The sequence below is a fragment of the Oryx dammah genome, unplaced genomic scaffold (assembly GCF_014754425.2).
Source record: "Oryx dammah isolate SB20612 unplaced genomic scaffold, SCBI_Odam_1.1 HiC_scaffold_18, whole genome shotgun sequence".
NCBI lineage: Eukaryota > Metazoa > Chordata > Mammalia > Artiodactyla > Bovidae > Oryx > Oryx dammah.
The window spans coordinates 39294734-39366822 of NW_024070202.1; the positions used below are offsets into that span (position 1 = coordinate 39294734).

Consider the following 72089-nt stretch of genomic DNA (forward strand, 5'->3'; position numbering starts at 1 on the left):
TGGATGGAAGAGGAAGGGTTATGAATCCAAGAAAGACAACAAGGTAAAAACTACCTTATTCTCAATGTTCTAAGTCTTAAATGAAGGGGGGAATGGGATTCATGGTTGCTCTTTTACGGTGCTTCATGTGTGTGTGCTAAGTTACTCTGACCCTTTTCAACTCCATGGACTATAGCCTGCTAGGTTCCTCTGTCCATGGGATTCTCCATGCATCTCATATTACCTAGAAACAGTTTCAGTCTCTTGGGCTGTTTCATTCATGGTTTTGTGGCAAAAGCAAGTTATAATAAATCACAAATATTTTCAAATGAAACTTTCCCTTCATGAAGAAGATACACAATGCACAATGTATTTTCACGAAGGACAGGAGTGAGGTTCTCATTCAGGCTTTTTGATTCATGTTGATTCCATGCTAACATTAGAAATATTAAAAATTTGCTTCTCCATCACATTAATGAAATTTTAAAAACCCATGGATAAATCTTTGCTTTACTTTTTGTCCTCTACATGATTCACATTACATGAATTGTGGTATTAAAAGAAAAGTTAGATGCCATTTAGGACACATATTTATTGAGCACCTCCTAGGTGCCTGGCTTTCTGCATTTGGTGGTGCCTGCACCTATTTAACGGTCTGTAATCACAACTGAAGGGTGTGTTTTCTTTAATTTGTAATCTTGGATACTATATTAGTTTCCTGCTGCTGCTGCTGCTAAGTTGCTTCAGTCGTGTCCGACTCTGTGCGACCCCATAGACGGCAGCCCACCAGGCTCCCCCGTCCCTGGGATTCTCCAGGCAAGAACACTGGAGTGGGCTGCCATTTCCTTCTCCAATGCATGAAAGTGGAAAGTGAAAAGTGATAGTGAAGTCGCTCAGTTGTGTCTGACTCGTAGCGACCCCGTGGACTGCAGCCCACCAGGCTCCTCCATCCATGGGATTTTCCAGGCAGGAGTACTGGAGTGGGGTGCCATCGCCTTCTCCGATTAGTTTCCTAGGGCTACCAAAATAAATTGGGCTCCCCAGGTGGCGCTATGGTAAAGAACTCACCTGCTAAGAGACGCGCGTTTGATCCCTAGGTTGGGAAGATCTGGAGCAGATGACAACCTGGAGGAGATGACATCCTGCTCCAGTATTCCTGCCTGGGAAATTCCAAGGACAGAGGAGCCTGGCAGGCTACTTTCCATGGGGCTGCAGAGTGGAACATGACTGACCACAGCACAGCACCTACAGCCAAAATACATGACCATAAAGTCGGTGGCTTGTCACAACAGCATGTAAATTTTCACAGTTTCAGACGTCAGAAGTGGGAAACTGAGGTGTCAGCAGACCCAAGTTCCCTGAAAAGGCTCTAGGGGACAATCCTCCCCTGCCTCTTCTAGCTTCTGATGCCACTGACATTCCTTCATTTGTAGCTGCTGAACCATGATTTCTGACTCTGTCTTCACCTGGCTTTTCTCCTTCTCCCTGTTTGTCTTTCCTTTGTGTGTCTCTTCTAAGAACACTTATCACTGGATTTAGGACCCACCCTGAAAAATGCATAATCATTTAATTTTGACATCCTTATTTTAGTAGACTTTTTATTTCAAAGAAGATCACACTCTCTGGCTCTGGGATTAGGATAGAATCATATCTTTTGACTGCCACCATGTAACTCACTATAATTCTAGTCTAGAATTCACAACATTGAAATGTTAATGATAATATATCTTCATTAGTATTACATGACTCCTTATACTACTTTGTTAATAAGTAGTATAATACTTATATTTGTAAAATATCTAAGTAGTAAATGAGAATTTCCTTCAATAAAATTTAAAATGATTAAAGCAAGAAAGTGGTTCCATGCTTTGTTTTAAATTTAATATATTTTAAATTTTATTTATGATCTTTTGACCCCTAATAAAAAATTCATCATTCTAGAGAGTTATTCTCCACTAGGGATTGGACAAAAAAAAGAAAAAAAACCAAAAACCATATTTTCTGAGGAAAGGGCTTACCAATATCGAGGTTGTAGATGGAAAAATTATTCTGGGATTTATGAAAAACACTGGTGTACCTACTGCCTTTATAACCCACAGTAGATATCAAAACTGAAAAATTATTCACACCTTGGAGGGATAGGGAGGAAGAATTACAGGTTTAAAATGAAACAAATGAATAACTTCTGATCAATAATCACACCATTAGTAACCTCATAGAGTTCATATCTATTAAATATATTCTTCTGTCACATTGATTTAGCACTAAGACTAAATACTTATGCTAATCATACTGCAAAACTGTGCAATAATCTCTGGGCTATAATGACAACAATTGGTTAAACTTATACCTTAAAATTTCTGTCTGCTTGTATAATCTAGTGATCATAGGCTTACATAGTCCTTATGATATGTCTGTTCAATTCCTTTGCAAAATTTCCTTAAAAATACTATTCCTAAATCTTAGTTTTAAAACATCAAGAATGCATTATATATTTTCTTTCCTGTATTGAGAGCTTCATAAAACTTAGAAAACATACTTCACCTATTAGAAAAGGCCAAGAACAATAACATTTTGCCTCACATCAGTGGTAATATATTTCCTTCAAGACTCATATGTACCTAAATGCTATGTCATAATTTTTGTCTCTTTTATTATATTACATCTCCCTCTCTCTTTCTCTATCCTTTAAAATAATGCTTATGACAAATGCTAAATACATTTTGGCCAATTTTTCCTTCTATTATAAGAACATACTTTTATTTCAGGGGCTACTCCAAATAGCAGTTCATATCAGGAGATATGTACACAAAGGAAAAAAATATATAACTTAATGAAATACAAAATAAAATACAATTAAAAATGTAAGATGCAAACAGTTTGAATCGTAGTTTGAGACTTTTGATGCACTTGAATGCTCAGGTTTGAGTAACATGTCAGGCAAGCTGAAGGGCTGACCTGTTATTTAGAGCACGGATCAAGAAGCACCCAGGCGAAGGAGAATGACTCTTAGTTCAGAAGTTTGGGTCAAGTGTCTTTTCCTATACTACATCATTCATATTTATGTCATCATGATGAATGCAGTGTAACCTAACACTAATGCTGTCTAAATCCAGCTGAAAAGTGGGCAGTCGTATCACAATCCATTTGTTTTTTCAGCCTACCACTTGACAGCACGACAAAAGTCAAGGGTTATCACCAATGGTCAGTAACATCCTATAATAATTCCATGTGAGCTAAGGAGGGCTTTTTGTACATTTCAAAAAAAAAAGCAAATGTATCCTCAAACTGTAAAACCTGAAGCATTTTCTTCTGGAGACTTAATCTGGACATATTTTACTTCCTTTCATATATCGTTAGCGTAAGCTTAAAATTAGACAAAAATACTTGTGGATGCTAAATTTTTTGCCATAAACTTAAGAATGTAAGGCTAAAAAAAAGTGATAACCTGTGTGGTTTCTAAATGTATCCTTTGCACATAAATCAAACCATATGCAAATAATCGTTAAAGTAGAAAAATGCCATGAATTCTGTTCATGCATATTAATAAATTCAGCTGAAAGCACATGCTCTGTAAGGTTATTTATTTTAAAAAACGACATTGTTCAGTATAATCTTTTCCTTTTTAACAGAAGGTGACTCCTTTTCAATAGTCTGATCATCAGGATTAGATGATAAGTCAGAACAAATTCTTCTGAGGTTAAACCAGAGGGCTTTTTCCCCTCAGTTTTCATGAATCAGAATGTTGTCTCCATTGCTTTTTTTAATCACACACAATAAAAACAATAAAATTCAAAGGCAATAAGCAGGGTGTTATTTGCTTTTTTGAGCAAGATTACAGTGCTTCAGGTTTTCTGAAATGCCTACATGGTACGCTAAGCTAGTTTTGAAAAGATACTATGATTTATGGCTTCTCATGTTTACACTGGGTCTATATTTAATTACCAGTATCTGGATGTCAGTAAGTCATATATTTTTAAAGGATAAACCCAAACAAATCTAGGCTTCTTTAAGACATTTGTAAGAGTAGGTCTAATTAAAGCACATATGTTACCAAAGTCACTCTACAACATTACTCTGAAGTACAATACCTCCTTATCATAAAAATTCATTTGGAGTCAAAAATTTGCCTTCATCACAACAATGATCTAACAATGAATTAAATGAAAAATAATTACTAAGATTAAGAGCAATCTTTTTCTGATAATTATAATGAAAACCTAACCAATAGGAAGGCTGCCAAAATTAGATTTAAGTGGAACAAATGCATGTATACTTTTTATCTTGAGATAAATTTATTTATTTTAAGATTTCTTGAAAACTGCCTTCTATCAATTATGTGGGATTTAGTTAAGCTAAATGAAGTTCAATGTTATATTTGCATTTCCCTCTGATTCTCATAGAGCATATCTTGTTACTTAGAAAGGTTTTCCATAAGGGTGGGCTTGCAAAAGTTTGGAAAAGTATTCACATTTTTATAGTCATAAAAAATTTGTCATATGGCCAACATTTAGCATATTTTCTTTACTCTGATATAACTTTATCCTGAAATTGCCTTCTTCCTTCCTGTCTTATCATATACAGATTTGCTTCATCCAACTATACAGAGTTTATACAGCTATACATACAACTCTACAGTAAATCCCCTAGGCTTTTGAATCTTTGAGCCTCAAAAAGTATTGTTCTTACTCATATTTACTGAAAAATCAGTTCATTCTTATATAATATATGCTATTTGCATACAATTTTCCTTTATTTGTATGTACCTGAAGAGTTGACTCATTGGAAAAGACTCTGATGCTGGGAGGGATTGGGGGCAGGAGGAGAAGGGGACGACAGAGGATGAGATGGCTGGATGACATCACCGACTCGATGGACGTGAGTCTGAGTGAACTCCGGGAGTTGGTGATGGACAGGGAGGCCTGGCGTGCTGCGATTCATGGGGTCACAAAGAGTCGGACACGACTGAGCAAATGAACTGAACTGAACTGAACTGAACTGAACTGATGGACAGGGAGGGGGAATAAACTTACTTGCTATTAGGAGGGTGCTCCAGAATCAAGCATTTTCTTCACCTTTCAGGAAACTTTGGTCATCTTGGCAGTCACTGACGCTGTGGACATACAGGCAAGGCAGCTGCTTACTTGAGAGCTGGGCTTTCCAGAGATTAGAAATAAGAAGTAAAGCACAAGAAAGTGTAGTTCAATCAATTAATCTTATTGGCTATTTTTGTATTTTGAATGGGATAGTAAAATGAAACTCATGTATGTATATTCTAATTTCAGTAATATACCTAATTATTTGATCTACTGCATTCCTCAAATTATTTTCATGTGAATCTGAGACATTATATTATTTCGTCTATACATATATCAATAACTTTATAAAAGACACATACTATTTAAACAAAAATATAACCATAATACAGTTATGACAGCTAAAAATGAATAATAATTCCTTACACTGCAGAATATTCTTATATAACTTTTAGATGCTTGGGCCACTATTGATTCAGGTGCTATGCTAACTTCTCTATTTGAACAGAATTTGGTTTTCTGAACAACACGTTGTAGTAGGCATTATTATGTCATTTTTTCACATTGAAACCTACATGAAATTAATTTCCCAAGGTACTGGTGGCAGAACAGGTTCAATTCCTGGCAACTTGTTCCAGTACCTTCTTACCTAGATCCATACAATTCAGTTTATTTCAGAGTAGAATAATATGAGCAGCAGAATTATACCCAAATACGTACATCACTTTTTCATAAAATTCCACATGTATTTGAATATACATAAAAACATACTTTTCTTTCTTGTATCCTACAAATATCTATTTTTTCCCTTTCTTTCCTTTCTTTTCCTCCTTTTGATTGATAGTAAACATACTTGAGTATTACTCATAACTCAGAAATGCCTATCCTATGTTCTATAAAAATATTCTATATTCTTAATAATGAATATACTAGAAGTTTATGTTTTATTTTCTATTAAATAGTTTATGTATTTTTGTTGTTGTTGTTCAGTCACTAAGTTGTGTCCTACCTACTCTTTGCAACCCCATGCAGTGCAACTCACCAGGAGTCCCTGTCCTTCACTATACTATGCTCAAATTCATGTCCATTGAGTCAGTGATGTTATCTAACCATCTCATCCTCTGCCACCCTCTTCTCCTTTTGCCTTCAGGTCTTTCCCAGCATCAGTGTCTTTTCTAATGAATCGGCTCTTTGCATCAGGTGGCCAAAATATTGGAGCATCAGTTTCAGCATCAGTCCTTCTAGGAAATATTCAGAGTTGATTTCCTTTAGGATTGACTGGTTTTATCTCCTTGGAGTCCAAGGGGCTTTCAAGAGTCTTCTCCAGCACCACAATTGAAAAGCATCAATTCTTCAGTGCTCAACATTCTTAATGGTCCAACTCTCATAACTGTACATGACTACTGGAAAAACGGTAGCTTTGACTATATGGACCTTTGTCAGAAAATAATGTCTTTGGTTTTTAATATGTTGTCTACATTTGTCATAGCTTTCTTCCCAAGGAGCAAGTTGTCTTTTAATTCCATGTCTGTGGTCATCATCCACAGCGATTTTGGAGCCCAAGAAAAGAAATTCTGTCACTGCTTCTACTTTTCCCCAACTATCTGCTTCACTTCCCATGAAGTGATGGGACTGGATGCTATAATTTAGATACGCATCAGTTCAGTTCAGTCACTCAGTCGTGTCCGACTCTTTGCGACCCTATGAATTGCAGCACACCAGGCCTCCCTGTCCATCACCATCTCCTGGAGTTCACTCAGACTCACGTCCATTGAGTCAGTGATGCCATCCAGCCATCTCATCCTTGGTCATCCCCTTCTCCTCCTGCCCTCAATCTCTCCCAGCATCAGAGTCTTTTCCAATGAGTCAACTCTTCGCATGAGGTGGCCAAAGTACTGGAGTTTCAGCTTTAGCATCATTCCTTCCAAAGAAATCCCAGGGCTGATCTCCTTCAGAATGGACTGGTTGGATCTCCTTGCAGTCCAAGGGACTCTCAAGAGTCTTCTCCAACACCACACTTCAAAAGCATCAATTCTTCAGCGCTCAGCCTTCTTCACAGTCCAACTCTCACATCCATACATGACCACAGGAAAAACCATAGCCTTAACTAGATGGACCTTAGTCAGCAAAGATATGCATACCTTAGCATATAAATGCTTTTTTCATTTACCTAAAATATTTCAGAAAGCAAGAGTATTAGAGAATATTTAAAATATATTTTGATATGCAATTCTACATTTTCAATTTTAAAGTAGGTTCCATAGTTGCCTTCTGCATGATAAAAAATAAAAAGCTTAACAGTTTTAGGACCCTGAAACTATAGGAACTATGAAATCAGGGAAAACACTAAAATCAGGGACTTGGCATATACAGAATGAGCACTGGCTGCAGCAAAAGAAACTCACATACAAATGTATTGGTTTGAACTAAACTGTGACTGAACCTTGTTTGAAGGTTTATATGTGGTTGTGAGCATTCCTGGAAAGTTGACTACAACTGTTCTTTTTATTTTCCTCTTGTGCTTCCCATTGTCTTGAGACGTGAGAGTAAAAATTGGTGAAATTAACCACCTCTGGGAAATTATTCCTACATATGGACTCCTTACTTTAGTTATTAGGGTAATCTACTATGTGGAAGATATTCTACCAAGCTTTGCAATGGATGTAAGGATGAATAAAGTTCTGTATCCTCCAATGGAGAGACTGAAATTCTCTATAGAGGAAACTTACCAGTTTCCTTTCGGTAAAGAGTGGAGACTCAGAGCCTTTGCACATGCAGTCCCCTCTGTCTTGCTGTGCTTAGTTGCTCAGTCATGTCCAGCTGTTTGCAATCCCATGGACAGTAGCCCACCAGGCCCCTCTGTCCTTGGGAATTCTCCAGGCAAGAATACTGGAGTGAGTTGCTATGCCTTCCTCCAGGGGATCTTCCCAACCCAGGGATTGATCCTAGGTCTCCCTCATTGCAGGCAGATTCTTTACCATCTGAGCTACCAGGGAAGCCCAAGAATACTGGATTGAGTAGCCTATCCCTTCTTCAGGGGATCTTCCTGACCCAGGAATTGAACCAGGGTCTCCTGAATTGCAGAGGGATTCTTTACCTGCTGAGGTACCAGGGAAGCCGCTCTCTCTGTCTTACATCACTTCATTCCCTCATCTTTTCTTGTAACTACAATCTCAGTTCAAAATCACTTCATTGAGAAACCTCTGCCTCCCAAACAGTAGAGAAAAACTCTTTCCTATAGCACTATGTACCTTTTGTTTCAAGGTTTTGCTTATAATTTTATAGGTATTTCTGTTTTACTTATGTCTGTTTTCTCTCAATTGCCTATAAGCTCCACAATAGTCTGTTTATATTCATTATTATAGGGTCAATATTTAACAGATATCCAGTAAGAACTCAATATTAATGTGGAATAGCCATAATTTACTTTTCTTATTTCCTTTCTTCTTCCTTTCTCTTTCTTTCTTTTTCCTTCTCCATATCCTTCCCTCTTTCTCTATCTCTTCCACAGCTCCCTCACCATAAGAGATCAATGAGAGATATTCATTCCTATAGTTTGCAAGTTATTCCAAAAGCCTACCTATGAGGCTGTAATGGTGTGATTCTTAACTATGGCTGCATATTAGAATCACCTGGGGAGTTTTCAATAAATACCCATGCCTAGGCCCACCACAGACCAATTAAATCAGCATTTCTGGAGGTGGGACTCGGGCAGCATTTTTTAAAAGCTCCCTAGGTGATTCTAATGTATAGCCAGGGTTGTGAAACACACTCTAATGGATGAAATCTGAATACCCAAATGTTCGTGAACTATATGAGCCATTATTTTCGGCCTAGGAAATTTCTAATTCTAATTAAATTATCCTTACTCATTCACTCATTCACATATACATTCAAAATTTATAATTTTATACCATATGTTATTAAATCCTATATTTGCTGTACTAACAATAAATAGTGTATTTATTACTAGAACCAAAGATTTCTACTAGGAGTTGTGAAAAGCTATACAATGTGGCTAGATACTTTCCAGAGTCTGATATTTTGAATGAACTCTTTCCTCATTTTGCTGATATCATGGGTTTTTAAAATTTAACCCCATACTTTTCTCTTTGCTTATCCTTTTACTGTACATATTTCTTGAGTATACAGTAGACTTTCACACTGATTGTGCATATGTGATAATGCAGTCATTGTTTTTGCAAGAAAACCTGTGACCCTCTTCTGTGAAATAGGCACATCCATGCAAAAAAAAAGAATTCTTTGCTCTAAAAAGTGAAGGGTAGCCTTGCTGATAGCTATGGCCTCTAGGGGACAGTGGTTAGAGATGCTGCAAAAAGAGAAGCTGAAGAGGTGTTGAGGGTGGGCAGGAAGGGCAGAAATATTTAAAAAGAGACTTGGTGAAATCAGGAAGCTTTTTCTTCAAAGGGCAGTTACTGCTGGAGCAACTGAATCATCCTCCCAGTATTGTCTGTCCTAGTTACAGTGAACAGGAAGTGAAAGTTCAATGTTGGTTACTGTCAATTACCATCCACATAAACAGACACAGGAAGATCAAGTCATGTTACTTAGCCTTATTGCCCTTGGATGTTTTGATAAACATGTTAGCTATTTACTCAATATAAATACTAAACTTACATACCCCAAGGCAAAATTTTATAGTTTTTCTTTTGAATTTCTGTCTTTTAAAAGTATTCTCTTTCCCCACACATTTTCTTCTGAATTCATCAGAGCCCTTTGCCTCTCCTTACCTTCTGCTTATGGGAGGGAAGGTCTCATCATCCAGGCCCCTCATAAAGGTAAACTTGGTGCCAGGGAGTAATCCCCTTGGGTCACTAATGTATATTCACACATCTGAGAATGCTGTTAAGAAGCTTCTGAAGTGGAATGCGATTCCAGCCGTAGCAATTACATACTGCTCATATTTCCTAGTTTAGACTCCAGGGAGTTCAACCACTGCCTATTAGCAAGCTGACGATGGAAGGAAGTGCTGTAAATCTCACAGCAATGATAAAGCTGAAGCTCCTGGAAGAAGTGGGAAAGAGTGAATTGCAATTAAAAAACAGAACCGTGAACCTTGGCCTTTTAAAAGAACACCCACAGTAAGTTAATGAAGAACACGAGAGGATAAAGTAAACTGTAAACATTTCTTATATCTCTTTTCAGTTATCATCTGGGTTGCAAGCAGAATGAAAGAGGAAACTAAACATCAAGAATCCAAATTAGTCTGTAAGATACATCTAATTCTCAAACAAATACCATATCACTTTGAACTTTTTAGAATACTTGGTTTACATATAATTTGGCCACTCCTGTTAAGACAAAGAGGCAAAGAGTTTATAGCTCCTATTACGTGTGTGTGTGTTAGTTGCTCGGTCATGTCTGACTGTTTGTGACCCCATGGACTGTAGCCCTCCAGACTCCTCTGTCCCTGGGGATTCTCCAGGCATGAATACTAGAGCGAATTGCCGTTCCCTTCTCCAGGGGATCTTTCTGACCCAGGATCAAACCCAGGTCTTCTGCGCTGCAGGCAGACTCTTTACCATCCATCCACCATACTTTCACTCCTTTTATGTTCTCTACATTTTTAACGGTGAGTAAGAGTTTTTAAATGTTTTTATAGGATTCCTGAATGTCATGGGACCATGGTATTTTTCAGCCATGGATGAAAATGACGGCTTCTTTTTCAGCTTCAGCTTTCGGTGTCATTTGATGGTCCTGAGCTCCCCTGTCAAGTGAGGCCTGTGTGTCACTGTGTGCTTGATGACACCGTGATAACCAAATCTTGATATTTTACTTACAAAACCACCATTTGGAGTGTATTTGTTAGCCTAATTTTCTTTACCCTTTGCACTCCACTCTTTATCCTTTATCTCCCCTCCCCCCAAGGCAATCCATCTTTTTCTTCCTCCCCTGTTCCTCTTCCTCACCCTAGTTTCTCTCCCTCCCCACTCTTCTCAAATTAAGGTCTAACTGACTGACAATATTTTATTAGTTTTCAAGTGTACACCATAGCAAGACAATATTTTTGTACATGACATGGGTACCATTAAAAAACTCTTAAAAGTAAATAGCTCTCCAAATACAAGTTGACCTTAATTGTTATAGGAAAATGTACTAAATCTCATGCATAGAGAGTTTACTAAATGTAGTAGGTTGCATATTAAGCTTTATAACAATTTAAGAGGTTTTATTTCTGTCCTCACTAGACAGCTATGGACACTGATATTGAGAAATATTATGTAGTTCAATGGTGAGTTCAGTGGTAAATCCACAAACACAAAATAACAAACTAGGAATGGGGGCCCAATTCTGTCTGATTCCACTGATTCCAGAGTCCATGTGTTTAATTTCACCTGATGTTTCCTACTGTGAATCTAACTAGGATCTATTTGAGGAAGGTGGAGATAGGAATTTAAAGACCTACAAGGAAGTATCAAATCACAAACACTTTAACTAGAAATGTTGGATTTTTAAAATGGCACTATGGTGCCATCATCTCTTGCCATTGTTTAAACATAACAAATTAAAATTTTGGAATATGAGATATGGTCAGTTTCCTGACCATACTCTATATAATGGCTTCATTGATTACTCACTAGTCAGAAATCTACCATGTGTGGAATGAAGGGAGGGCATTTTGATACTTAGGCTGAAGGATAGGGAGAGGGAGATGTAATATAACAATAATTAAAAAAAAGATGTAAGAATGATGAAGAATACCTAGTTCACACTTTCCATGGTGATTTTACATATATTATCTTGTTTTACATTCATGATTTGAGGAGTATGACCCACTCTCTATAAAGCCATGGGACACTTAAAAATAAGGAAAAACAAAAATTGCCATATATCACAAAACTGTAGAGCATTATTATCCTTTTGCTTGACCTAAAAGAAGTATGACATTTTAAAGTATTTTTCTCTTTTAAATTATTAATGTCTCACAGTACCATTGCCAAGTCTATAAAAATGATAACTATGTACCTTATTGTCAAATGTACCCAAAGCAATAACTTTAGATGAGATAGGACCATCCTAAGTATAGCTATCAACAGTCCATTTTGAAATGGGAGAAAAATAGAACTATAAATTTTTGAATATGCTTGTAAAGCATTTCCTCTAAGGTGTATAATCATTTTTTACAGTTTAAATATCTTGACTTTGTATGGCATTGATAACAGGTGAAAGGTTAATCTGTAGAATTCACAGTTCACCAAGAACTTAGGAAGTACCAATGAAGAACACATTTTTAACATGTGGAACTACCTACTAAACATAATCATTTTGTTTTCCTGCAGATACATTTAGCATTGCGTTATGAATGAGCTTACATTTTTTGACCACATCTTTCGAGTCATTGGCTTTAAGTAGAATACATGACTGCTCCTTTCTATACAATGGAAATTCCAATTCCATTGCCAGCAATCAACATAACTTTGGAAAATTTTGAGGAACCATATTTTACAATGTAAACACTGACTTTATTTTCTTGGGCTTCAAAATCACTGCAAATGGTGACTGCAGCCATGAAATTAAGACACTTTTAATTTGCTTCTTCAAAGAAAAGCTGTGAGAAACCTAGACAGAGTATTAAAAACAAGACACATCACTTTGCTGACAAAGGTCCGTCTATCAAAGCTATGGTTTTTCCTGTGGTCATGTTTGGATGTGAGAGTTGGATGAGAAAGAAGGCTGAGTGCCAAAGAATTGATACTTTTGAACTGTGATGTTGGAGAAGACTCTTGAGAGTCCCTTGGACTGCAAGGAGATCAAACCAGTCAATCCTAAAGGAAATCAACTCTGAATATTCATTGGAAGGACTGATGTTGAAGCTGAAGCTCCAATATTTTGGCCATCTTATGCAAAGGGCCAACTTATTGGAAAAGACCCTGATGCTGGGAAAGATTGAAGGCAGGAGAAGGAGACAACAGAGGACGAGATGGTTGGATGGCATCACCGACTCGATGCACATGAGTTTGACAAACTCTGGGAGATGGTGAAGGACAAGGCAAAGACTGAAGGACTGAACAACAACAACAAATTTGACAATTACGACTTTTATTTACTCTGTCTCAACAAACCAGTGAGGACAGATGAACTTCCCAAATAGTCTAGATTCTGTGTAAGTTAAATATATGCAATCTCATTTCTTAATTTTAAATGACACCTTAGAATTAGAGAAAAGGAAAGAAATCAGAAAGTTTTTCAGAGAGAACTTTTTAAAGACATTGTTTTGTATTGGCATATAGCTGATTTAAAATGTTGTGATAGTTTCTGGTGAACAGTGAAGGTACTCATCCATATGTATACATCTATACATTCTCCCCTCAAACCCCCTACCAAGAACTTTTTATTAATTAGACCAAAAATAAAGTTTAGATAGATTTTAGTGGGTTCCTTGAGATCAACTCTTGTGAGCACATAAAATGCTCAAAAAACCCCCCAAACCTCCAATTTTCAATACTATGTGCACCACATTTGTATATATTCACCAGTTTTCTGTAAATGAATTGTTCAATGTGTATACCACATGATATTAGTTGATTTTGTTGTTGTTCAGTCTCTCAGTCATGTCCGACTCTTTGTGACCCCATGAACCACAGCATGCCGGTCATCCCTGTCCTCCACTAGTTGGTTGATATATTCAATAACAGTACCAAAGAGCCATGTTAGATAACACTAGTGATAAAGCATTGCAGACTCTGGAGCCAGTGTGTCCAGACTGCCTAAGTTCATATCCAGGATTTATGTAGTCCTTAACTTTTTATAATTTAGCTTTATCTATTAAATAGTTTATCAATAGTACCTACTCCATAGATTCAGTGAGCTTCCCTGGTGGCTCAGACGGTGAACAATCTGGATTGAGGAGTTGATGTTTGTAAAGTGCTATAACAGTGCCTGGCACCCAACAGGGACCATGTAAGTGTTGCGTGTTGTCCTCTCCCCCTTTATCTTGTTTATGGATATATTTCTCATATCTGGGCAGCTTTTATTTTCTAAAAGGTTAATAAAATTTAGGGGTAAATGTGGAACCTTTACAATATATTTACTAGAAAAGAGTATAAATAAATATCTGGTAGTTTCCCTCATGTTCCTTAGAATTTAGTCAGTAAAATGGGAAAAAATAGAACTTACGAATATATGATTAAATTTGAAAGGATTGAAAATCAGTAAATACACAACTAATAATCACAAGCTGTGATACATGATACGAAATAGCAGTGAAGAATCAATGGCAAAACAAATTGATTGCCTCCTGGAGTTGACTAAAACAGCCAAGGAGACTTAATGGAAACAAACAAAGCATGCTCATTTTTAAGTATTTTCTTTATTTTTTCTTTATTTTTTATTTTTAAGTATTTTCATGAAATAAAATTAAATAATATTGCTGAGTTTAAAATTTAAACATACATACATACTAAGAAGAATCCTATCGAACTTAATGCCCATTTAAATCTATTTTCCATTGCAACACACTTGGATATTCATTAAACACATACAATTTAGATCTTGCTTTTTCACTTGTTATTTTTGTTAAATATGCTCTGTCAAGTTCCTATAAAGGTTCATAATTACTTTTTAATGGATGCACAATTTCACATCAAATAGCGTATTCTCTTATTGTTGTACAAATATGCTATTTTTAATATTTAACAATTATAAATCATAAATTATAGTTTATAAATAAACTAGTTCTATAGATTTTTCTTATTTTGAATTATTTTCTTTGGATTAACTAGAATAATAATTATTATTATTATTTGGACCCAATAATTATTGGGTCCAAATGTATGACTTTTTCCTGATCCAACTTTTCTTTCAAAATTGATCTTATGTTAATGTTTTATAATTATAAAATAATATTTGATCTGTGTGCAAACTTCAAGCAGTACAAAAATATATGAGGTAAAAATATAAAATTTAAAATTTTTTTATCTTCCAGAGATCATTTTAATTAGACTTATATTCTTCCAGATTTGGTCTTAATATTTTGGGATTATACTGCATAGTGTAGACACAAACTGAATATAGTAACCTGCTTTATATTACTTGATGTCTTATGAACATCTGTTTATTACTTCTAGTCATAATTTAGAATATTTAATGACTGTATAATAAATATTTTCCTGCATGGTTTTGCTTGTATACTTTTTTTTTTGTGTGTGAATAATCCACCACTGTTGATCATTAAGGTTGTTTCCAAGTTATTATTACTATGCTCAAACATATATCATATTTTTGTACTTGTCAAAATATTTTCCATTTAATAAATTCCTAGAAGTAAATTTGGTGAGTCAAAATTTGCTGTGCACTTAATCTGCCTTCAATGCAGGAGACCTGGGTTCAATCCCCAGATTTGGAAGATCTCTTGGAGAAGGGTAAGGCTACCCACTCCAGTATTCTGGCCTGGAGAATTCCATGAGTTGTATAGCCCATGGGGTCACAAAGAGTTGGACATGGCTGAGTGACTTTCACTTCACTATAATTTAAGGTCCTTTACCAAACTGCCCATCAGAAATATACTTATCTCTATCCAGTGTTTGGAGCCTCCTTCTCAATAGGTCTTTCAATCATTTTCAATTTGACTAGCTGTTTAAAATTGCAGTTCTTGGATTACTAAGGAAAAGTACATATTCACTTATCAAATGAATTTTCAATCTTCGTTTGGTAGCTTTTGCTGTGTAGTAACTTTTATTATTATGTTTTATGTAAACAAATATATCCATTCTTTCCCTTATGATGTTTGTTCAAAGCTTCTTTTTTCTAAACCTAGACCCTCCCTACACCAAGGTGATAAAAATAGTCTCTTAAATGTTTCTTAAATTTTTATGGTTCTATACTTTAAATTTACACCTTTAATTAAACTGGAGTATGTGAGTGTGTGTTTATAATATGTGGGGATATAACTTGTTTGAATAACTTTTTACTAGTTTGCAATTCAAATTTAATCATTTATGAAGTTATTGCCAGAATTTCTTTTATATTTGTTCATGTATGTGTTTATTCTTATTCCTTCCTACAACAAACAGAGCTTATTTGTTCTGTCTTTTTTTTTTTTTTTAACTGATGGGATGATCCACTGAACTATACTTATAAAGTTGTCCTATTTTCTTGTTTTTCAAATAAATTACTTGAGTCACACCCTTACAGTGGAATAATGATTGCGGAGAATTATAATAATTAATTTGGAAGAAAACTTACATCTTTACTGATTGAGTTTCTCTATCCAGGAGCAACCCACACCTAATTGCTCATGTGTTCTTTTCTTTTGTGATTGTACTTTTCTTTCTTTTGGTCCTTTATACCTAGATTTTTAGTTCTTTGGTTGACAGCAATAAAACTACTCTAACAAACCATTTCAAGTCAACTGAACCTTTATAGGGTGAAAACAAAGAAAAATAATGGATTCAGACAAAGCAGATGGCCAGCTGGGGACCCACACAGTAGCATGTAATGGACATCTCCAGATGCCCACCATAGAGTGAGGAGTCTGCTGTACAGAAAAGGAGGAAGAGACAGTGGGTAGCCAAAAGCCAAAGTAGACTCTATTTTAAGCTTATTATCATTATTACTAGAGTGAAGAATAACAGTTTTAATTTGATGACTAGTGGATTATTTCTGGTATTAAATTATTTTTTAATCTTGCTTTAAGAAAATTTTCTATATTTTCAGTAATTTGAATATTTTTCATTTTTATGGAATTCTCTAAGTATTCAAAATATATAATGATTACTTTCTCTATTCCACTTGAAAATTATTATTAGATCTTTTCTTATGTTATTATAATATAGAGAATAATCCAACATAGTGATGTATGTCATGCTTTTCTTTTTCCTAATTCTATTAGAAATAACTTTAGTAGTTCACTGTTGAATAAGATTTAAAAATTTTTTATACTTTTTCCCAAGTTAAGAAAGTTTCTTTCATTCACTAGAATAGGATTATAATTTTTTATATGGATTGGATATTAAATTTTTTGAATATTATTTGGGATATGTTGAAATGTAGTTTTTCTCCATATTTTTGATATTAAATATTGCCAGATTTGATTTTGTTGGATCAGCCATGCACCTCTGAAATAAAGCCTTCTCTGTCATGTGTATTATTTTAATAAAAACATAGGCCTTGTTCATATTTTATTGGTATGACTGCATCAACCATTGGAAGCAAACTTTATTAATAATTTTATCACAACTATCTTTGAAAGTTTTCAAATTTCTTTTCTTTTCAAATATAAACCAAGAATAAGCTTTTTGCATTTTGAAACTTTTTCTTCTATTCCAGAATTTCTCAACTTTGCCACTCTTGACATTTTGGGCTAATAATTGTTGCTGTAAGGCAGTCCTATATACTGTAGGATGTTTAACAGTATTTTGACCTATTTCTTTTCCTACTGGAATATGACCATCCTCAAGAAAAAGAAATGCCAAAATGCAAAATGGTTGTTTGAGGAGGCCTTACAAATAGCTGAGAAAAGAAAGGAAGCTAAAGGCATAGGAGAAAAGGAAAGATATACCCATCTGAATGTAGAGTTTCAAAGAATAACAAGGAGAGATAAGAAAGCCTTCCTCAGTGATCAATGCAAAGAAATACAGGAAAAGAATAAAATGGGAAAGACTAGACATCTCTTCAAGAAAATTAGTGATACCAAGGGAAATTTTCATGCAAAGATGGGCACAATAAATGACAGAAATGGTATGGACCTAAGAGAAGCAGAAGATATTAAAAAGACGTGGCAACAGTATACAGAAGAACTATACAAAAAAGATCTTCATGACCCAGATAAACATGATGGTGTGATCACTCACCTCTAGGCAGACATCCTGGATTGTGAAGTTAAGTGGGTCTTAGGAAGCATCACTATGAACAAAGCTAGTGGAGGTGATGGAATTCCAGTTGAGCTATTTCAAATCCTAAAAGATGATGCTATGAAAGTGTTGCACTCAATATGCCAGCAAATTTGGAAAACTCAGCAGTGGCCACGGGACTGGAAAAGGTCAGTTTTCATTCCAATCCCAAAGAAAGGCAATGCCAAAGAATATTCAAACTACTGCACAATTGCACTCATCTCACACACTAGTAAAGTAATGCTTAAAATTCTCCAACCAGGCTTCAACACTAAGTGAACCATGAATTTCCAGATGTTCAACCTGGATTTAGAAAAGGTAGTGGATCAAAGATCAAATTGTCAACATTTGTTGGATCATTGAAAAAGCAAAAGAGTTCCAGAAAAACATCTACTTCTGCTTTATTGACTTTAACTGTCCATTGAAGAACTGAGCATTGAAGAATTGATGCGTTTGAACTGTGGTGTTGGAGAAGACTCTTGAGAGTCCCTTGGACTGCAAGGAGATCCAACCAGTCCATTCTGAAGGAGATCAGCCCTGGGATTTCTTTGGAAGGACTGATGCTAAAGCTGAAGCTCCAGTACGTTGGCCACCTCATGCGAAGAGTTGACTCATTGGAAAAGACTCTGATGCCAGGAGGGATTGAGGGCAGGAGGAGAAGGGGACGACCGAGGATGAGATGGCTGGATCACAATAAACTGTGGAAAATTCTGAAAGAGATGGGGAATACCAGATCACCTGATCTGCTTCCTGAGAAATCTATATGCAGGTCAAGGAGCAACAGTTAGACTGGACGTGGAACAGACTGGGTCCAGGCTGTATATTGTCACCCTGCTTATTTAACTTATATGCAGAGTACATCATATGAAATGCTGGACTGGATGAAGCACAAGTTGGAATCAAGATTGCCAGGAGAAATATCAATAACCTCAGATATGCAGATGACACCACACTTACGGCAGAAAGCGAAGAAGAACTAAAGAGCCTCTTGATGAAACTGAAAGAGAAGAGTGAAAAGTTGGCTTAAAATTCATCATTCAAAACATGAAGATCATGGCATCTGGTCCCATCAGTTCATGGCAAATAGATAGGAAACAATGGAAACAGTGACAGACTATTTTCTTGGGCTCCAACATCACTGCAGATGGTGACTGCAGCCATGAAACCAAAAGATACTTACTTCTTGGAAGAAAAGGTATGACCAACTTAGCATATTAAAAAGCAGAGACATTACATAGCCAACAAAGGTCCATCTAGTCAAAGCTATGGTTTTTCCTGTAGCTATGTATGGATGTGAGTACTGGTCTATAAAGAAAGCTGAGCACAGAAGAATTGATGTTTTTGAACTGTGGTGTTGGAGAAGACTCGTGAGAGTCCTTTGGACTGCAAGGAGATCAAACCAGTCCATCCTAATAGAAAACAGTCCTGAATATACATTGGAAGGACTAATGCTGAAGCTGAAACTCCCATACTTTGGCCACCTGATGGGAAAAGCTGACTCATTGGAAAAGACCCTGATGCTGGGAAAGACTGAAAGCAGGGGAAGAAGGGGATAACAGAGGATGAGATGGTTGGATGGCATCACCAACTCGATAGACATGAGTATGGACAAACTCCAGGAGTTGGTGATGGACAGGGAAGCCTGTTGTGCTGTAGTCCATGGGGCTGCAAAGAGTTGGACATGACTGAGTGACTTAACTGAACTGACTTATTCCTACTAGAGGCCAATAGAATACTCTCCTTACACCAGTCCCTTTCCCAGTCGTGACAATCAAAAATGTTGCCCCAAATGATGAATGTCTCTTGGCAAAAAAATTGCTCCCTGGTTGAAATCCATTGGTGTATGCTTCGGAAATTTTTAATGTTTGTGAAACTTCTCTGTGAATCATTTGAATTTGGTACCTCATGTGGAGTTGTATGGAGTTTGGAGGGAGCTGTTCAGTTTTTAAAAATATTATCTTTCCAGTTGGGTAGTTAATGTCACAATTTTACCAAGTCCTGGAAAGTGAAAGAGGAGAGTGAAAAAGTTGGCTTAAAGCTCAACATTCAGAAAATGAAGATCATGGCATCTGGTCCCATCACTTCATGGCAAATAGATGGGGAAACAGTGGAAACAGTGTCAGACTTTATTTTTTTGGGCTCCAAAACCACTGCAGATGGTGATTGCAGCCATGAAATTAAAAGACGCTTACTCCTTGGAAGAAAAGTTATGACCAACCTAGATAGCATATTGAAAAGCAGAGACATTACTTTGCCAACTAAGGTCCGTCTGGTCAAGGCTATGGTTTTTCCAGTAGTCATGTATGGATGTGAGAGTTGGACTGTGAAGAAGGCTGAGCATTGAAGAATTGATGCGTTTGAACTGTGGTGTTGGAGAAGACTCTTGAGAGTCCCTTGGACTGCAAGGAGATCCAACCAGTCCATTCTGAAGGAGATCAGCCCCGGGATTTCTTTGGAAGGACTGATGCTAAAGCTGAAGCTTCAGTACTTTGGCCACCTCATGTGAAGAGTTGACTCATTGGAAAAGACTCTGATGCCGGGAGGGATTGAGGGCAGGAGGAGAAGGGGACGACCGAGGATGAGATGGCTGGATGACATCACGGACTCGATGGACATGAGTCTGAGTGAACTCCGGGAGTTGGTGATGGACAGGGAGGCCTGGCGTGCTGCGATTCAGGGGGTTGCAAAGAGTTGGACACGACTGAGCGACTGAACTGAACTGAACTGAACTGTGATGTCTCTCGTATGATTCTTTCTTCTGCATGCTCCTCTTTCTCATCTGCACGTTTTTCTTGAGCAAGTACTTCATTCCCAATGGTTCACACCATGCCTGTTTTACTAATGAACTCCCAATCTTTTTCTCCTCTCTAGAGTTTCTAGAGCTCCAGATTAACATATCTATCTATGCTTTCTGCATCCCTGCCTGATATCCCACTGGTACCTGACACACCACACATCTACAATATCACTTATTGTTGTAGTTACCTTGTAAGTTCCATCCTCTGTTAGCTGCCGTGCTGCATATACTCCATCACACACAACACATTCTGCTCCCCTTTTTAAAATTCACTTCGAATTAGCCCAAGTTCTGCAAATTCTACACTCAAATATTTACTTATATCTCTTATGTCAGATACCTACTATTTCTACCTGAATTATTTGTATTTTACCAATGAAGAAGAAATTTTAACTATGAATTTTAAATGCTAGAATACACATTTATTTGTTGAATATTTTCCAACTACTAACAACATCAGTGTTATAGTAGCAAGAAGGGAAGGGCTAAAACTCATAGATTTACTAATGACTTAGTAAATCAAGGAATGTATTAACTCAGAGAATTGTCTATATAAAAGAGCTGCAAGTCTCTACACTTGCCTTGTTCAAAGCTTGCGTTAGTTACTTAGTAGATATAAGGGGATAATTATAATTTTTTTCAGAAGCTTTAAAACTAGAATGCATATGTGTAACTTACGGTTGAAAAGATGTTTAAACATGAAATGAAATGATGTATCTAACTAGGCGAATGTAGTAGGGACACTAATGAAGTTCTATTTTTGTTGTTTAGTTGCTAAGTTGTGTCAAGCTATTTCGACCCCATGAACTGTAGCCTGCCAGGCTCCTCTGTCCATTGTATTTCCCAGATAAGACTGTTGGAGTGTGTTGCCATTTCCTTCTCCAGGGGATCTTCCCAACCCAGGGATAGATCCTGGGTCTCTTCTGTCTCCTGCACTGGCAGGTGGGTTCGTTACCACTAGCAGTGCCTGGGAAGCTCAGGGTCTTCTTTGTACTAAGTCACTTCAGTCGTGTCTGACTCTTTGTGACCCTTTGGACTACAGCCTGCCAGGCTCCTCTGTCCATGGGATTCTCCAGGCAAGTATACTAGAGTGGGTTGCCATGACTTCCTTCAGGGGATCTCCCCAACAAAGGGACTGAACCTGTATCTCTTATGTTTCCTGCACTGGCAAGCGGGTTCTTTACCACTAGCAGCACCTGGGTTTTCTATACTGAGGTTCAAAAAGTAAACTATAACTTACAGTTTATTGCTAAAACAAGCAACATGGAGCAACCAAAAGGAAAGAACAAACAGAAAACATGAGCATCTAAAGGCCCTTCGTGAATGTTTTGGGACTATAACTCTATGCTAATTTAAAAATGGTCACATATTTACATCATTAATTATATGGGTAGTAAATACTATTATTAAGACTAAAAATAATTCAAAATGTCACACAACACTCAGTTAACTACTATTTACATTTTAAAAGATAAAAAGTAGCTATGACTTATCAATGCTTAGCAGATCATGTAGATCACCAGGAGTGGGGCCTGAATCTGGCCCTGTGTTCTCATGGAGTCAACACTAAGGGATCCCGAGCCTAAGCAGAAGCACATAAATCAGTACAACAGGTAGTACAGGAACAATTACAAATGGGGACGCTAGGATAGCAGGGAAACACAACAGCCATATTCTCTGTGAGATACAAACAACTTACCATTTGTCTAAAGTCAGTGATAGCATCAGTTATTGTGCTAGGGCTTAGGGTCCAGGCACATGTTTTGGAATGGCAAGGTTCCAAGCAGGAGCTTCTGCACAGGTAAATATGCAGTGACTCAGTAATTAGAATAGAGATTCAAGTGAGAATAAGGTAAAAGCTGAGTTATATGAACATGGCTGTAGATCATTGCATGGGTGACTTCTGTTTAGTCTGATAGTTAGCTAGAGCTCCAAGTATTCCTCTAGGATGTAAGGAAGTTCTGAGTCTGGGGGTGGTTTGCAAGGAATTCCAGCTGCATAGAGAGTACTGCTTCAGCCTTGAGAATTTTACTTGACTGTGAATTCAATATAAGCTAATTTTAGATACCTAGGAATATAATGTTGGAGAAGGCAATGGCACCCCACTCCAGTACTCTTGCCTGGAAAATCCCATGGACGGAGGAGCCTGGAAGGCTGCAGTTCATGGGGTCGCTGAGGGTCGGACACAACCGAGCAAGTTCACTTTCACTTTCCACTTTCATGCATTGGAGGAGGAAATGGCAGCCTACTCCAGTGTTCTTGCCTGGAGAATCCCAGGGACTGGGGAGCAAGGTGGGCTGCTGTCTATGGGGTCACACAGAGTCGGACAAGGCTGAAGTGACTTAGCAGCAGCAGCAGGAATATAATGTAGTTGTCATATAAGAATATAGCATCGTGATCAATAAGAGTGGTCTAAAAAGTGCTGTATTGTGCTTGGTTCTGGATGTTAAGTGTTATGAGGGCTCAGTTCAGTTCAGTCGCTCAGTCGTGTCTGACTGTTTGCAACCCCATGAATCGCAGCATGCCAGGCCTCCCTGGCCATCACCATCTCCCGGAGTTCACTTAGACTCACGTCCATTGAGTCCGTGATGCCATCTAGCCATCTCATCCTCGGTGGTCCCCTTCTCCTCCTGCCCCCAATCCCTCCCAGCATCAAAGTCTTCTCCAATGAGTAAACTCTTGGCATGAGGTGGCCAAAGTACTGGAGCTTCAGCTTTAGCATCATTTCTTCCAAAGAAATCCCAGGGTTGATCTCCTTCAGAATGGACTGGTTGGATCTCCTTGCAGTCCAAGGGACTCTCAAGAGTCTTCTGCAACACCGCAGTTCAAAAGCATCAATTCTTCAGTGCTCAGCTTTCTTCACAGTCCAATTCTCACATCCATACATGACCACAGGAAAAACCATAGCCTTCACTAAATGGACCTTAGTTGGCAAAGCAATGTCTCTGCTTTTGAATATGCTATCTAGGTTGGTCATAACTTTTCTGCCAAGGAGTAAGCGTCTTTGAATTTCATGGCTGCAATCAGCATCTGCAGTGATTTTGGAGCCCCCAAAAATAAAGTCTGACACTGTTTCCACTGGCCCCATCTCTTTCCCATGAACTGATGGGACCAGATGCCATGATCTTCGTTTTCTGAATGTTGAGCTTCAAGCCAACTTTTTCACTCTCGTCTTTCACTTTCATCAAGAGGCTTTTTAGCTCTTCTTCACTTTCTGCCATAAGGGTGGTGTCATCTGCATATCTGAGGTTATTGATACTTCTCCTGGCAATCTTGATTCCAACTTGTGTTTCTTCCAATCCAGCGTTTCTCATGATATACTCTGCATATAAGTTAAATAAGCAGGGTGACAATATACAGCCTTGACATACTCCTTTTCCTATTTGGAACCAGTCTGTTGTTCCATGTCCAGTTTTAACTGTTGCTTCCTGACCTGCATACAGATTTCTCAAGAGGCAAGTTAGGTGGTCTGGTATTCCCATCTCTTTCAGAATTTTCCACAGTTTATTGTGATCCACACAGTCAAAGGCTTTGGCATAGTCAAGAAAGCAGAAATAGATGTTTTTCTGGAACTCTCTTGTTTTTCCATGATCCAGCGGATGTTGGCAATTTGATCTCTGGTTCTCCTGCCTTTTCTAAAACCAGTTTGAACATCAGGGAGTTCACAGTTCATGTATTGCTGAAGTCTGGCTTGGAGAATTTTGAGCATTACTTTACTAGCATGTGAGATGAGTGCAACTGTGTGGTAGTTTGAGCATTCTTTGGCATTGCCTTTCTTTGGGATTGGAATGAAAACTGACCTTTTCCAGTCCTGTGGCCACTCTGAGTTTTCCAAATTTGCTGGCATATTGAGTGCAGCACTTTCAAAGCATCATCTTTCAGGATTTGAAACAGCTCAACTGGAATCCCATCACCGCCACTAGCTTTGTTCGTAGTGATGCTTTCTAAGGCCCACTTGACTTCACATTCCAAGATGTCTGGCTCTAGATTAGTGATCACATCATCGTGATTATCTGGGTCGTGAAGATCTTTTTTGTACAGTTCTTCTGTGTATTCTTGCCACCTCTTCTTAATATCTTCTGCTTCTGTTAGGTCCAGACCATTTCTGTCCTTTATTGAGCCCATCTTTGCATGATATGTTCCCTTGGTATCTCGAATTTTCTTAAAGAGATCTCTAGTCTTTCCCATTCTGTTGTTTTCCTCTATTTCTTTGCATTGATCCCTGAAGAAGGCTTTCTTATCTCTTCTTGCTATTCTCTGGAACTCTGCATTCAGATGGATATATCTTTCCTTTTCTCCTTTGCTTTTTGCTTCTCTTCTTTTCATAGCTATTTGTAAGGCCTCCCCAGACAGCCATTTTGCTTTTTTGCATTTCTTTTTCATGGAGATGGTCTTAATCCCTGTCTCCTGTACAATGTCATGAACCTCCATCCATAATTCATCAGGCACTCTATCTATCAGATCTAGGCCCTTAAATCTATTTCTCCCTTCCACTGTATAATCATAAGGGATTTGATTTAGGTCATACCTGAATGGTCTAGCAGTTTTCCCTACTTTTTTCAATGTGAGTTGAATTTGGTAATAAGGAGTTCATGATCTGAGCCACAGTCAGCTCCTGGTCTTGTTTTTGTTGACTGTATAGAGCTAGAGACATACAATTTAGGAACAAATTTAATTGCTTAAGGTACCAGGTATGTATTGTAAAGAAGTTAAGTGGACCTAGAACTGAAAAAAGAAGAAAGGAAGGCAGGAAGGGAGAAAAGGAGGAAGGAGGAAAAAGGGTGGAGAGGAGCAAAGAGAAAGAGGGAGCAAGATGTTAAATGGCAACTGCCGTTTGGCCACCCTAGGAAATTAGAACAGGCAAAGCATATGGCGAACTGGGCAGTGCATGACCCGTTAAGGGGCTACCACTCCAAGGGTCTTTGATCTTGGGATCTTCAAGTATTTACCAAAATGTGAGATATATTTATTAGTGTCTATTACCTTCTGATTTTTAATTTTGGCAGCTGATTTTTTTAGCTATGTAATGGGCCAAGAAAAATATTCTGCACACATGGGACTGTGCCTCAGGGTAGCCTCTGTTCCTCAGGGTAGCCTCTAGAAGAATGCAAGGTGTGACTTTTCTCCCCACAAAGGACAAACACCATAATGTTTAGTCCAGACAAGTCATGAAACATACTTCAAATATGTCCAGGGCTACTGTGTGGAAAATGTAATGGTTCTTTGAGAAACAGGATTAAGACTAATGAGGCAGCTTTTCATACAATGTAATAAAGGACTTTCTAATGATTAGAGCTGTTCTGGCATAGAATCATCAGAGCAGCTTCTTGTTTAAGGCATGCTGCACCTGGTGGATAAATATTTATAGAAGGCATAAATAAACCTTTGAATTGGGTTGGGAGATAAGATTTGGACACCTCTATAGGACATAGATGGAGAAGGCAATGGCACCCCACTCCAGTACTCTTGTCTGGAAAATCCCGTGGGTGGAGGAGCCTGGTGGGCTGCAGTCCATGGGGTCGCTGAGAGTCAGACATGACTGAGCGACTTCACTTTCACTTTTCACTTTCAGGCATTGGAGAAGGAAATGGCAACCCACTCCAGTGTTCTTGCTTGGAGGATCCCAGAGACAGAGGAGCCTAGTGGGCTGCCATCTATGGGGTCGCACAGAGTCGGACATGACTGAAGCGACTTAGCAGCAGCAGCAGCAGCTAGGAAATCGGAAGAGATCCTATGTATTGACAATACATATACCTTTAAGTTGGTTGATGATAGTACTGTCTCAGGAATGTAAAAAAATTAAGACTTCTTTGGATATGTATTCTCCATTTTTACCCTTTATTTAACGTGGCAAACAGATTTACTACTTCCAAACATATTTCTTATATTGATATAAGTCTTAAGAAAAATATTATTTTTTTGCTTTTCTTTTATCATTTAATTATGAATTTGCTCCTTGATCTTTTAAAGATGGCTCACAAATGAGAAGCATCATGAACTGTGTGGAAATTATAAGATTTGAAAGGTGATGGAAATGGGTTAACATTGTGAGTCCTCTTGATGTTATTTAACTAATTTCTATGAGTCTTAGTTTTCTCATCTACAAAATATTTAGTTTGCTTTTGCAAACTATGTTTAATTTTCACATCTGTAATAGAATACCAGTATTTGCTACAGAGTTGAAGGAATCATGGGAGCTAAACCATGTCAAATGACTGATCCATTTTTGCCCACAGTTTGCAATACACATTTACAACTGAGCCAGATTCATGTGCAAATACTATATTTCCCAATGGGTAATGCAAGAACCTGTGCTGAGTGCTGAGGTTGGTTGCTCAGTCATGTCCGACTCTTTGTGACCCCATGGACTGTCGCTCACCAGGCTCCTCTGTCCATGGGGATTCTCCAGGCAGGATTACTGGAGTGGGGATTACTGGAGCCTTCCTCCAGGGGATCTTCCCAACACAGAAATAGAACCTGGGTTTCTTTCCAACCCAGGAATTGAATCAGGGTCTCCTCCATTGCAGGCACCTTCTGGTTCTGATATGTGCCTGATATCAGGCACATTCTGATAACCAGCTGAGTTATCAGGGAAGCCCCAGTGCAGGTACCTATAACAGAATATTCCCTTCGCTTAAGCCATGGTTATCATTCATTTCACCTATCCACAAGCTATAATCGCCAAATATGTTGTCGTCATTATTTTGAACAAACTGTTATCTATTAGATCAATTAGGAAGAGAAAAATAAGATATTTTACCTTTGGTTATCCTTCTCTCATACTCTTCCTTTCTTCGTGTAGACTTGAGTTTCTGATCTGTATAATTTGCCTTCTTTTTGAAGAACTTCTTTTAATATTTCTTGCAAGGCAAATCCAGGGGCAACAGCCTCTGAATTTTTGTTTGAGAAAGTATTTCTGCTTCACTTTTTTCTAAATATAAAAATGCAATGTTTTCAAAGACTTTATTTTTTAGCAGTTATAGGTTCAAAGCAAAACTGGGGTGAAGGTACAGACATTTCCCAAATACTCTCTGTTTACACATGCATAGCCTCCCCCACTATCAATATCTCCTGCTAGAGTGGTATGCTTGTTATAATGGTGAAACAACACAGACTCATCATAATCACCGAAGTACTCTCCTTTCCTCTGAAGGATAATTTTGTTGGATTCAGAATTTTAGGTTGGCATTTTTTCCCTCTCTTTACACTTTAAATATTTCATTCCATTTCTTGTCTTGCTTGCATAGTTTCTGAAGAGAAGCCCAACGCAATTCTTATCTCTTTCTCTGTAGATAATGCAGCTTTCTCCTCTTTGGGCTTCTATCAAGTTTTACTGTTTTTGATTTTTTTAATTTGAATATGATGAGCTCAGGTATAGAATTTCTGGTATTTTTCCTGTGTGGTGTTTCTTGAGCTTCCCCTGTATCTGTGATTTGGTGACTATCATTAATTTTGGAAATTTTTCAGCCTTTTTTTTTTTTTTTCAAAATTTTCTTCTACTTTTTCTTCTTCTTTTGGTATTCGCATTATACGTATGTTACAATTTTTATAACATTCATCAGTTGTTGGATAATCTGTTCCATCATTTCCTTTTTTTTCTTTTTGGTTTTCAAATTCTGATTCTTTTTCTTTAATAATGACCTTGTTTCCAAGTGATTTTCCAGAAAATGGATGTTAACTTAATTTGGGAATTGTATATCCAAAAGGCAAATTCAAATCATAAGTAAAACGCACAAGCACCTAAATAAATAGCTCAAACAAAACCAGTGGAAATTATCTTTGGGAAAGACTTAACTGGAGTTGAAGAAGCAATGTTGATCTATGAGAGCTGCTTAGCTGAGAGGTTCTGATGAGGGTCTCTCATGAAGCCTTGCCTGGGGCTAGCTTTTTTTAAATCTTTTTTTATATGTCAGTTTCGGAGGTTTCTGTTGACATATCTTTAAACACTGATTCTTTCCACAGCTATGTACAATCTTCTGATGAGATTGCCACCAAAGACATTCTTTTTCCTGTTCGTCTTGTGATCACTACTATTTCCTTTTGATTTTTTCTTAGAAGTTTTATCTCTTGGCTTACAGTACCCATTTGGTCCTGCATGTTGTCCACTTTTTCAGCCCTTAAAATATTAATCATCGTCACTTAAAATTCCTAGAGTGATAATTTAAGAATTTCCATTATATCTGGCTTTGGTTCTGACACTTTGCCTCTCAGAGTGTATTTTTATCTTTACCAGGCCTTGTGATTTTCTTGTTGAAAGCTAGACATGACTATCAGGCAAAAGAAATGAGGTAGCTTGACTTTTAGTATGAGATTTTATATCTTTCTGTCCAGGGCTTAGGTTGTGTGTATGCTTGCTGTATCCATAGTTTCAGAGACTAACATCTCATTCACTGTCTATGTTTTTGCCTCTCCTGTGATTCTGAGTTTTCCTAGAGACTTCTTAATACTGTCTGAGTTTCAACTTCTTTTAGTTGTATTCTTGCTATTATACAGGAGCCCTGTTGATATGGTGGTAAGGTGTAGCGGAAGAAAAGTTATCTCTAGCACCATAATTAAGTCTCTCTTTTTTTTTTTAAGTGAGTCTCAGTTGGGTATTTCCCTTCTCTAATGTCAAAGGCTAGATGAGGCTTGAGTTGGGTATTTTCCTCCAGGTGGGTAGCCTCTGATAGAACCTCAATCAATTAGGCTTTGGTAAATAGTTTCCTTGGGGTCAGGAACAGAGAACTCTGAAAATATATTAGAAAGATTACTTTTTCTTGCCACCTGCTGCAAACATGAAGTAATTTTTCTCCAATCTTCACAGAATTTGATAGGGTAACTGGGAGTAAAAATCATGAAAGCGTGCCCCTCTCCCACCAAGAATGTGCCACCTCTGATTTTTTTTAAAATGAAGATTAGTTTCTATTTCTTTATTTTAGTTAGTATATATATATATATATTTTTTTTTGCTGTGCTGGGTCTTTGTTGCTACATGTGGGCTTTCTCTAGTTGAGGCGATGGGGCTTGCTCTGTTGTGGTGCACGGGCTTCTAATTTTGGTGGCTTCCTTAGTTGAAGAGCACAAGACTCTAGGCATGCAGGCTGCAGTAACTGCGGCTCATGGGCTCTAGAATGCAGGTTCAGTCTTTGGCAGTGCACAGACTTAGCTGTTCCAAGACCTGTGTGTTCTTCCCAGATCAGATATGGATCCAGTGTCCTCTGCATTGCAAGGTGAACTCTTAACCATTGGACCACCAGGGAAGCCCCCAACTCTGAGTTTTTAAATCTCACTGTGCCTCCAGCAATTCTTGAATCATAGCTTAGAGCCTTCCTATTGATACTAGCTCCATTACAGATTCTGCTCCAGTGAGTCTGCTTCAGGTTAAGTAGTGATTCTCTGTATCTGCCTGTCTGTCTTTTTTAGTGGTCAGAGTAACAGAGCTACGGCCTCAGTTCTCTGATGTATCTAAGATTTCTTGATTTTCAGTTTGTTTAGCATTTCTCATACCTGGATGTGAATGATGACTACCAAGCGGTTGCCATGTTGCATCAGAAATCAAAATTCAAATGGCCCATATTAAATACTCAACAAGTATTGTATCTCTTATCTATTTTATATTTTTCTTTTTACCTTTACCATATATATAATTATTTTGTTGTTGAGGGTTACCATTTTGTTTCTTTAAATAAAATTATTCTATTTTGCATATCTTTCTAAAATATAAAATTAGAAAAGTCATAATTAGGTGCATTTTTGCCTCACATGTATTAAAATGTGCACTTTGTCACTGCTACATTTAAAATGGATAATAAACAAGGACCTACTATATAGCACATAGACCTCTGATCAGCATTATGTGGCAGCCTGGGTGGGAGAGGAATTTTGGGGGGGAATGGATACATGTATATATACGGCTGAACCCCTTTGCTCTTTACCTGAAACTACTGCAACATTGTTAATCAGCTATATTCCAATACAAAATAAAAAGGTTTCTTAAAAAATGTGTACTTTGTGATTAAAATAATAAAGTGAAAATAGATGTGCAGGTTGTTTGTGTGGGAATTGTGGGTCTTCATTGTGTAGTAAAGTGTCTCATTATTTGAATAACACTATTAGCATAATCAGTGTCTGTATAATGCAAGTCAGAAGCTAGAATGCAGTATACAAAAACTGCTATTTCAGGATGGAAAATTCCTTGGTAGAAAAGGACCAGCATTGCGGCCCAAAACACAGGTTTATACTCAGACTCATCCCCCCACCAAACACACATAACTGGAGGAGTGCAAGAGAATTATTTTTGTTTTGCTTGTACTTCCTATTTATTTTTCCTGAGTCAGCTGTCTATAATTTGTGACGTAACTTTACCTTTCATCTTGGGGTTGTGTTTCCTAATTTTCTTATATTATCAAAGTCTGCTTTCTCAGTTCAATGTTAAGAGGAAAAAAAATCCTTAAATCTCACTTGGTGAGAAGCAGCAGGTGCTGCATTCTTTGCTAAACCTATTCTTCTCTTGAAGGGTAGCAGATTCTGTCTCAGATCTCATGATGTCTCATTTCTGCCTAATCAATAAACATGGCTTCTATTGATGTGTGTGTTCCAAAAAAAAAAAAAAACAGATCATAGTGTGCACACTCAGGAATGCTATCATATGTCAACTATCCTTAGCACAGAATTATGCCTGGAGTGATAGCTCTACTAAGCTGACAAACTAACTTTCTTCACCATCAAACCTTTCTTCTCATTTGCAAGCATCCATTTCACTAATAGAAGCCTGCCATGTTTAAGTATCTTATCTGACCTCTTACTGTTCATTGAAATGGTGTGAACTTGTTTCCTAAAAAACCTATGCTGGTCTTATTCATACTGGTATGGTGAAAATATGCTCTCTCTTTAAATTCCATACACGTCCTAAAAATAAATTGTCCTTCTTATTTGGGGGCTGTCAGTTATGTTTAAAGAATGTAGTAGGAAAGCAGGCTGTGCTAATCCAAAGTACCCTTCCTGGGGGAAAGTCTCCTGAGGCATCTGTTCTAAAACCAAGAAAATGTTTGAAGGCTTTACATCTGAGTTTTTAGACAGCTGTGCTAAAAGAGTTACAGGAGAGGATGGAGGGGAAAGTCTGTAAAGTGTTTGGTTGACATTTGAAAAAGAAATTGGATATTTTAGCTTCATACACTGTTAGCTTCATAACAGTGTATGACATAAATTGTGATACTGTTCCCAGATTCAATAGGGATAGATATAAGAATTATAAAGCATATTTCTAGATTTTTCAGGAGCAAATGTATTCAAACACACATATTAATTTGCATATTTAGGTGTACATATGTATATACTGGTGTGAACAACATAAGTTATTCAGTAATAGTTATTCATGCATGTGCTACACACACATGCTAAATGTAGCCACTTCATATATTTTGATTGAGAATTCATCTTGAAAAATAAAGGTTACGGGTAAGTTAACATTTAACTAAGTAAATAAAACCAAAAGGTGAGTTTTCAAAATTAAAATATTTCAATAAAAAGTGAATAATTCAGATAGTTATTACATAGATGGCTATATAAATTTTTTTATGATCACAAAATTGGTATATAAATGAACGGCTTGTTTTATGTCTTCAAAAAAATGGAATGTGAGGATAGACCATATGGAATGTAATTAGTCTTCTTAATGTTTAGAACAGAGGAATGAATAAATTTTAGAAAGAGAGAAAAGAGGAAGCAGGAGTAGCGAGAGCAGGAAACGGAAAAGCCTACAATTCATAAAAAGAGGGAGAATTTCTGAGACTGTTTTGCGATTGACTCAATGACCCCCACTTCTTGGTTGGACTAGACGATCCATTGTTTTCCCACTGCTTTCTTCAGTTGAACAATTATTATTTTTACCTGGAGTTTTGCCACTTTGCTCCTGTGACAAGTAGAAAAAGGGATTCAAAGTCCTGGGGGAGGCAAGCTATGATTTTACCAAGGCCAGCCCTAGAGTTAAGGAGCAACGGAATGGAACAAAAATGATCTGTACTCAAGGAGGGTATCACTATTGCCATCTTGTCTTTATTAAAAATACATGCTAATAAATTGAATCAACTAGCCAGAGGTATATATTTTTCTTTGTTTTCTTTTAAGTCTTTTTAATATAAAGCTGGAATTTAAGCAACATATTAACAGTACAGAATGAGGATTGATTTGACAGGAAGAAAAACTTACCCTAATATAGAATCAACAAGATACCTAATCTGATAATATAGTATAAGAACTTTTATAAAAGGGCTAGATATAAAATAATAGATATTGTAAGAAGTACATAATGCCAAAATGCTAGCAAAATATCAGCAAAAGTTTCCAAGCTGGGTACTTTGACCTTGTGGACAATATTCTCATCTACTTTTCCTGGTAGATATTTGACTTGCAAGTATATATACCAGAATATTGCATGACATCTATGCAAATAAGAAAGGCAGAATTAACATTAATTGAAAGCTTACTTATGTAAAATTAAAACCAAACAACAACTCTACCTGATTAGTATTATTATTCCCAATTTTCTGCAGGGGAACCTGCTGACTTCCAGGGCAGCTAGAATCCAAGTCTGCACCATATGGTTGCACATTTTTACTTCTACTGCAGCAGGTGAGAAATACTATTCAATACATTAGCAATAAAAACAAATAATATATTTGGTATTCATTCTATACAAATACAAAAAAGAAAAGTAAACATACAAAGAAGGTTTTGAAAGGATCTCTATTGTTTGTGGGAGTCCAGATTAGCCAAGTACGTCCAATAAATTCTTCTAAAAAGGCTGCTCATAGCCACAGACATAGGTCACTTTATCAGACAATTACTTGACTGTCCAACAAAACCACCTTCTTAAACATTCCAATATGTTGTTAAGAAAAAGATATGAAGTGTGATGTTAAGTATTAAAGTACTTAAAAGCATGCCTGCACTTCTTTGGTGAATGGACGTGTCATTAATGAACGTATATAAACTTCAGTAAATAAGAGCAGAGTGTGCGAGGAGAGATTTACTTCAAGTGAAATCCTCTGCCCTCAAAGGGTTAAATGTTAACAAAGTTAAAAAGCAGAAATCAGGCTCCTATTAGTCTTGAACACTAATCTTGTTGACGGCTGAAGTGTTTCCTTATTTTATCCATATTTGTTATATTGAAGGTGGGTTATATGGTGGTGACTAATGACCAAACATCTGGACCTAGTGACCCTTAAAATCCTCCAGCCATTGCTGTTCACAATTAAATACCACATGAACTAAAATGATATTTTGGCTTGACCAGGACAAATTAGTGTGGCAAAGCTAAAGAAATAGCCTTGTCTTTAGTTGTAGAAATCACAGGGAATAGAAATATTAAAATTTTAAAAATAAAAATTTTCATAAAATTTGCATATCTCATCATCTATATGGAGCTACAAAAGGTAAAAATGAATATTTTCAGAATAAAATGAGTATTCTGGTGGACTGATCATAGTTGATATGAAGAACATTTGTTTCAGAAGTTTTACCTACCTCCCAGAATTTTGATTGAGCTGTGGAAAATGGGATTACTTCAAGCTAAATAATTGGCAAACCTCATTTCCAGAATAATTAATTTTATCTGCAGACAGATGGCTAAAGAGAAGAAAAGGCAAATGTCATCATCATCATAAGAATTATTCACTGAAGATAAATGAGTTTGTCTTCTTACAGGTAGAAGGGCAGGGAGGCAACAACAATAAAGATGAAATTTTCCAGACAGAAACACAAGAAAGAAAGTAACTTACACAAGAATCTCTGAGGTTGTGTAAGAACCCAAGGGAAGGGCCTCACAGGAAGCTCTATTTGAGCTCTACAAAATTTGTCTAGTTTTCTCTCCTCTGGCTAAGAAAAGATGTGGAGAGCTGCTGAGGCAAGTTTGGCAGAAGTGCAGAACTCAGCTCCTCTGATTGAGTCCTTGAGAGATGGAGTCTTCATAATTTGACTTCAACATTCAAATGTATCTCCTGTTGCATTAGGAGAAACTTGTAAGAGAACAAATGTACCAATCATATCAACACATAGCCTCTCCTGATGAATCCATGCCTCCTATCTAAAATAAGAGCACAAAAATACAGACAGAACACAAAGCAAAAATAATCAGCCCTCAAATTTCATGATAGTCTGGGGTGAACACCAAAAGAATTCAGATAAGAAAGTAAAAGAATCACAGGGAGTTATATAAACCATATCTGAAGAAAAATATTCAGACATAACTACCCGCACTGAATATGAGAAAGATGGAAAGAAAAACACTGACCACTATGGAGAAAAAAATGCCACCACGATTTTAAGAAGATAAAATGTAATACAAGCTTAAAAACATTTCTTATGGAATTTACACAAATACTGAAAAAGATTTTCTTAAAAAATACTTTCAAATTTAGATGAAATGCTAAGAAAGATGAAATCAGTAAAACAAAAATTAAGTCAAGATTAAGATAATGAAACCTCAGGCAGACATATGTTGAAATGGTGGAATTAGGAAAACAAATTGAGAATCAAAACATATCATTACAGAATGAACAAATAAGTGACTATTAGGAAAAAATAAATATGCATATCTAAAATCTAAAATAATGACATAAAAAAGACATAGAAAGTAGTTAGTAGAAGTATTAGTCACTCAGCTATGTCCAACTCTTTGCAACCCCATGGACTATAGCCTGCCAGGCTCCTCTGTCCAAGGGATTTCCCAGGCAACAATACTGGAGTGTGTAGCCATTCCCTTCTCCAGGGGATCTTCTTGACCCTGGGATTGAATCTGGGTCTTCAGCTTTGCAGGCAGATTCTTTGCTGTCTGAGCCACCAGGGAAGCCTGGAAAAAAAACAATACACAGCTAAAGATAGTTTATATTGGGCACAGAATTAAAACTAAACTTCTAGGAGATGTCCCTAATGTTACTGAACTAGAGAATGAATTATTTAATACAGTTGACCCTTGATAACACAGATTTGAATTGAAAAGTCTACTTACACTTATTCACAGACTTTTTTTCAATGGTAAATACTATAGTACTGTAGTTGGTTGAATCTTCAAATGGATACAGAGGGCTGCCTAAGTTATACGCAGATTTTTTAACGTGCAGAAGGTCAGTGCTCTTAATCTACATATTGTTCAAGGGTCAACTATTTATCAAACAAGAATGGCAGATTTTCAAAGACAAATCTATAGAAACAGGACAAATAAGACAGTAACTCAAGAAGTCCTATAATCCCAGATAAAACAGGTAAACAAAATATTATAAATGTACATAGTTGTAAATAAGATTGATCCAAATATATGTATGAATAAATATTGTGGCACTAAAGTAAGACTTCTTGTGATTTTATAACATTTCCAAAAAATAATATATTTTGGATAACATTCTCATATATATATATGAATATATTTGTGTTTGTGAATATATTTAATATTCAGAATAGATAGAAAATATCCAAAATGAAATCACCACATACACAAAATACATGATAAGAGCTAAACTTAGGTCTTAGATGAAAAATTTAGAGCTTTAGAGATTAATGCTACTTAATTTGATATATAATAATGCAGATTAAATTAAAATTTAATACAACAAAATAGATCACAAAATAAACCTAACAGAAGAGTAATGAAGGGAACAAATAGAGTTAAAAGCAGTAATACATTAATTAACAAATAGAAAAAATACAGTGAAGAACCAAATTTTTTAGATAAAATAATTTATATAAAGAAACAAAACATAGTTACACAATCATAAAACCTGGAAAGTAAAAAGGCACAGACACAGAGGTAAACAATTTTTAGTGCCCTATTTTGCAGAAGTAAAGGTAAATGAATGTAGAAACAGAAGAAATGGAAGATTTTCTGCAAAAAAAGCCAAAGTACATAATTAACTTGAAAAAGGAAATGGCAACCCATTCCAATACTCTTGCCTGGAGAATTCCACGGACAGAGGAGCCTGGTGGGCTATAGCCCATAGCATTGCGCAGTCAGACACTACTGACTAACACTATTACATAATTAACTAAAAAACAAAAACAAAATAACAACACCAAAGTGATCCTAGAAAAGAGAACACTGAGCAAACAATTAACCATGGAAACAAACTGCCATGGGTATATTCCTTGCAGTGTCATCTTAGATAATTTCCCAGGTAACTTTTCTTTTTCAATCCTTGAAGGAATAGACAATGCTGATAGTTAGTGTGTTCCATAACATGGAGACAAGTAAGTATAATAACATAACTCTGAACATAAATCCACATACAGATTTTTAAAAATTTACAGAAAATTAATGCATGAGAATGTCTTATATAATCTCTCCTGTTGTCTAGTATCAGTTTTCAAATAACAAAATTACTCCCTTTAAGTCATCTGTCCTACCTCATGAGTGTAAGGTACAGCGGTAGTTTAGAAGCTCTAATTATTTTTCACAGCCCATACCATTTCTCCCATCACAAGCTCACAAGCCGGCTCAAATTTGTATAGCATCAAAAGAAAAATGAATCCCAAGTGAATAGTCCTTCCCTCTAGTGGTTTGCATTTGGAGATTACACACACACATCACTGCATATGAATATGTGAAACTGATGATTATTGCATCAAGTTCAAGTCAGTAAGTCAAATCAACAATACCCATTCCTCTCTAAGTAGTTTACAATCTGCAGAGAACCAATTGGAGAACATTTAAAAAGAATGCATCCTCAAAGGGTATTTTTTTTACAGTAGAGATTATAAATGACATGTAAATTGAGATAAGAGAAATATCAAATTATCTACAAAGGTCAATATCTTTATTAAAAGGAAATAATGAATTCCTAAAATTTTAAATCCCTATCCCAAAATAACTCTATTTTGATCAGGTAGTAAATCACACATGGAGAATAACAATGCGGTAAAAAGACTAAAATTATTCATGGGAAATAATCTCCAATTTTTGAAATGCAGTTATATTTTCTCAATAAATGAGTTGAGCAGACACCATTTGTTGATAAGCATCATATGGGAGAACGGAGTGGTTTGCCATGGTCAGAAAGTAAATCAATCATAGGTTTGAAAATAGAATCCACATGTGCAGACTTGCAGAGCTGGTTGAGCCACTGGCCAACACTCTCTCATCACACTATATTAGCTCCATTTCTGTCCAGGAGAAGATCGTTAATGGTGAGTCTGATTAAACCATGAAACTCAATCCCAAGGGGACTGACAGAGACTCCATCTCATGTGTCATTTAAAGTAACTTTAGGACCTGGATGATGTCATTTGGTGTTAAGAAGTAAATAAAGGGCTTGATTATCCTGAGATATTTACTAAATCCACCAAACTTGAGTAAGCCACTTTAAGGATGTTTTTTTCTGGAATCAGACATCACTGTCACCCAGCACCATGCAGTACAATAGCTTGAAAATAATTTTTACTCAGGAATGTTTTTTAGAGTAGGGTACCAAATTGTTGGTGTGCTGGAACTACAACAAAAATATGTGTTTTCCTGTATTCCTAGGATACACTTCACTTCTTTCTTTCTTTCATTCATCCATTCATTTCTTCATTTCTTAAATGTAGATAAACCGAATACTCACTTTGTTCCAAGTCCTGTCATAGAATAGAAGAGGCAATTTCTACATCACAGTGTAGTGAGAGACACAGACATGATGTAATAGTGCAGACTCTTCTGGTTGCAGATGATGAAAACTCAGCCTAAACCAGCTGAGAGTAATGTCCATTAGCAAGCATACCTGGAATATCCAGGGGGTACAAATGGCTTCAGCCAAAGCTAAATCCTGGCACTAAAATAGCATTTTACTGTTCATTCTCTTCCTCTTGACTTCTTGATGGTTCTTTTTAATAACTTCACTCCCAGGCATGCTTCCAATAAATGGGGGAAAATCCGACCCTCAAATTTACATGATGCCTAGCAATTGCAATCTCAGAAAAGAGGCCTTTCTTTCCAAGTGTCAATATCAGTTTTAAACTGTAATCTGGCTCTTACCACTTGGGTCATTTGTTCTTCCTCAGTTAAGCATTGTGGCCAGAGGGAGTTTGTATTATAATTAGCTTGTGTGTCTATCCTGTGAGCAGGAAGGTGGAATCAGTTCAACCCAAACTGTAGCGAACAAAATGAGGAGAAATAATTTTCCAAAAAGTATCTAAGAAGGTAAAATATGTTTGTGATGAATATTTTAAGGATATGCTATATAACTTAGGTATTATTATAGAAATAGAGAAGAGCTTAATCAGAGCACAAAGGAATTGGTGTCAGGAATTCTAGAGGGATGGGAGGGGTCAAGAAAGGCTTAAGAGATTAGGTAAATTTAGGTCTGAGTTTTAAAATATAAAGATGTTTAATTTTTATACCATTGTAGTAAGACATGCAAGAAGAGATAGCAAGAAGACACACCTTGAGTGAAAAGTAAAGAAGCCTTAAACAGGCTGGGAAGGTATTTGTTACGAACTGAAGACAACAAAAACTGGTAAAGTTTTAATCCACAGGCAGACTGATCAGTTCAACTCAGTTCAGTTGCTCAGTCATGTCCAATTCTTTGCGACCCCATGGAGTGCAGTATGCCAGGCCTCCCTGTCCATCACCAACTCCCAGAGTCTACTCAAACTCATCTCCATTGAGTCAGTGATACCATCCAACTATCTCATCTCATCCTCTGTAATCCCCTTCTCCTCCTGCCTTAAATCTTTCCCAGAAACAGGGTCTTTTCCAGTGAGTCAGTTCTTTACATCAGGTGGCCAAAGTATTGGAGTTTCAGCTTCAGCATCAGTCCTTTCAATGAATATTCAGGACTGAATTCCTTGGTAGTAGTTATTCAATAAAAGTTTGTTGAGTGAATAAAAGTTAATTTTCAAATCAAGTATGAAATTATAGAGGAGATAGAATGAACATTTGCCAATTATGATACTATTTTTTGCAAAATTAAAGATGAGGACTTTGGAAGAATTTGAGGTTTAATGACATTATTTTAATTTCTGGACAAGCTGCTAGAAGAAAATGTGAATAAGCTAATCTCTTTGTTATATATTCAGCATCCAGCAGGACATGTAGATATAGTGTTCTGCTTGAAAGAAAAAAATCATTTTAGATGACAGAATGCTAGAGGCCACCCAGTGTCTAAGCGTTTATTTCCTTTTCCTATTGAGTTAATTTTTAGCCCTATTAGGACTTTTCCAATGTTCTAAAATCTTTTGACCTTATTCTCTTACTGTCTTCTCTCTTCTCATTATCTTCCAACATTTTTCACTTCTCTGTCAAGTCACCTAGCTCATGACTTAGGAGAGATAGTTTTCCAATAATGAAGACTCTATGTTACGCTTCCTGAAGGCAGCTAGGGGTGCCTTACCTGTCATTGCTGGAAGAGGTTTAAAATATTTCATATATTTACAATTGGAGCATTGCAAAAGCTAAGTAAACTTTGCCTTTGCTGGTATAGTCCTCCTATTATCAAAGATATCCTCTGCCCTAATCTTAACACCCGGAGAAGGCAATGGCAACCCACTCCAGTACTCTTGCCTGGAAAATCCCATGGGCAGAGGAGCCTGGTGGGCTGCAGTCCATGAGGTCGTGAAGAGTCGGACTTGACTGAACGACTTCACTTTCACTTTTCACTTTCATGCATTGGAGAAGGAAATGGCAACCCACTCCAGTGTTCTTGCCTGGAGAATCCCAGGGACAGGGGAGCCTGGTGGGCTGCCGCCTATGGGGTCGCACAGAGTCGGACACGACTAAAGCGACTTAGCAGCAATCTTAACACCATGAGTGAAGGAGGGAAGGGACAAAAATGAGGAGGGAAGTATCCTGACCTCCTGAATTTCAAAGTTAAGAATGTTTTAAAAGAATCATCGAAAAAGCAAGAAAGTTCCAGAAAAACATCTATTTCTGCTTTATTGACTATGCCAAAGCCTTTGACTGTGTGGATCACAATAAACTGTGGAAGATTCTGAAAAGGATGAGAATACCAGACCACCTGACCTGCCTCTTGAGAAACCTATATGCTCGTCAGGAAGCAAGTTAGAACCGGACATGGAACAACAGACTGGTTCTAAATAGGAAAAGGAGTATGTCAAGGCTGTATATTGTCACCCTGCTTATTTAACTTATATGCAGAGTACACCATGAGACATGCTGGGCTGGAAGAAGCACAAGCTGGAATCAAGATTGCCAGGAGAAGTATCAATAACCTCAGATATGCAGATGACACCACCCTTATGGCAGAAAGTGAAGAGGAACTAAAAAGCCTCTTGATGAAAGTGAAAGAGGAGAGTGAAAAAGTTGGCTTAAAGCTCAACATTCAGAAAACGAAGATCATGGCATCTGGTCCCATCACTTCAAGGGAAATAGATGGGGAAACAGTGGAAACAGTGTCAGACTTTATTTTTTTGGGCTCCAAAATCACTGCAGATGGTGACTGCAGCCATGAAATTAAAAGACACTTACTCCTTGGAAGGAAAGTTATGACCTACCTAGATAGCATATTCAAAAGCAGAGGCATTACTTTGCCAACAAAGGTCTGTCCAGTCAAGTCTATGGTTTTTCCAGTGGTCATGTATGGATGTGAGAGTTGGACTGTGAAGAAGGCTGAGCGCCAAAGAATTGATGCTTTTGAACTGTGGTGTTGGAGAAGACTCTTGAGAGTCCCTTTGACAGCAAGGAGATCCAACCAGTCCATCCTAAATGAGACCAGTCCTGGGTGTTCATTGGAAGGACTGATGCTGAAGCTGAAACTCCAATACTTTGGCTACCTGATATGAAGAGTTGGCTCATTAGAAAAGACCCTGATGCTGGGAGGGATTGGGGGCAGGAGGAGAAGGGGATGACAGAAGATGAGATGGCTGGATGGCATCACTGACTCAATGGACACGAGTCTGAGTGAACTCTGGGAGTTGGTGATGGACAGGGAGGTCTGGCATGCTGCAGTTCATGGGGTTCCAAAGAGTCAGACACGACTGAGCAACTGAACTGACTGACTGATGGTGAATTAAAAGTGTATCTTCAATATTTATTAGCCATTTCTTATTCCATCATGTGTGTGCATATTCTCCTAATAAAAATTACTAGTTAATTAGTTAGTTCAGTTGCTCAGTCGTGTCCGACTCTTTGTGACCCCATGAATCACAGCACGCCAGGCATCCCTGTCCATCACCAACTCCCGGATTTCACCCAAACTAATGTCCATCGAATCGGTGATGCCATCCAGCCATCTCATCCTCTGTCGTCCCCTTCTCGTCCTGCCCCCAATCCCTCCCAGCATCACAGTCTTTTCCAATGAGTCAACTCTTCACTTGAAGTGGCCAAAGTATTGGAGTTTCAGCTTTAGCATCAGTCTTTCCAGTGAACACCCAGGACTGATCTCCTTTAGAATGGACTGGTTGGATCTCCTTGCTGTCCACAGGACTACATATTATTAACTCCTGTAATAAAAATTTACTTAAGAAATTTTCCTTGATATTAGGCCATCTTCTAATATTCTATTAAAGTCAAGGTTTGCTCATTAGTAGAACTGAAATATTTTCTCACTGAACCTATGAGTAGAATGAAGAAAGGGACAACATAAATAAATGTATAAAATTTCAGAATCTTTTGTCTGAACCAGGCAAATGCATTGTTAGACATTTCTCAGATATCAAATCTGAGAAAAAGAAAACAGTTAGAGGACAGCAATTGTTTGGATTTGCAATTTCTTTGTGACTTGAAGTTTAAAACTAAGTACAAGGAAATATGCCTAGTGGTTATGGCACTGAGATTTAAATTAACCCAAAATATATTTGATTTCTAGTCTCACCACATTTTTCTACTAGTTTTACTTTGGGCAAATCAGTTAAATTTTCTGAAATTCATTTTCATTATTAGTAAAATAGGAGTAAGTTATGAGGACAATTGTGAACCTTAAATGAGAAAATATGTGTGAACTAATTAGGTCTTATACATAATAAATTGGTGCTCCATAAATTTAACTATTACCTGAGAAGTCTGCCTTTGAGCAAACAGAATAGATCCCAGGTGATACCAAAATCAGAGGGAGGTAACAATGTACATAAACAAAGAGGGTGTTGGTTTTAAAAACAGTTACTCAGCCATAGACATTTTGAGAAGGAATTCCACTGGCAGTGCTCATTTACTTACAGCCAGGGAACAGGAGAAAAGGATATGAGCTGTTTAGTCAGAAGGCTGGTATATGTTTGATGTGGAGGTCAGCACATTTGATTGACATAGAGCGCGTCCAGGGTCTACATCACACGCAAAGTGGTGCCAAAACTGTTTGAGCTACTTTCAAAGTACAATTCCCATGTCCCCTCCCCATGATCTCCAGAGAATGGTTAGATAATCTAGATTTTTTTAGCAAGCTCTTTAGCTTATGATCCAGATGCTGCCAATGTAATTCTCTCTGTTCTGATTTTGTGCTTCACCCTGAATTTTGGTTTGGATCCCAATGCTAGCCTTTCAAATACAGAAAATGAGCTGGTCACATGGGCAAAGTTTTCAATTTCCCATACAACTGTATTTCTTGCTGTAGATTGATAATTGTCATTCTGGTTTACCCAGAGTTTACTGTGAACAAGATTAATATATTTGCTTTAAACCACATCTGATGTGGTGACTAAAATTTCTACACTTTTTAATTATGAAGATTGTATAACTCCCTTAGGGAACTGTCAAACTGTGAGGCCTTTTAGAAAGTCACATAGCTGGCCGAACCCAATCTCACCGTCATTGCCTTATCCCCACAGATCAGCGGTGTGGGCCATGGTGACTCCATGTCCTGTGTTTACAGACACGTACTTTCCGTTAGTGTTGTTAAGAGTCACTCAATATTAGGATCTACTGGGCTGACCTATTCATTCAGTGTCTGGTTTTCTTCACAAAGTATTGTACAGGAATTTCAGAAATGAAGACTCTTGGATGGATATTACAGAATTTGCTGCCTTTTCTTTGTCTCTAAAGTAGGCTTTGTGTGGTGCCAAGCAGTCCGCTGAGAAGTGGAACTTTATTTCACAGGGTTAACTTTGCTGCACCAGGTCTTGGTGATTTGGTCAAAGTCTCCATGTGTGTATTGCCTTACTTAGGGAAAAAAGAGGAATTTTTCTCTCATTTGCTTTAAAAAAAAAAAAAATGAACTCAAGACCATTAAATAATGCTTAAAAATAATCCTGCTGCCTCAGCAAGCAATACCCATGTTGTCAGCACAAGACTCTGGTGGACCACATGACCATGTAGGCTGGTGGGGAGTTCAGAGTCTTTCACTGCCCACTGTAAGCAAGGCTTGTAGTCTTTCTTCATTCCAGATCCCTAAGAGACTAAGGTTTCTTCTGAAGACAGTATCACGTGCTTCTCTTTTCATCTGTAAAGGGCCATTGCTCTAATATTTAATTAAAACCAAACTCTTCTAAGCATGGTGATGCCAACTCTAGAAAGTATCAAAACGTAAAGATTATACCACTATAAATATATTTGTGTCACAAACTCTTGCTAAGTTCCCTAAATTAACTTTGGTATTTCTGGTGTGACCACATACGTAACTTCACTTCCCCGACTTGGTGCTTATGACTGATGGGATCAAGTTATAGATGAAACTTAAAAAAAAAAATCTAAGAAAGTTTTTCTCATGAGCATGTAAGGTGTCTCATAGCAGGCTGCCAATAACCCCAAAGCAGCATAGCAAAGAAGCATTCAAGCTGGGCTTCTAAGATTTCGTTTCCCTTTAAAACTTGTTTTAATGCTCAGTTTAATGTTTTGGGAAGTGTCTCAAACAGAATGATTTTCCCTTGGATTTGAGCTCCTCTAAGTGAGACCTGAGTGGAGATTGTTATAAACCACCTGATAAGAGGCTGAGACGATGGCTCTTTGCAGCTGTGCAGTCCAGGGTAGAGAGTAAACCTTGTCCCCACTGCATTCTCTTGAGTGGTGAGTGGTAGAGTAACATATTCGAGGTCCACGGAGAATATGGCCTCATCTCTATTGTAATTCATGTTCGTATGCACCGAGCTTGTATTTATAAACTGTGGTTTTGTTAGAAGACAATAAACAGAGGCTTTTCAGAACAGTGCCATTGCGTCTGTCAGCCCCAAGGAGAGTGGTGTGTGTGTGTGTGTATGTATATATGTGTGCTGCATGTACACAAGCTCATGCCCTTAACCTCTGTTCCCAGAACGGTGCCAATCATGGTGGGGTGCTTAACAGTTTTGTTAGGTTTTATGTTGTCTCTGTAAGGGTTGCCTCATTGATTGTTCCTAACAGCCTAGAAAGAAAAGTCTGATTAACCCTGTTTCATAGAAAAGGCAAAGGGAAATGAAATGACTTGTCCTGGAGGCTGAGCTGATACTTGGCTAACTCTGTCTTATTTCAGTGTTTAGATACATTTGATGTTATCTCTGGGTATGGTAAAGACCAAGCCTCTGAAACAAAAAAATATTTTATGAAAAGAATTCTACACACCAAACTCTGGAATAAAGGAAACCGAATCTTTTCCATTGAAGGTTGCTGATGCCGGGGAATATAGCAGAATTCTTGTGAACGATTTGTACAGTATCTTTATGATAGGAATCACAACACAAAACACGAGAGTTTCCCTCAGAATGTGAGTTAATGGATAAAAATATCACCGATTTTCAGATGAATAAACATGCTGTTTTACATTTCATTGATTAAACATGGAAATGCCTGTAGAAAGTTCATAAGTTTATCAAATTGAGGAAATTTTTCTTATAATGGAAAATATACATGTATTATATTGCTCTATTTAAAATATTTACTTAAATTTTAATTGAATACAGATGCAATTTATAATTTCACTTGCATAAAATAAGCTTAGTGCCCAAATGGATTAATATATAATGAAAGAAAAGAGATGTGTTTGTAATATGCAAGTTATAAATCTTTAAAGCTATTTCTAGTATGAGGTTATTTTTTGTTAAAATTTTTATTTAATCTTCATGATTCTAATAATCAATAAGAACTAAAGCTAAATTAAAATATATATCCACAAATTTATTTGCAGTAGCATTATGAGTATCATCAGTGCTTGTTTTCTGTTATATCTGTGAAAGTAGGCACCCGGATGATTCCCTCTGTACCTGTTTTCCTGACACTGCCTTGATGATGAGCCTAAAGTGTTATTTAGATACAGTGTAGGTGGCAACTGGGAGAGGAAAATTCTGCCAGTGGCAAACTGTCAGCGGGCCGGGGCTGCTTGATCTTTCAATAGCACCTGTGTCTGTCTACTTGTTTGAAGTTCTAAACATCTATTAATACTATTTTTATCCAACTTTCCTTTGTGTTAAAATGCAAACTTTTTCTCTATTTGAAAAGGATATTTAAATCTTCATATAATCGAGTATTGAATTAAACATAATTCAAAGATGTTTAATTCATTATACAACTTGTTTTTTAAATTTCATTATGCAATCTATTACTGATGTCATCCCATATTGCAAAACATTTGTGATTCTCTCATTAAAAAGTAATAAAAAATAGAACTTCAAAGCTATCTCCAAATACTAATGGTTAACAAATGTTCTAAGTATATTACTTACTTTAAAGGTCACAAGAGCCCAGTGAGATGAATATTATCATCTCAAATTTACATTGAGGGAACTAAATTTCAGAGATGACATACATTTAAAAAGACTGAAGTCAGTGTGATTTGCCTAAGGCCCCTGAGGTAGAATTGGGATAAGATTAAAAAAAAAAAAATTTGGTTCAGGGAATTCCTTGGCGGTCCAATGGTTAGGACTCAGTGCTATCACTGACATAAGAGTGGGTTTGATCCTTTGTCAGGAAAATAATATTCTGCAAGTGGCTTGGCATGACCAAAAATTTAAATAAATAAAGATTTTAGTTCAGGGCTTTTTTCATACAAAAATATAGAGACATTTCCAAATATTTCATTAAAAATCAAGAAATCAGAAATTATCATTGACTGAATCTCACTTAGAAATTAAAAAATTATAACAAACACATTATGAACAGAAAAATGGAAAATAGAATTCCCAAGGCTTAAATGTTAAGAAATCTTTGAAAATGCATTGTGTACAGTGACAGGAAAGGAAAAGGAATATAAAATCTTTACTTCAGTGACATAAAAAGTGACTTCTTTTTATAATAGTGAATTTTGAGGTCAAGAAGGTCACCATTGTGATGGCACAACAGTGTAAAGGCAGAACACTGTCTCATTTCTTACAGTTCTATCCCTTTTATGTCCTGCTAGATGTTGAGAGATGGTGATAAACAACACTTACCCCAACAGTAGGCCAATGGCACTGTCTGCAAGACTCTGGACCTAGAGATTCTGGAAAGGACTCCAGGTAGAGGCTGGAGGAGACACAGCAGAATTCAAGTATCAGAAGTTCAGTCAGTTCAGTAGCTCAGTCATGTCCAACTCTTTGCAACCCCATGGACTGCAGCACGCCAGGCCTCCCTGTCAATCACCAACTCCCAGAGTTTACTCAAATTCATGTCCATTGAGTCAGTGATGCTATCCAACCATCTCATCCTCTGTGGTCCCCTTCTCCTCCCACCTTCAATCTTCCTAGCATCAGGATCTTTTCAAATAAGTCAGTTCTTCACATCAGGTGGCCAAAGTATTGGAGATTCAGCTTCAGCATCAGTTCTTCCAATGAATATTCAGGACTGATCTCCTTTAGGATGGACTGGTTGGATCTCCTTGCAGTCCAAGGGACTCTCAAGAGTCTTCTCCAACACCACAGTTCAAAAGCATCAATTCTTCAGTGCTCAGCTTTCTTTATAGTCCAACTCTCACATCCATACATGACCACAGGAAAAACCATAGCCTTGACTAGCTGGACCTTTGTTGACAAAATAATGTCTCTGCTTTTTAATATGTTGTTTAGGTTGGTCATAACTTTTCTTCCAAGGAGAAAGTGTCTTTTAATTTCATGGCTGCAGTCACCATCTGCAGTGATTCTGGAGCCCCCCAAAAATACAGTCTCTCACTGTTTCCACTGTTTCCCCATCTATTTTCCATGAAGTGATGGGACCAGATGCCATGATCTTAGTTTTGTGAATGTTGAGTTTTAAGCCAAGTTTTTCACTCTTTTCTTTCACTTTTATCAAGAGGCTCTTTAGTTCTTTGCTTTCTGCCATAAGGGTGGTGTCATCTGTGTATCTGAGGTTATCGATATTTCTGCTGGCAATCTTGATTCCAGCTTGTGCCTCCTCCAGCCCAGTGTTTGGCATGATGTCCTCTGCATGTAAGTTAAATAAGCAGGGTGACAGTATACAGCCTTGACTATCAGAAGTTAGGACAAAGAAATAGGAGTGAAGCATTCAAGAGGGGTTCTAGAACATTTTGGAGAAAGAAATGGCAACCCACTCCAGTACTCTTGCCTGGAGAACTCCATGGAAAGAGAAACCTTGTGGGCTACAGTCCAAGGGCTCCAAAGAGTTGGGCACAACTTAGTGACTTTCACTTCACTTCACCAGAACATTTGCTAGTGATTAAAAATTACTCTGTTTTCTTCTTTTCCTATGTTATGCTCTCCTTCTCAACTTTACTCTCGGCTTCTTTTTTGTCCTCTTTCCTTTTCACTTCCTCTCTGCTGCAAGCAGGAGAGCTGTAGAATGCTCTGGTTACTAACGACCTAATGGCATCTGGGGCACAGGGCACTCTTCTCAGGCTTCCCTTCTCCTCAACCGTCAGGGCAGCCATGTCCCACTGCTCCCATGAGCTTTTAGAATGAGATAAGCAGAAAGAAGTGGTGACAGTTGTGGTAGGTTGCAGTAGACTTATTAGACATCAGTCGGGCCATGTTCCCCATCAGATGGGTAAGGTAAGTGTTACACTTTACAATAACACATAGGGTAAGCCCCTTGCCTGGCTAGTTGAGGTAGCTATCAGTAAGCAGCCAACACAGATGTGTGTAGTAGTCAGAAATTAATGCCATATATATTTTATATCTTATGCAAATATCTTTATATCACTAAGAGATAAGAACAAAATCAAATACACACAGGCACCAAAGGAAAAAAAAAAGAATTTTTTTACTTATTGGCTAACTCTTAACCAGATGCAACAGACATGGGATTGATCCATGGGTTGGAAATATCCCTTGGAGTAGGAAAGGACAATCTACTCCAATATTCTTGCTTGGAATATTCCATGGATCGAGGAGCCTGGTAGGCAACAGTCAATGGGATTGCAAAGAGTCAGGCACGACTGAACACAACACAGCACAGCAATTGATTAACTAGGGATTTTTTAAAAAAGTAAATATAAAGCATTTTTAGATAAAAAATTATATATGTCCTTTTGATATATGTTCTTGGAAAGGCCAAGGTTATTATCTCCAACATCCAGATAAGGAGACTGATATGCAAACTGGCTGCAGCACTTATCTGGGGTTGCAGAGAGTAAGTTTGAATAAATAGGATTTCCTAATATAGCATTTTGTTTTTACTTATACCAGAATGGAAATTAATTTGTTTCCTAATTTCCTGTTTACTAATTTCTATGGTATGCTCCTGAGTGTCATAGAAACAGTTATATCTCAAGAGATATATGAACACTTTTATCTCAAGAGATATATATCAGAACTTTCAGCAGCTCTCCTGAGTCATATTTCCAACCACTTTTAGGGTATTGCCACTGAACTGTTTGCCACTGCATTAAGTTTATCAAGTCCTAACTGCATCATATCTCTCAGAGATACTATTATTCTTCTAGTCATCTGAACGGGACTGGAAATTTTGGAGACATCTTTTACTCATTCTGCTCCTTCATCATCTAATTACGATCTGTCCCCAAGAGTTATCATACCTTCATCTTTGCCTCCCCTGCTGGATTCCCTCAGCTACCTCACTACTAAGGGTTTTCATCACCTCGGGCTTAAATTACTGAAAGAGCCTTCAGGATGACTCCCTGGCCTACACTCCATCATCTGCCACCCTGGCCTCAGATCAGTGGCCTGTCAATATGCACAGCCACTAGCTAGTCCAAACACTTCTTCTGGGATTTGGGACCTTTCTAATCTAAGTTTATTTTCTAGGAAAGTCTTAACCTTTACTCTCAGCTCAAGGGAAGCCATTTTCCATACATTCTCCTGCACAAAGTCACCTTCTTTCTCCTCCAAAACTTTAGCTTGAATACTTTATCTTTCTTCCCTCTTATCTCCCTTTTATTAAAACTGTAACCACACTTGGAGGGGCACCTCAAAATCATTTTCTTCAATCTTCTATGATCAAGGAAGTTCATAATGATGTTTCCATTTTCTGAATTCACACGATTCTCATCAGTATCATTTGCTTTGGTCCTTCATTGTGCTCTAATGGATATGGTGTGTTTATTTTACCAAAGAGACTACATATACTTATTGTGTAGAACTAATGTTAATTGTACTTTTCATAGCACCAAAACAATTCAAGTCACATAAAAGTGATATTATACTAATTGGCTAATTTGCTGCTGCTGCTGCTCCTAAGACCTGCTTCAGTCCTGTCCAACACTGTGTGACCCCACGGACCACAGCCTACCAGGCTCCTCCATCCATGGGATTTTCCAGGCACGAGTACTGGAGTGGGGTGCCATTGCCTTCTCCAGGTTAATGCACTAAACATACATTATTATTTTTTATAAGCAGGTAGGAAAAGCTGGCAAGGTATCCCTCAGTATCAGATATCTCAAAAAGGTCAGTGACTTCTTTAGATTTTACAGGTCTAACCATTTTGACTTTATTTATATACCTATCATGAGGCAGCTACTCTGAATATTCTGCTGACAAGTGAAGTATCAGAATAAGATGCATCGTTTATTTCATGGACCAGAGATTTACAGGCAGAATTACATATTGACATTCTTCATTATTACAAAATGTAACTAATGTCTGAGATGTATCCTCTTTCTAATTGTCTTTCCCTATTGAAATATCAAAATGGATGTGCATCTGAACACATATACATGGCCTGAATTTCTGCATTTTTTTCAGGTCAGCAGTATATTGTCACGAATCAAAAAACTGGAAGATACACAGCTCCTGGCTAGGTATTCTTGGACTTAAATAGAAAAATATCTAAACCAAGTCTTTGCCACTCTTGCCACTTATTCAAAATCTAAGAAAAAGCAGAAAAGAAACAAATTGTTCTAGTAAAATGAAACTGTGCATAAAATCCCCAGCAGTTCAAAACTTGGCTTTCTGGACTTTTTCACGAATTACAACTGCAAGTTTAACAGCCGGCCTTTGGGACTTCAGTGCACCAGGTAGGGGATATTGTTCCATAGAATAATTGCTCTCCGAGGAAAAGGCATTTCGGTGACTTTCATGTTATAAGGCAGCACGAGCCAGTGGGTCATTAATCATTAGTGAGTGTCACTGAGGAGTTTAAATATAAAGAACAGGATCCAATGACATTACATATCAGAGGAGAAAAGAATCTTGCAAATTTTCATGATAATCTGTCTTACTGATACTAAAGTTTCATAACTATACCTGTAAGCAAATTTCAGATTTAAAGGAAATCTGATAAAATAAACTTAAAGACTAATTTATTACATTGAATAAAAATTTATGTCTTCCCATTTGATTCTTTTGGGCTGTGTATAGGAGAGCAGCAGAGTAGATGAAAATGCTTTAGAGTCTGAAATAAAAGATAAGTACCATCTCTATTTTTGATTTATTTTTTAAACATAAAGGGAGCAACTTGGAATACAAGGCAAAACTTTGTTGAAATTTGAAGTAAGTTAAAAAATAACTTAAAAATAAGGTAAAGAAGTACTAATAGCAGAAAAAAGACATTATTATTTTCCTCAAAATCCTAACTTAAAGAAAACCACTATAGTCATGAACTATTTCTGGTCCTAAAGTTCCTAGTGGCTAGGCAAAAAAGAGGAATAGAATAAATTATCTCATGGGAAGCATGAGATAGAATGCCAGGAAAGCAAATTTTCTCCTACCACTAATTTTCAGGAGTTTATCTCATAGGTGACACTCTACATCATTGATTCAGTTAGTCTTCAAACAGCAGAAACCACCTCTGGGTAACTTGAGGAATTCTCTAAAAGATATGATGCAGCTTGCAGACTCAAAGGGACAGTAGAGAAAACTAGACTTGGATCCAAGAGGAAGAAAACTTTTAAGAGTCTCAACAGATGGAACGACCTGACAGCCACTCTCAGGCAATAACAGTTCAGTAAGTACCACTTTCCTGCTCTCCCTGAGTCTATTACTATAACAAGGTGACTCCTGTCTCAATAGTAGAAACTATTTGACAGTTTCTCCCAGGCACTATCGCTCTAATGCATGAGTCCAACTTTTCCATTGCGTTTGCCTTTATAACAGGCATTAATCGTGGCAGTCATTCGAACGCTGTAACTGCCCTCCTTCTCTTGCCGTCAGTGTCAGCCTCCACCCCATCCCAATATGCCAGTAGCTAGTAGCTCTGTCAGGTCAAGATAAATATGGTTAAGCCAATTATTCTGGGGGAAGGGGAACACTGCACTGAAATGAGACTGAAATTTAATAATCTGATCAGACTACAGGTCATTGCTCCCAGAGACAGAAGTTTTCAGGAGAAAATGAAACACTTTCAATGGGAATCTTAGTCTTGTTCCTCCTCACCCCTACCCCCTGGCCAGCGTGCAAAAGGAAAAAGTGGGAGGGAGTAAATCTATTGCCTTCTGGGAAGGAGAGATATAAGGCTGCACCCACAGAAGCGAAAAAGCGTATTGGATATTTTTTCTTAATGGCTTCATATGGGTAAGGAGCTCAGGATAAAGTCCCATATGGGAGTGGCTGGCTGAGTTTGGTGACATACAATCACTTACAACTGCTATATGGAAAGATGGAGAAGGCTCTGAAGTAAGGAGCTTTCAGGGACCACACTGGCTTCCCTAGTGGGAAAGAAGGTGCTGAATTTACAATCTCCTCAAGCCACACAAAGTGTGGGAGTGGAAATTCCCCAACAGAAGATCAGTATTGTCTTTAAAAAGGGGAAATGGATTGCTAGGCAATCAATCCAAATGTATCACTGTTCGTCATGCGTGGCAGTGGCAAGAAAAACAGCAATAGTAGCTAACCTGAGACTCGCTAAGGGCCTGTTATCTGTCTGACACTGAGATGCTTTACCTTTGTTCATCCTCACAATCTCCCTATGAGATGGGATACCAATTGATGACTGTAATTTCAATAAATAAGTTGCCAGAGACACTCAGATGATAAGGGATGGTGTTAGGATTCAAATCCTACTTCTGAATTCATGCTATTAATCCCTATGGACACCATCAATAGCTGTTTTAAAATAGATGCAGGAAGTGCTACCATACAGCTGCTTCTCATAAAAATAAATATAAAATCAGAGATCTTTGAAAATAATGTGTGTACTCAAATGTATTCTAAAAATATATGTTAAATATATTATTTTTAAAATTCTGTAGTATCAAGTACATACCAAAAATAAGGCTCTGTAAATGACACTATAGATGAAAGTCAGTATTATTTTAGAAAAATAATTTTTTATATGGTAGAAAGTTTAAAATAGCTTTCTCTGAAAACATATCTTTCTAATCTAAATAGAGTAATTTAATTGTTTTTGCTACTTGCATATTTTTAAAAGCAAAAGCAGTAATAAATACATTGTCAATAATTTAATAAAAATTCACATATTCCCTACTTTCAAAGAATAAGTTCCTTGTCACTGATGCCCAAATCCTCTACCAGTCCCATTCCCTAGATGAAAACAGTAGGAGGTGTCATTTTTTAAAACACTCTTGTTCACAATAAAACAGGCAGACACCGTGATGGCTCTGGGATTTCTATCTCAGAATTAGAGCCAGAGAAACCTATTAATTGAAATTTTATATCACCAAATCTTAAACATATCTTTCATTTTTCTCCAAAACAATGGTAATCAAATTATTAGAGTGGCAAGGATAAGAAGTTGAAGAAAGATATCCCTCTACTTTTCCCAAATTCTGTCACTGCTCTGTATTCTTAGTTTCATAAAAAAGAATGATTTTTTTAACTTTGTCAACATTCATACCCATGGTTGGTGGATTTGATAATTCTGAAACTTCTTTGTCTCCTTCTTTCAGGGGAAACACACACACACACATAGACTCACCAGATTCCTATAGACATATGTACTTCCCACAAGTCTATAAATGATTTGGGGCACTAATTGTATAATAAAGTCATTCTAGTGACAATAGTTTTATGGTTCAGTTCAGTTCAGTTACTCAGTCATGTCTGACTCTTTGTGACCCGATGGACTGCAGCACAGCAGGCTTCCCTGTCCATCACCAACTCCCAGAGCCTGCTCAAAATTATGTCCATCAAGTCTGTGATGTCATCCAACCATCTCATCCTCTGTCATCCCCTTCTCCTCCAGCCTTCAATCTTTCTCAGCGTCAGGGTCTTTTCAAATGAGTCAGTTCTTCACATCAGGTGGCTAAAGTATTGGAGTTTCAGCTTCAACATTGGTCCTTCCAATGAATATTCAGGACTGATTTCCTTTAGGATGGACTGGTTTGATCTCCTTGCAGTCCAAGGGACTCTCAAGAGTCTTCTCCAACAGCACAATCATTCTGTGGTGCTCAGCTTTCTTTATAATCCAACTCTCACATCCATACATGACTATTGGAAAAACCATAGCTTTGACGAGATGGACCTTTGTTGACAAAGTCATGTCTCTGCTTCCTTTTTTTTTTTTTAGTTCTACCAGTTTATTGCTACCAACCCATATCCCTCCATGGATTCCCTGGTGACTCAGATGGTAAAGCGTCTGCCTACAATGCAGGAGACCCGGGTTCAATCCCTGGGTTGGGAAGATCCTCTGGAGAAGGAAATGGCAACCCACCCTAGTATTCTTGCCTGGAAAATCCCATGGATGGAGGAGCCTGGTGGACTACAGTCCATGGGGTCATGAAGAGCCGGACACGACTAAGGGACTTCAGTTTCAGTTTCATATCCCTTCACCCTCCTCATGCATACGTGCTCAGTCATGGAACCCCATGGACTTCAGTCTGCCAGGCTCCTCTGTCCGTGGACTTTTCAGACAAGAATATTGAAGTGGATTGCCATTTCCTTTTCCAGTGTCTCTGTATTTTAATATGTTGTCTAGGTTTGTCATAGCTTTTCTTCCAAAGAGCAGGCGTCTTAATTTCATGGCTGCAACCACCATCTGCAGTGCTTTTGGAGCCCAAGATAATAAAGTATGTCACTGTTTCCATTGTTTTCCATCTATTTGCCATGAAGTGATGGGGCTGGATGCCATGGTTTTAGTTTTTGAATGTTGAGTTTTAAGCCGGCTTTTTCATGCTCCTCTTTCACTTTCACAAGTGGCTCTTTAGTTCCTCTTCACTTCTATCATAAGGGTGGTGTCATCTGCATATCCAGAGAAGGCAATGGCAATCCACTCCAGTGTTCTTCCCTGAAAAATCCCAGGGATGGAGGAGCCTGGTGGACTGCAGTCTATGGGATCGCACAGATTCAGACACGACTGAAGCGACTTAGCAACAGCAGCATTTGCATAACAGAGGTTATTGATATATCTCCTTGCAATCTTGATTCCAGCTTGTGCTTCATCCAACCCAGGATTTTGCATGATGTACTCTGCATATAAGTTAAATAAGCAGGGTGACCATATACAGCCTTGATGTATTCCTTTCCCAATTTGGACCCAGTCTGTTGTTCCATGTCCAGTTCTAACTGTTGCTTCTTGACCTGCATACAGATTTCTCAGGAGGCAATTGTATGGTAATGCTTCTCATTTTAATTTAGTCTTTATTAAAATTTGAGAACCTATTTATTTCTGTTTTATTGACTATGCCAAAGCCTTTGACTGTGTGGATCACAATAAACTGTGGAAAATTCTGAGAGAGATGGGAATACCAGACCACCTAACCTGCCTCTTGAGAAACCTGTATGCAGGTCAGGAAGCAACAGTTAGAACTGGACATGGAACAACAGATTGGTTCCAAATAGGAAAAGGAGTCCATCAAGGCTGTATATTGTCACCCTACTTATTTAACGTATATGCAGAGTACATCATGAGAAACGCTGGGCTGAAAGAAGCACAAGCTGGAATCAAGATTGCCGGGAGAAATATCAATAACCTCAGATATGCAGATGACACCACCCTTATGGCAGAAAGTGAAGAAGAGCTAAAGAGCCTCTTGATGAAAGTGAAAGAGGAGAGTGAAAAAGTTGGCTTAAAGCTCAACATTCAGAAAACTAAAATCATGGCATCCAGTCCCATCAGTTCATGGGAAATAGATGGGGAAACAATGGAAACAGTGGCTGACTTTGTTTTCTCAGCTCCAAAATCACTGCAGGTGATGATTGCAGCCATGAAATTAAAAGACGCTTACTCCTTGGAAGGAAAGTTATGACAGACCTAGATAGCATATTCAAAAGCAGAGACATTACTTTGTCAACAAAGGTCTGACTAGTCAAGGCTATGGTTTTTCCAGTGGTCATATATGGATGTGAGAGTTGGACTATAAAGAAAGCTGAGCACGGAAGAATTGGAGAGTTGGAGAAGACTCTTGAGAGTCCCTTGGACTGTAAGGAGATCCAGCCAGTCCATCGTAAAGGAGATCAGTCCTGGGTGTTCATTGGAAGGACTGATGTTGAAGCTGAAACTCAATACTTTGGCCACCTGATGCGAAGAGCTGACTCATTAGAAAAGACCCTGATGCTGGGAGGGACTGGGGGCAGGAGGAGAAGGGGACAACAGAGGATGAGATGGTTGGATGGTATCACCGACTTGATGGACATGGGTTTGGGTAGACTCTGGGAGTTGGTGATGGACAGGGAGGCCTGGCGTGCTGCAATTCACGGGGTTGCAAAAATTCGGACACGACTGGGCGACTGAACTGAACTGATTTATAAAAATGTGTGCTGAGAAATTAAACCAGGAAATATGACTTTTATATGTAATGATGTCCAATTATATTTTATATTAGATACTATACTAATATATACAATATATAATAGATTATATATACTATGTATGCTCTATATTACATTATTAATGCAAAATCATATTTTATTTTGCTACAAATTCAAGTTGTGTTTCTGTCACATAGATTGAAATGATACAGTGAATTTTTATTCTTTTGAGTATTTTTGAGAAAATTACTGGTGGAAATTACTACTGGAAAAATTGCACTTTGGGGTATTTTTCAAATTTTAAAATTACCAACACTTTGAATATGATATGGGTGACAGTGAGACAATTAAAATGTAACTTGATTTTATTAATTTTTCTCAGTATCGATAGGATTTTCTGAACATTTCTAACTCTTATTAATGCACCAGCTCTTTCTATAATTAAAAAGATAGAGGTTGAAATACCCACATATGTGTGTATGGGACACACAGGCCTTAACATTTTCTCAAGTTCACAATAAAAACTAAAGAATTTTATTTAAAGTCCTCTATGCCTGAACCAGCTTCATATAATGAGAGAGTCCTTTAGGTACTCAAACAGCATTTCTTCCATTAAGTCAACTGTAAAATTTTCTACTGTTTAACTCTTGAAATGAATCATTTATTAAATGTTTGATGATAAGATTATAAGAAGATCATCAAAGAAGATGGATTTTTCTGGGAAAATAATTTATATAGTTGTATTCTGCTACATGTGGGAAAGATAAAGATGGGTTTGTTTTCATTTGTACCTTGGTGTGACCCTAGCTTGAAAGGTGATTTTATCAGTATTACACTTAATTAGAAATTTGTTCCAGGGAGAAATTGAATGTCCCAAGAACAAGCTTTAAGTCCCTGCAGAAGGGGATGGCTCCTTGCCTGAGCACTTTTAAGACAGAGCAAAGCCCTTGTCTGTGTACACAGGAATACCAAGAGCATTTTTAATCTTTTCATCTTAAAAACACTGGACAAGCAACCAAAGAGGTTTGAAGAGTCATAGAAAAGAAGCAGGACAAGGCAAACAATGAGAATAAAACTGACCCAAGAAGGAAGAGCAGACTTAGGATCAGGAACACAACCATATAATTTGCAGGGCCCAGTGAAAAAAAATTGGGGGCCCTTTGTTCAAAATTTATTAAAGATTCCAAATGGCTATAGCAGAGCATGAAGCCAAGGGACATCTTCTAAGACAGGGCCCTGTGATATGCACATTTGCATACCCATGAAGCAGGCCCTCCTTGTTTAAAACACAGAAACAACTTGAATAAATCTTTATGTGCTACCCTCAGAGAGATTTGAAATGATAATCAGTTCCACAAACCAACAGTAAGATATAATAAAGGGAAAAAAAAAAGGGAGACAAGAAAGAACTCATGAAGTTTAAATATATTTAGAGATGAACCAAGGAGATGTTTAAATACATTTAGAGATAGAGCAAGGAGAGATAAAAAAAGGCTTCTTCAGTGATCAATGCAAAGAAATAGAGGAAAACAAGAAAATGGGAAAGACTAAAGATCTCTTCAAGAAAATTAGAGATACCAAGGAACTTTTCATGCAAAGTTAGGCACAAAAAGAACAGAAATAGTATGGACCTAACAGAAGCAGAAGATATTAAGAAAAGGTGGCAAGAATACACAGAAGAACTATACAAAAAAGATCTTTAAGTCCCAGATAATCATGGTGGTATGATCACTCACCTAGAGCCAGACATTCTGGAATGTAAAGTCAAATGGGCCTTAAGAAGCATCACTATGAACAAAGCTAGTGGAGGTGATGGAAATCCAGTTAAGCTATTTCAAATCCTAAAAGATGATGTTGTGAAAGTGTTGCACTCAATATGCCAGCAAATTTGGAAAACTCAGCAGAGGGCACAGGACTGGAAAAAGTCAGTTTTCATTCCAATCCCAAAGAAAGGCAATGCCAAAGAATGTTCAAACTACTGTACAATTGCACTCATCTCACATGATGGCAAAGTAATACTCAAAATTCTCCAAGCCAGGCTTCAAAAGTACATGAACTGTGAACTTGCAGATGTTCAACCTGGATCTAGAAAAGGCAGAGGAACCAGAGATCAAATTGCCAACATCTGTTGGATCATCAAAAAGGCAAAAGAGTTCCAGAAAAACATCTACTTCTGCTTTATCGATTATGGCAAAGCCTTTGACTGTGTAGATCACAACAAACTGTGGAAAATTCCTAAAGAGATGGGATTATCAGACCCCCTGACCTGCCTCCTGATCTGTATGCAGGTCAAGAAGCAACAGTTAGAACTGGACATGGAACAACAGACTGGGTCCAAATTGGGAAAGGAGTACGTCAATATTGTATGTTTTCACCCTGCTTATTTAACTTCTATGCAGAGTACATCATGTGAAATGCTGGGCTGGATGAAGCACAAGCTGAAATCGAGATTGCCAGGAAAATTATTAATAACCTCAGATATGCAGATAACACCACCCTTATGGCAGAAAGTGAAATGGAACTAAAGAGCTCCTTGATAAAAGTGAAAGAGGATAGTGAAGAAGCTGGAAAAAACTCAACATTCAAAAAACTAAAATCATGGCATGGAGTCCTAACACTTCGTGGCAAATGGGGAAACAATGGAAACAGTGAGAGACTTTATTTGGCTCCAAAATCAAGATGGTGACTGCAGCCATGAAATTAAAAGATACTTGCTTGCTCCTTGGAAGAAAAGGTATGACCAACCTAGACAGCATATTAAAAAGCAAAGACATTACATTGCCAATAAAGGTCTGTTTAGTCAAAGCTATGGTTTATCCAGTAGTCATGTATGGATGTGAGAGTTGGACTATAAAGAAAGCTGAGCACTGAAGAATTGATGCTTTTGAATTGTGTTGTTGGAGGAGAGTCTTGAGAGTCCCTTGGACTGCAAGGAGATCCAACCAGTCCATCCTAAAGGAAATCAGTCCTGAATATTCATTGGTAGGACTGATGTTGAAGCTGTAATTTCAATACTTTGGCCTCCTGATGTGAAAAACTGACTCATTAGAAAAGGCTCTGATGCTGGGAAAGATCGAAGGCAGGAGGAGGAGGGGATGGCAGAGGATGAGATGGTTGGATAGCATCACTGACTTGACAGATGTGAGTTTGAGCAGGCTCCAGGCATCGGTGATGGACAGGGAAGCCTGGCGTGCTGCAGTCCATGGGGTCACAAACAGTTGGACACGACTGAGCAACTGAACTCAATTGAGAGATGCACCAAAGTTTTCCTTCACTTTTTATTTGGCCTACTTCTGCTAATTGGCTTTGGTTTCAACTTCACTTTTTGGAAAGTCAAAAAGGTGAATTTTTCCTTGTCATTTTGGCATTTCTCAGCTTGTATATGAAAAGTTGATTTCCCAGGTGGCTGAAGGATAAAGAATCTGCCTGCCAGTGCAGGAGATGCGGGTTCAATCCCTAGGTTGAGAAGATCCCCTGGAGGAGAAAATGGCAACCCACTCCAGTATTCTTGCCTGGAGAATCCCATAGACATGGAGTATGGCCAGCTACAGTCCCTGGTGTCACAGAGTCAGACATAACTGAGCAACTGAGCATGCATGCATATGAAAACTAACTGAGTTCCCATGAACTCTAATTGGCATATCAATGCCACTAAAAGTAACAGGCCCTCCAGTTCAGATTTATTTTTCACAGGTGAGTGTTTACTTCCTTTGGAGTAAAAGATTCTTGTGTATTTCATATGTTGAATTCTATTAGTAATTTAAGTATAACTATGTATTTATTATTACAAGTGTAAGAATGCCATAATATTTAATGATGCCTGTATAAATTTGCATTTTCATGAGAAATGTAGTTAACTTTCAAACAGCTAAAGTGAGAAGTAAATCAGCAACCAATTTGAATACTGAGCAAAAGTTCTTAACCTGAATATGGAAATCAGCATCATAGTACGTAATGTGAATGCTATAAGTATTACAAACACTCTTATATATTTATATTATTGGAAGCGTACAACAATCCTTTGAGATAAGTAGAGATCATCACCCACATTAGACATTTGACAGCACAGAGGCTCAGAATAGTTAGATTTTGCCAAGGTCACCCATGCTGAAAATGGAGGCAAACAACCAATCCAGATTTTTTTGCTCAAAATCCACTTAAAAAAAAAAAAACAACTATATGGGGTGGGAGGTGGGAGGGGGGATCAAGATTGGGAACTCATGTACACCCGTGGCGGATTCATGTCAATGTATGGCAAAACCAATCCAGTATTGTAAAGTAAAATAAAGTAAAAAAAAAAATCCACTGTTATTTCACACCATGTGTCTTTTCAGGATAACTATGGATGACTCCTCTTTCACTTTCATCAAGAGGCTCTTTAGTTCTTCTTCACTTTCTGCCATAAGGGTGGTGTCATCTGCATATATGAGGTGATTGATATTTCTCCCAGCAATCTTGATTTCTAGCTTGTGCTTCCTCCAGCCCAGTGTTTCTCATGATATACTCTGCATATAAATTAAATAAACAGAGTGACAATATACAGCCTTGACATACTCCTTTTCCTAATTGGAACCAATCCGTTGTTCCATGTCCAGTTCTAACTGTTGCTTCCTGACCTGCATATAGGTTTTTCAAGAGGCAGGTCAGGTGGTCTGGTATTCCCATCTCTTTCAGAATTTTCCACTCCAATACTTTGGCCACCTGATGTGAAGAGCTGACTCATTGGAAAAGACTCTGATGCTGGGAAAGATTGAGGGCAGGAGGAGAAGGGGACGATAGAGGATGAGATGGTTGGATGGCATCATTGACTCGATGGACATAGGTTTGTGTGGACTCTGTGAGTTGGTGATGGACAGGGAGGCCTGGTGTGCTGCGGTTCATGGGGTCGCAAAGAGTCGGACACGACTGAGCGACTGAACTGAACTGATGGATGACTCATATCAAATATTTTTCTAAATAAATGGAAAAGATTACTTAAAAATGTAGTCATTGTTAAGGACTCATTGGATCAGACTCTTTTTTAAAAAAATTATCTGAGAAAACTCCTGAAAAGATTGTTTCAAACTGGGTTCCACAGTACATTAAGATGGTAAGATGGTTGGGATCAGAGTATGTAGGTTATACTCGAAGCTGGAAGAATGCCAAAGTACCATCTCCCCTTCAATCAGAGAAGATGGAGTTTTATTTTTCTTAGATAGCAGGCATATGAGTAAGATATCTTTTGAAGTAAGGATTTGATGATTAAACAAACAAACAAAAAAATAAAATAAAATAAGATGATAAGAAGCCAGTGAGACCCTGACACAGTGTTTTATTTATGGCCCAACAAATAGCAAGTGAATAACTGCTATTCAGTTACCTCTTGTTTAGCAATCCCCTCCATATAGATCTTTACGGATAGCACACTGCCTGTGATTTAATTTTGAACTTCTTTTAGATATTATTTTCTAAAACATGAACCATGAACATGGGCTTGGGTATGACAGCATTAAAAGAATTATATGTGAGTGTTTCAGTCTTTTCCTGACATCATTTCCACAATTCCTATTGTTATGAATTCTCAATAATTCCACTTTCTTTTATACAGAAATATCATGATCACAATTCTCTGGAAAAAAAAGCCCAATTTTATATATATAGTCAGCCATGTGTAAAGCCAGATTTACTTACAAGAGCATAAATCATGCATTTGCACCTGCATAAAAAAATCCTGCACTGTACAAATTATTTGCTTTTGCCAAGATGATATTAAATAGAGCCAAACCTAGCAAAACTGGCGTTTTCTATTCCTGTCCTCTGTCTGAAGTTTCTCCCATGATTTCCCAGACCTATGTCCTCTAATCACATAAATAGCACAGGCTATCATTTATTAAACTCCTTTTCTGCATCAGGCATTTTACACATGCTATTTGTGAATCTCAGCACAACTCTGCAAGACAGTTATTAGTTTCCATATTTTTCAGATGAGAAAAGTGTGGTTCAGGAAACTGAAGAGAGTCACAGTGAAAATCGCTGTGGTTTCATAGCTACTTTTTCACTTCACCTTCTACAAGATTTTCTGTCTAGTCTTTGAAGGGAAATTGAGTATAAAATTTGATATACTCTTTTGTAGCCTAAGCTTATTTTGGAAATTAACTTGATATATGAAGGAGTTGCTGAATACTGTTTTTACTCAAATTTGATATCTTTCCTTACTTTATGATACTTTTCAAGATCAAATTTCCAGGAGTAAAATTTGTCAAGAGTATGTCACAATTTCATGATCAGAAAGTAACATTTTCTAACAATTTTACTTTGCAAAATAATGTTTTTTTTTTCTTTTCATTTCCCTTTGTAAAAGTATCAGTTGTAGATATTGCTGAGTTTATTCCCATTATTCACTTTATTATCAGTGACATTGTTTCAAGTTCTTCAAATGTTTGCTTCCTTTCACACTTTGAAGATCTGCACTTCAGTCAAATTGTTCACATTTTTAGTGTCAACTTTGTTTCTCAATTTTGTTTATTTTGAATATATTATATATATAAATAAAGAATGATTTTAATGCAACAGTATTTAAGGTTTTAGGATTTAGTGGTGTTATGAGCTATGTTTCAGTATTTAATATTCACATAGAAGAAATAAATGAAAGATCCACTTTTCCATAGATAAACCAGCCAAGGGAAAAAGAGAGCTGGAGGGCATAAGAGAGTGGTCACTGGGGAGATGGTGCTGCAGGGCTATAAGAAAAATGTAAATGACTGAAATAATCAATAACTTACTTATTCTCAGGATGATTATATAATAATTTCTTATTGTAGACAAATCTATTTTTGTCTTATAAATTAATATTTCATGTCCATTTCCATTTTTATTTTATTTTGCTTTTTTCAGTTGGTGTGTGGTTCTATAACATGCTTTCTTAAGCAACAGAGGTTAAAAAAAGAAAAAAATATCACAGGAATTCTATTGGTCTTATTATGCACGGATGGATAGCATCACAATTCAAAGGGTACATAGTAATGTTCCTCCCTATTTCAGTTTATGGACTTTGTTCCAATTAGTCAACACAAAACTATAATAATTCTTTAAAGTGCATGTAAGTCTTAAATGTTTCATGATCAGATTTGTTTATTTAATAAGGATCAAATAAACAGGTTTTCTTTTTATCAGAAATTCACACTCTTTTCTCTACTCCATTAAAAAAAAAAATCTCAAAAACTTCTTTCCACAAGAATTTATTTAAATTTGTCACCTAGTTTTATGTGCTTCCATTTTAACCTCTAGTTAAATATGCACACATTTGGTCAATTACAGATATACATGCAGAATATTTTATGAGAGACACTATGGAATTGTAAAAAAGTGTTCTGGTCTTTGAATCAGGAAAACAGATCTCTAGCTCGTGTTTGCCAGTAACTGTCAGTGCACACTCAGCAAATCACTTCAGTGATCTGGGCTTTAGTTTCCTGATCTACAAAGTGCAATGGTTAATTTACATAATTTCTAACTCTTTATGCTCTAATATTCTAATGAGTCTATTCTTTCTCCCCACCTCACTAAGAAATCACAATGATGGAGAATGATGAGAAAGACTTCGAACTGTAAAGTTTTATTTATTTCCTTTAAACATAGTTAAATAGAAATAAAACCATTTTCATGGTCTTCAGAAGGCTCGCTCTCAGATCTATCTATAAATTTTAGGCATTGAATAAAATTCACTGTGTATGTGTGTGTTCTTTGGTAGACTCGTAACTATTAATGTGACATTTCCTTCTTATTTTTCCTTTCAGAGAAAAGAAATCAAATTCAGAATTAAACATTATAACCCTTATTATTTCATTCTTTGCAACTGCATAAAACGGTTTACAAATGAGATTAGTATGTATTTGAGAGAAAAATTTGCAGGTTAACCTTCTTGATATTGGTTAATTGCAACCTTCTGTGAGTCTATGGTAACCTTATTTCCAGGGTTAGAGCCAGTTTTTTGCATTAGTTCTTCCAAAGGGACCACATGTCAAATATCCTTGGAACAGGGTACAATTTAAATTACTGGTGGTCTACTAGTTATTTTCGGTCTAGGAGAACAAACACCAGATGTATTATAGACAGACTTTAAAGGGCATTATAAAGAGAAATTGGCTGGGGCGGTGTTGTGGGGGAATGATCCATTTCTCAAACTGTGGGATCCAGCCACTGTTGCTCTGCACAATAATCTCATTCTAGAAGAATTCAATTCATATTCATCATCATGTTCTTTGAAATGAATCCATGAATGAAGATTCTGTGCATAGAGCAACCTTATACAAGCAAGACATAACTCACTCCTGATCTCTAGCAAGTGACTTGGAATTTGCATGCCTGAATTAAAGAGAGGAATTGATGATGTACAGTGTGTCAAATCTTATTTAAGCTTACTTGGTAGTGTCCTGTGGTTTTGTTTGAAAATCAAGATATTTACTAGTTCAAGAAACTGTTTAGGAAAAGTATGTATAAAATTAATTGGCTTATTAAAGATGAAATAATTTTAAATCCCAAACCACTTTTCTTCTCTGTAGAGCAAGTTTTCCCTGGGGATATTGCCCATATTTTCAGTTTCTCTTACAGCCCCCTCTCCATTTACCTTCCCTGATCTCCAACTATACATGGCTTTGGGGGTGATACTGACACTCAGCATAACTATTAAACAAGACTTTGTTAACTGCTCAGTGAGGCCTGGTGTGAATCGAGTGGCCCCCATCGCCAGCTGTGCAAAGCCTTTGATCTTTATTTACATTTTTATTTCACATACTGGCAATAGAGGTGGAGGTTTTCTAACCAACACTGGTAAATGGATTTAAAATTCTATACAAATATTCTTTTTAGCCATTATCTAACTAGTTAGAATCTATTAGAAACCTTTTCAACATGGAGTTATAACACAATGAAGAAGATAACTACTTATTTTCTCAAATATAAAGAAATATACACACTACATTTTAAGGTAAACATATTTCCTATTGAGCCTTGACTGTTTTCTAACCTATATCTACATTTGCATCAGGAGTAAGTTAAAGTTCTTACCATTTATACCAGCTCAAGAACATCACTGGACAATGTGCATTATAGAATTCACCTGAAAATATTTGCATTCTTTGTAACAATGAAATACAATTCCTTAAGGTATTATTAGGGAGATAAAGATCAATTGGGGAATTTTATTACAATATCTAAGTATTTGTAAATATATATATTTTAAAGTTCTTTTAAATCAGAAGTAGGGATTATAGAAAGAATCTTAGAGGCATGAGTAAATATACCAGGATTTAAATCTGGAAATTTTAAACGTTCTTATGCATTTTGAATTAACAAAGCATATATTTTTACTTGCAATCAAAATGTACAGGCAAATTTGTATATCTATCTCTATCTTCAGTTCAGTTCAGTCTCTTCAGTCGTGTCCGACTCTTTGTGACCCCATGAACCACAGCACACCAGGCCTCCCTGTCCATCACCAACTCCTGGAGTACACTCAAACTCATGTCTATCGAGTTGGTGATGCCATCCAACCATCTCACCCTCTGTTGTCCCTTTCTCCTCCTGCCCTCAATCTTTCCCGGCATCAAGGTCTTTTCCAATGAGTCAGCTCTTCGCATCAGGTGGCCAAAATATTGGAGTTTCAGCTTTAGCATCGTTCCTACCAATGTATATTCCGGACTGATTTCCTTTAGGATGGACTGGTTGGATCTCCTTGCAATCCAAGGGACTCTCAAGAGTTTACTCCAACACTACAGTTCAAAAGCATCAATTCTTTGGCACTCAGCTTTATTTACAGTCCAACTCTCACATCCATACAAGACTACTTGAAGAACCATAGCTTTGACTAGACGGACCTTTGACTAGATGGACCTTTTTGGGGACTTCCCTTGTGGCTCAGCTGGTAAAGAATCCACCCACAATGTGGGAGACCTGGGTTTGATCCCTGGGTTGGGAAGATCCCCTGGAGAAGGGAAAGGCTACTCACTCCAGTATTCTGGCCTGGAGAATTCCATAAGCTTTTCAATATTCAATTTCTGTCTTTTATGGGATCAAATAACTACATGAAGCCAAAGAATATTTAGAAGTAATGATATCATTCTGTTAGACATAAATCACATTTCAGAAGAAATAATCTACAATGTTTAACCTGTTTCTTAATGAAAATATATTTTAAAAGTGAGATATTTAATGTAGAATTACTTATAATAAATCTAGAAACAACCAAATCTACAGTAACCCTGTTGGTCATCTAAAGGCATATCCTGAATGATTTAATCTAAAGTAATTGATACCCTGAAGATTCTTGTATGCACTAGGACCTAAGGACCCCACAGAGACTGAGACAGAACTGTGTTTGAGCATGTCCTGTGGAGGTATGGGTCAGCAGTGGACTGCCACAGGGGCAGAGGCTCTGGGTGCAGCAAACTTGGGTTGGCATAAGCCCTTCTGGAGGAGGTCACCAATAACCCCACCATAGAGCTGCCAGAACTTACACAGGACTGGGAAATAGACTCTTGGAGGGCACAAACAGAACCTTGTGCACCAGCACCCAGGAGAAAGCAGCAGTGACCCCACAGGAGACTGATCCAGGCTTGCCTGTGAGTGTCCAGGCATCTCCAGCGGCGGCGTGGGTCGGTGGTGGCCTGCTGCAGGGTTGGGGGCACTGAGTGCAGCAGTGCATGCCTGGGACCTTTGGAAGGAGGTCACCATTATCTTCATTACCTCCACCAAGTTTGGCTCAGGTAAAGAGCAGGGAGGGGACAAAGTTCCACCATCAAGAGAAAATTGGATTAAAGATTTACTGAGCATGGCCATCAGAACAAGATCCAGTTTCACCCTCAGCCAGTCTCTCTCATCAGGAAGGTTTCATAACCCTCTTATCCTTCTGCATCAGAGGGCAGACAGACTGAAAACCACAATCATAGAAAACTAACCAATCTAATCACATGGATAACAGGCTTGTCTAACTCAATGAAACTATAAGCCTTACTGTGTAGGGCTACCCAAGATGGACAGGTCATGGGGGAGAGTTTGACAAAATGTGGTCCGCTGGAGAAGCGAATGGCAAACCACTTCAGTATTCTTGCCTTGAGAACCCCATGAACAGTGTGAAAAGGCAAAAAGATAGGATACTGAAAGATGAACTCTCCAGGTCAGTAGGTGCCCAATATGCTACTGGAGAAGAGTGAAAAATAACTTCAGAAAGAATGAAGAGATGGAGCCAAAGCAAAAACAATACCTAGTTGTGCATGTGACAGGTGATTGATGCTGTAAAGAGCAATATTTCATAGGAACCTGGAATGTTAGGTCCATCAATCAAGGCAAATTGGAAGTGGTCAAACAGGAGATGGCAAGAGTGAATGATCTCTGTTCATTTCCAAAGCAAACTATTCAATATCATAGTAAACCAAGTCTATGCCTTGACCAGTAATGCTGAAGAAGCTGAAGTTGAACGGTTCTGTGAAGACTTACAAGACCTTTTAAAACTAACAACCCCAAATGATGTCCTTTTCATTATAGGGGACTGGAATGCAAAAGTAGGAAGTCAAGAAACACCTGGAGTAACAGGCAAATTTGGCCTTGGAGTACAAAATGAAGCAGGGCAAAGGCTAATAGAGTTTTGCCAAGATAATGCACTGGTCATAGCAAACACCCTCTTCTAACAACACAAAAGAAGACTCTACACATGGACATCACCAGATGGTCAATGCCAAAATCAGATTGATTATATTCTTTGCAGCCAAAGATGGAGAAGCTCTATACAGTCAGCAAAAACAAGATTGGGAACCTACTGTGGCTCAGATCATGAGCTCCTTATTGCCAAATTCAGATTTGAATTGAAGAAAACAGGTAAAACCACTAGACCATTCAGGTATGACCTAAAGCAAATCCCTTATGATTATACAGTGGAAGTGACAAATAGATTTAAGGGACTAGATCTGATAGACAGAATACCTGAAGAACTATGGATGGAGGTTCATGACATTGTACAGGAAACAGGGATCAAGAGCATGCCCAAGAAAAAGAAATGCAAAAAAGCAAAATGGCTGTCTGAGGAGGCCTTACAAATACCTGTGAAAAGAAGAGAGATGAAAAGGAAAGATATTTCCATTTGATTGCAGAGTTCCAAAGAATAGCAAGGAGAGATAAGAAAGCCTTCCCTCTGTGATCAATGCAAAGAAATAGAGGAAAACAACAGAATGGGAAAGACTAGAGATCTTTTCAAGAAAATTAGAGATACCAAGGGAACATTTCATGCAAAGATGGGCACAATAAAGAACAGAAATTGTATTGACCCAGCAGAAGCAGGTGGCAAGAATACACAGAAGACCTATACAAAAAAGATCTTCATGACCCACATAATCACAATGTTGTGATAACTCACCTAGAGCCAGACATCATGGAATGTGAAGTCAAGTGGACCTTAGGAAGCAACACTATGAACAAAGCTAGTGGAGGTGACGGAATTCCAGTTGAGCTATTTCAAATCCTGAAAGATGATGCTGTGAAAGTGCTGCACTCAATATGCCAGCAAATTTGGAAAACTCAGCAGTGGCCATAGGACTGCAAAAAGTCAGCTTTCATACCAATCCCAAAGAAAGCCAATGCCAAAGAATGCTCAAACTACCACACAATTGCACTCATCTCACACACTAGTAAAATAATGCTCAAAATTCTCCAAGCCAGGCTTCAACAATACGTGAACCATGAACTTCCAGATGTTCAAGCTGGATTTTAAAAAGACAGAGGAACCAGAGATCAAATTGCCAAAATCCACTGGATCATCAAAAAAGCAAGAAAATCCAAAAAAAAAAAAAAAATCTGCTTTTTGACTATGCCAAAGCCTTTGACTGTGTGGATCACAATAAACTGTGGAAAATTCTGAAAGAGATGGGAATACTAGACCATCCAACCTGCCTCCTGAGAAATCTGTATATGGGTCAAGAATCAACAGTTAGAACTGGACATGGAACAACAGACTGGTTCCAAATAGGAAAAGGAGTATGTCAAGAATGTATATTGTCACCCTGCTTATTTAACTTATATGCAGAGCACATCATGAGAAATGCTGGGCTAGATGAAGCACAAGCTGGACTCAAGATTGCTAGGACAAATATCAGTAACCTCAGATATGCAGATGACACCACCCTTAAGGCAGAAAGTGAAGGAGAACTAAAGAGCCAGTGAAAGGAGTGAAAAAATTGGCTTAAAGCTCAACATTCAGAAAACTAAGATCATGGCATCCGGTCCCATCACTTCATGCAAATATATTGGGAAACAGTGGCATACTTTATTTTTGGGGGCTCTAAAATCACTGCAGATGGTGAGTGCAGCCATGAAATTAAAAGACGCTTACTCCTTGGAAGGAAAGCTATGACCAACCTAGACAGCATATTAAAAGCAGAGACATTACTTTGCCGACAAAGGTCTGTCTAGTCAAGGCTATGGTTTTTCCAGTAGTCATGTATGTATGGAGAAGGCAATGGCAACCCACTCCAGTACTCTTGCCTGGAAAATCCCATGGGTGGAGGAGCCTGGTAGGCTGCAGTCCATGGGGTCACTAAGAGTTGGACACGACTGAGGGACTTCACTTTCACTTTCATGCATTGGAGAGGAAATGGCAACCCACTCCAGTGTTCTTGCCTGGAGAATCCCAGGGACAGGGGAGCCTGGTGGGTTGCCGTCTATGGGGTCTCACAGAGTTGGACACGACTGAAGTGACTTAGCAGCAGCATGTATGGTATGTGAGAGTTGGACTATAAAGAAAGCTGAGCACAGAAGAATTGATGCTTTTGAACTGGGGTTTTGGAGAAGACTCTTCAGAGTCCTTTGGACTGCAAGAAAATACAACCAGTCCATCCTAAAGGAAATCAGTCCTGAATATTCATTGGAAGGATTGATGTTGAAGCTGAAACTCCAATACTTTGGCCACTTGATGAGAAGAGCTGACTCATTTGAAAAGACCCTGATGCTGGGAAAGATTGAGGGCAGGAGGAGAAGGGGATGACAGAGGATGAGATGGTTGGATGGCATATCTGATTCAATGCACATGAGTTTGAGTGGACTCCGGGAGTTGGTGATGGACAGGGAGGCTTGGCGTGCTGCAGTGTATGGGGTTGCAAAGTGTCAGACATGATTGAGCGACTGAATTGAACTGATGTGAAAGATTCTGGAGGCTTAAGAGGTGTTAACTTTTTGTCTTTTGAAAGAGTACTGTATGACATTTCCATCAGCAGTTTAAGAGGATGGGCGCTGTTTACTGTAATGTGGACTTAAAGCTTTCTCAGAAGAGAAGGAGTTTGTTCAAATAGAACTGACAAATCTTGGGAATGGTTTTCCAATGGGAATATTTTCAATGGTCATCTCTTCTCTTGCTGTTACACTTTAGTGCCAACATTTCCTTGAGTGGAGAAATTTGCCATGAGATGAAACTGGAGATTTTGACTGGAAGTGGGTTGGGTTCACCACCAAGTGTACATGTGAATCTAACAGCCAGTTACACTTTGAGAGCTGAATTAAGAGACAGACCACCACCAAGATTGCAGGCTGGCCACTAGTGATACATACATGGAGTTGATAAGAATAGCACTGAAAAGGCTTTGAAAAAGAAGATGACATTGAAGCTATACTCATTGAAAGCTGATCATAACTTGTGGTCTGTTAAAGCTAAAATAACATTCACATCAGTTTCTCAGGCAAATAAATGTCATGACCATATTTTGAGATCATTCTGGTGTAGAATAAATTTGAGATAGATAATGGAGACACTGGAGAAATTTAGAATATTATTAGAGTAGTACAAGGACAAAAGTGATAAAAATGTAAATAAGTAGAAAAAAGAGTAATAAAGGTTACTTGAAAAATATGAGTGAACAGGTAGATAGCAGGGACTTATTTAATACAAAAAGGTTAAACAAAGCAGAAAAAATTAAAATAATTGCTGTTTCTTCCTTAAAAAAATTCCCACTACTGGAGATAAGATGGAAAGGCAGTAAGGGTGTTTGGAGAAGATAATGAAGTCACTTTTGGATATTAGAAGGACTTTCAAAATATTCACATAGATGGTGCTCAGTAATTAGCAGCTCAAATCTAGATCTCAGGGAGAGGTAGAGATGTGACATAACAGTATTGTAGTCATTGGGCGGTATAGAAAGCAAAAAAAAAAAAAAAGACGAGAATTATAATAATATTAATAATAAGTAAATATACCATCTCTCTTAGATTAAGTTCCACAGAGACTGACTCTGAAACAAGGATACACGTATGAGTGATTTATGAAAGGGTCACCCCAGGTAATGTGGGAAAGGAGGGGAGAGGCAAAAAGGGAAGGGGAATAAGCCAAACCAAGGAACATCTCAGGCAAATCCTCCAGAGGGTAGCTTCATCATGATGCTGTAGAGGAACTCAGAAGTTTAAGACTTGTCTCAGTGTTATTCCTCCAGGCAAGGGCACTTTGGAAACTTTCCGGATTGCTTACCATTTAGAGATAACAATTTCTAAGTCCTTGCAGTCACCCTCAGATGAAGAGTCACAGATGCTGGACACTGACAGAGAAATTACACAGTGGATTGGTGGATGAGAAGGGACATGCTGGGT

At 37.6% G+C, this 72089-nt stretch overlaps 1 long non-coding RNA gene across 1 annotated transcript; it reads right to left on the reverse strand.

Moving 5' to 3' along the window:
- Window positions 1-7146: 7146 nt before the first annotated feature.
- Window positions 7147-34877, reverse strand: LOC120878116. The gene is made up of 5 exons (XR_005724462.1): window positions 34167-34877; window positions 33161-33263; window positions 27424-27594; window positions 9767-10040; window positions 7147-7185 (listed from the first exon to the last, which is right to left on the reverse strand). It is a non-coding gene; the product is annotated as an uncharacterized LOC120878116 (long non-coding RNA).
- Window positions 34878-72089: the final 37212 nt, after the last annotated feature.